Source organism: Fundulus heteroclitus, chromosome 13, assembly GCF_011125445.2.
Source record: "Fundulus heteroclitus isolate FHET01 chromosome 13, MU-UCD_Fhet_4.1, whole genome shotgun sequence".
In the NCBI taxonomy this organism is placed as follows: domain Eukaryota; kingdom Metazoa; phylum Chordata; class Actinopteri; order Cyprinodontiformes; family Fundulidae; genus Fundulus; species Fundulus heteroclitus.
The window spans coordinates 39,502,835-39,555,814 of NC_046373.1; the positions used below are offsets into that span (position 1 = coordinate 39,502,835).

Below are 52,980 nucleotides of genomic sequence, written 5' to 3' on the forward strand. Positions count from 1 at the left end.
GTGTGTGTGTGATAAGTCACGTACCCCAACAGCTGTTACCTTTCATTAAATAATCTTTATCCAACTGTTCTACTGTGAAAAACAGGAAACAGCCAAACATTAATCACAATCATCAGGAGGGTCTCCAGTTTTGAAATACAGGGCCAAGATTGTATCAGCTAAGTTCAACGAAAGTCCAGTTGTCCTTATATGACCTCTGCCGTGGAAAACATTCTGTTAAAACTTCTGGTCCCTTAGAGCAATGGTGGTTACACAGATCAGCTAACGGTGAGCTAACAAAGAGCGACATGGAGCAAGTGCCGGACCGAGCCAAGTCTGCTATTTGGCAACATTTCAGACTTGATGCGCCGACTGCAACACGCAGCAACATGCAGCATCTGCAATGTGTAAGTTGTGAGGAGGGTGATAAGTTTGGTTAATTCAAAACCATAAGCAGCTCCAAAAGCACAATGCTAAAGAACATGCAGAACTTTTTTAACAATGTTTATTTCAAGCCTAATAACTTCACACACTTTATTCATTCAACAGTAGTATTGGATCAGTATCGGGTGATACACTTAGCCCAGATATCGGTATCGGACTGGATCGGAATAAAATGGATCGGTACATCTCTAGAGAAAATATTCCCAACATTTCCACTTTATGTAAAAAGTGAAAAAAAACAATAAAATCTTCAGTGATTCTGAGTAACACGATCTGCTTTTAGCACTCTATTTCCTCTACTTCTGCAGCATCTTAACCCTTTTGCGAATGGAGCGCTGCGCCATGCATTCGTCCTGACCGAGATGCTATGAGGGGCGTGTCCTTTGTGGTTTATCTACAAAGCTTCACGTTGACATCAACCACCAACAAGGCAGCAGCGCAGGGATGACCTGTGACTGGCCTGCAGAGTCCTGACCTCAACCCCGTAGAACACCTCAGGATGGATTAGAGCGGAGACTGAGAGCCAGGCCTTGTTGTCCAACATCAGTGTCTGACCTCACAAATGGTCCATAAACACTCTCCAGAACCTTTTGGACCGCCTTTCCAGAAGAGTTGAAGCTGCAGAGGGTGGACCAACATTATATTGAACCAAGAATCGTCCCTGGGTGCTGCAGTGCTCCCTGAGGGTTGGGTTAACTGCAGAGGACTAATCACTCTGGAATGTATGTTGCAATGAGAAATAAAGATGATTATTATTCAGGACATCCGTGTCGACCCACTGTACTCAATGACCAGCAGGTCCGACACCTGCTGCCTTCATTCACAAAATTAATGACCTCACCACAAAATGCACAATATGAGCCAATCTGAAGGCACCAAAACAGCCAAAAATCAGACTAAAGGTGTTCGAGCGTCTCTGAGGGTTAAAAAGCTCTTCATGGAACTGACTGGTGCTTCTCTCACTAAATAACTTAGTTTGTTATAAAGTTTATCCATCATAGGTGACAATAAAATAGGCTTTTTTTTAATTCATGTTACATACTTAGTTAAAGGTTTAACTAAAGACCTGCTGGTCATTGAGTACAGTGGGTCGACACGGATGTCCTGAATAATAATCATCTTTATTTCTCGCAAAAAAAACCAAAAAAAAAAAACAACCCATACAAATATTTTAGTTAAATCTTTAGTTAAAGATTAAACTAAAATATTTATGTTTGTTCTTTCTTTGTTTTCTTTCTTTGTGTTTCATTTTTTTTGTATTTTTTTTTTTTGTTTTATTTCTTTTTCAGGCGTTGGAGTTTTTTCTCACAGATTCTCTTCTGAGTGGAGGTGCAGTCGTTGTCGTACCAGTTTTTCATCGGTACTCCTCCTCCCTCCATCCCCATCCTCACACAGTCTTCTCCTGCAGGGTTCTCCTCAGTCCAGTTGTCCGGCTCCTTTTGGCTCCAGAACTGCAAACTGCAGGGTGCAGAACCGAACCGGGTCAGTAAAACCTCAAACCCTCATGGTTCTAAAAGTCTTCTCACGAGAGGTCCGACCTTTCGCTGAGATCCGAGCCGTCGACCCAAATCCATCTCCCCTCCTCCAGCGAGTCCGTCAGGCCGATCCAGAACATGTCGTTGAAGGTCTTCATTTTCCTGTTCAGGACGCTCCTCAGGAAATACTGGAGAGAAAATCGTTAAAATCGGTCTTTGTTTCTTCTCCTGGTTGGATTAAATAGGTCAATAGATGCACAATATAAACACTGCTCAAAAGAATTAAAGGAGCGCATTTTCATCAGAGTATAACATGGATTGAGTTTAACTCCTGGACCATTGTTCTGGTCCGGTCGGCTGTTCTGGTGTTGATGAAACAGGTCCACTAAAGGAGCAACAGTGAGACGAGCCCAAAAGCAGGAATGCTTCTGCAGGTAGAGGCCCTGGTCAGTAGTCCAGCATCTGAACAGGGTCCGTGTTCCTGCTGGTACCATGAGGAGATACCTGGACCCTACAGAGACAGTCCAACTCCACCGGGATGGCTCATCAGTACGGGCCAGAAGGTTTGCTGGGTCTGAGTCAAGAACATGGAGAAGACTCCAGGAGAGCTGGACCGGGCCTTCAGAGCGCCCAAACCCATGAGCAGGACCGGTATCTGCAGGACTGTTCTCCCTGCTGCCCTCTGAGAAAAGGCTTCCAGCATCCGCTGCAGGTCCACCAGGTTCTGCAGCTTTTTCCCCGCTGCCATCAGACTGATGAACTCTAAACTGAACTCTGCATCACAGCACAGAACTGAATGTTTACTGCCTTTTTGCACTATTAATATCTTGCACTGCCAACATTGAACTTTTCAAATTGATGCCTTTTTGCACCATTATCTTTGCATTACAAAAAAGGTTGAACATTGTTCTGCACACTTTTGTTAAAAACTGCTTTTCTCCTGCATTGTTACATTCTTTTCACTGCTGCACTTTACATTGTAATGTTATTTTATTTCAATTGCAATCTCATTACATTGTCTTAAGCTGTAGGCAACAAAATCTCATTTTGTATGCACTCTGTGGACACAAAATGACAATAAAGTTTGTCTATGTCTATCTGCTCCTCTGCTAGAATCCTGCAGAGCTCAGTGATGCCCCGGTCAGGATCTGGGAGGAGGAGAAACTCCAGGACACCATTTCTCCTCCCATGAGGAGCCCCGACATTTTCAGCCACGCATGCAAACATGTTGGGGACATAAAAACTGCTGCTGCTGCAAACTGGACCAGCCTGGTACCTCAGTGGTTCAGTTTCACTTCCTCCGATGATATTTGTTTTCCTAAAACGCTGTGGTGTTCCTAACATGTCCCCAATTCTTTATACGTCTGGATATCCAGCAGGATTTTATCTTTTCAATAAGAAATGTTGCTTTAATTTTCCTGAGCAGTGAATATTCTATCAGGAAGGACAAGGTGCTTCAGACCTGCTCCTCTCTGGTGTCGACCGTAACCAGCTCTGCTCCTGCCTCCCTGCAGCTCTTCCTGCTCTCCTCCCAGGAAAGCCGGTTGGTGGAAAAGTAATAACACGTCCCGTCAAAACGGACCCAGCCGTCCTCACAGAATGCCTCGTCTTCAGCCCCTGCAACAGGTTTTAACACGGAGATCCTGAACCCAACCAGACAAAGAGCGACTCTAGGACTTCCGGTTGGAACACCACCATGACGGCCGCACTGTGAGGGAGCTCCCGACAGAACCAAACGATTTAACAACAAACCCCCTCTAAACCAAAGAAATCCACATCCACGCCTCTATATAACAACGAGGGGAAGAGAAATACGCCGAATACCAGGTTTGAAAGTGCGTCGAAATAGCCGTACTAACTTTGGAAAAGTGCTAACGCGAACTAATGCTAACAAGCTAACCAGTGCGGACAGCAGTGCTAACAGGCTAACAACAACAAGCGAGCGCAGAAACGCATGCAATGGCAGATTCAACGGCACTTGACACTCTCTTACAAGAGCTGAGAGCATTCCGACAGGAAACTAATGAGAAACTTGGAAGTCTGAAAGAAGATATTGCTAAAGCTAATAACCGAATGGAGGAAGCTGAGGAGAGAATTGAAAAAGCAGAAGAGAGATTACAGAACGTAGAGGATGCATTGACCGGACTTTTGCAGCTCCACACGGGGTTAGTGGACAAGTTGACAAATCTGGAAAGCAGAACTAGAAGAGAGAATGTCAGAATTTATAACGTGCCAGAGACCACGGAACAAGATTACCCCAGCGTGAGTGCATTCGTCGAGGCAATGTTACGTGAGGGGTTAAAGCTGAGCGCTGATGTGGAGATAAACATCGAGCGTGCCCACCGCTCTCTTGGCCCTGTCCCCCCGAGTGGAGCCCCACCACGCTCCATCATTGTCAAGTTTCTGAGCTTCAAGACTAAAGAGCTCATACTCCTCAAAGCGTGGCAACAGAAAGGCTTTACCTGGAAAGGCAAACAAATAACACTTGACAACGACTATCCACCTCTCATCATCAAAAAAAGAAAAGAATATGCTGAGATACGCAAGATACTGAAAGACAACCAAATCAAGTTCCAAACACTTTTCCCTGCCAGACTGAAAGTTAAATATGCAGAAGGGATCAGAATCTATGACACGGCGAAAGAGGCAAGTGAAGACATGACCAAACGAGGTTTTCAAGTTAAAATAATCAAGTCATCGGAAACCATCCTGGAACAACTGAAGCAGCTGACCTGGAGCAGGGTGACAGGAGGGTCCAGACCCAACCCACATCATCCAGCACCAGACCCCGGATACAGAGAGAAACTGAGAGCCTTCAGGAGGACGGCAGCTACACCCACTGAAGATTGAGGTCTCCTGCACCACTTTTCTTTGAGAAACTGTTATTTTCATCGACAAAATGTAAGTTCAAGTTATAATAATATACTGGTGTGAAATACAAGATGGTGGTTCTTCGGGATCCAACTCCCTTATGGCACAGGCCACAGCCAATGAAGGCCCCTCGAACGGACACATGAGGACACCGCCTTTAGAGGCCCAAAAGGGTCCACCTCAAGGACCCCTACCTTGGAAGTTTACCATGTTTTTTGTTTATTTTCAGTGTGAATGTTCCACTTATGTTCTAAGTTTGATGTTTATGTGGGGAACAAAATGTCACAACCAATGTGAAACTAAGACCAAATGCATAACAAACATATACAGATAACTACACTTAATATTAATGGCTTGCATAATCCAGTTAAAAGATGGAAGATATTGTCAAAACTCAAAAGAGATAAAACAGAAATTGCTTTTTTACAAGAAACGCATCTCCCAGACGATGAACATGTAAAACTGAAAAAAATGGGATATAAACATGTCTTCTATTCATCTCATAGTTCAGGACGGAGGAGAGGAGTGGCGACCCTGATATCTGGAGCACTGAACTACGAACACATCTCTGAATTAAAAGATAAAGAAGGTAGATACGACATGATAACAGGAAAAATCGAAGGTACTCTTACAACCTTATTAAATGTATATATTCCTCCAAACAGTGACTTATCCTTCTATAAACACATATTTGAACTAATTTCAACAAAAAGTCTAGGGATATTGATATGTGCCGGGGACATTAACGTCCCATTAAAAATCTCGCTGGACTCTTCCACTGGTAGGGGCGATTCTAGGAAAATAGGAAAAAAGATCCTACAACTAATGGAAGAGACTGGTTTAGCAGACGTGTGGAGGGAAAATAATCCAACCAAGAGAGAATATACTCATTACTCACACCCTCATAACGTCTACTCAAGGTTAGACTATATATTTATGTTCAAAAATGACTTATTAAATGTGAAGGATTGTGAAATTGGACCATGTACAATCTCAGATCACAATCCAGTCGCCATGAATGTTTATCTGCCAAGGAAGAAATGTACACTTTGGAGATTAAATAATAACATTTTAAATAATCAAAATGCTAAACAAAAGCTTACTGAAGAGATTAAAGACTACCTTAATCATAACGATAAAGGTGAGGTGTCCCCAGGAACCCTTTGGGACACATTAAAAGCAGTAATGAGAGGAAGAATAATAAGCATCTCCTCTTACCTAAAGAAAATCAACCAACTCAAATTAACAAGCTTAGAGGAGAAGATATTAAAACTCCAACAGGAACATTCTAAAAATATGAAAAAAGAGATCAAAATTGAAATTGATGAACTGAAAAAAGAAATAAATGAGATTGAAACCTTAACAATACAAAAGAAATTAATCTTTATGAAACAACAATACTATGAAACGGGTGGAAAATCCTTAAAACTCCTCTCTTACAAACTAAGGAAACAACAAGCAGAGAGAACAATTTACAAAATTAGGAACCCCCAAAATGATAAAATAGAGACCGAACACAAACAAATACAACGTTGCTTCCAAAAATACTATACAAATCTTTACTCACAATCAGTCATAAATAATGAGGGTGACATAGATAACTTCCTGGAAAAGTTAAACTTACCAATAGTGACAGAAGAACAAAATAAGAAGCTTCTTGCTGCAGTTACCACAGAAGAAATTCATTTGGCAATCACAAAACTAAAAAGGGGCAAAATGGCGGGAGCGGATGGATATGGCCCAGAGTGGTACAAAACAATGGAGAGTCATCTCACTCCAGTTTTACTCAAAACCTTCAACTGGGTGCTTGAAAAGAAAACTACTCCAACATCATGGAATGAAGCAATAATTTCTCTCATACCAAAAGAGGGAAAAGATAGATTGGAGTGCGGCAGCTTTCGGCCTATCAGTATTCTAAATATTGATTACAAACTATTCACATCCATAATTTCACGGCGACTGGAAGCGATCTTACCAATAATAATACACAAAGACCAAACAGGGTTCATTAAACAAAGACAAACACAGGACAGTATAAGAAGAGTGTTAAATATAATGCAACAGGTTAATCAACAAAAACAAGAAACCCTAGTAATTAGCTTAGATGCAGAAAAAGCTTTTGACTCCGTGAGGTGGATCTTCTTATACAAAGTACTAAATAAATTTGGCTTTCATCGATCAATAATTGAGACAATTTCAGGACTATATTCTAAACCTACAGCTAGGATAAAAATCAACGGAGACCTCACGGAGTCAATCGCCCTCGAAAGAGGATCAAGACAAGGCTGCAATATGTCTGCTCTCCTTTTTGCCTTGTATATAGAACCGCTCGCTCAATGGATAAGGGAAAACCAGAATATAAAAGGTGTAACAATCCTGGGACAGGAGCAAAAGCTTGCCCTGTTTGCAGACGATCTACTGCTGACCATTACACATCCAACCCAAACATTACCTTTAACTATCAAAATGATTGAAGAATATGGTACATTCTCAGGATACAAAATTAATGTTAGTAAGACTCAAGTTTTAACTTTAAATTACAATCCTCCACAGAATATTAAAAATAGCTACAAATGGAAATGGGAAGCCGAATCAATCAAATATCTGGGTATGGTTTTACACAAAGATTTTAATAAAATGATTGATGTTAATTATGGACCTCTGAATGTTAAATTGCAATCTGACCTACAAAGATGGGGTTCATTACCATTTCTTGATTTGCACTCAAGAATTGACTCAGTTAGAATGACTCTCCTCCCACAAATGCTTTATCTATTCCAATGCCTTCCATTCTATATTCCACAAAAACAATTTGATGAATGGGATAAAATTATATCCAGATATATTTGGAAGGGTAAAAAACCTAGAATCAAGTATAAAACATTACAGTTACCGAAAAATAAGGGGGGTAGGAACTTGCCATGTTTACGGAAGTATTTTTATGCTGCACAGTTAAGACCTCTTGTATGTATGTGCTCTCCAGTTTACACAGCAGGCTGGAAAGATCTAGAGAAAAAAGTAATTAATGGAATACCTTTGAAAGCCTTAATGGTGGATACTAAACTACAGAGTAACATTGATATTCAGGAAAACCACCTATTAAACGTTATGATTAAAATATGGAATGAAACTATAAAACTTTGTCACTTAGAACAGGCCTCCAAAATTTTAAGATGGTGTGCTTATGACACCGACTTTGCCCCTAATAAATCTGACAAAAGATTCAAACTATGGGTTTCCAAAGGAATAACTGACTACAACTCCCTTGTCCACAAGGGGGCATTCCAATCTTTTGATAATTTAAAAAGAAAACATGGATTAGATACTGATGACTTCTTTAGATATCTTCAAGTAAGAAGCTATTTCAATAAAAATATCGACATGCACTCAATTAATCAAGGCTTTTTTCATACTTTCTTATCAATAATAAAATCAATGTCCCCATCAAAAATAGTTTCTAAACTATACAAAAGCATCCTTGGGTGTGAAGTGGAGAGCACATATTATGTGAAAGAAAAGTGGGAAAGGGAAGGTGGTTTCGTAATCACAGAGGAGGGTTGGGAACATATATGTGAAATACAATGGGCTACAACTGGATCAAATGTCTGGCGTGAATTCTGTTGGAAGAATATCATGAGGTTTTTCATTACACCAGCACAGAAAAAATACCAAGGGACGAGTGATGCTTGTTGGAGATGTAACAGTGAAGGTGCCAACCATTTCCATATTTTTTGGGAATGTGCGATCATACAAGAATATTGGTCAGAGATTCACTACCATTTACAGAATGTATTCTCTATTGTTTTTCCCTTGTCATTTGAATGCTTGTACTTAGGTAGAATAGAGGTGGACAACTTCAGTAATTATAGCAGAAAACTTTTGTACATTTTGTTGGCAGCTAGTAAGAAAGCAGTCACAAGGAAATGGCTGAAGCCTGACTGCCCAACGGTCGATGACTGGATCAATATTGTCAAAGAGATCTACACAATGGAAAAAATCTCTTTCCTCATCAAAGTGAAACTGGATGCTTTTTACGCTTTTTGGTCTAAATGGACAGAATATGTGAAGCCTACTCATACAGACTTTATGTAAAAATCCCAGTGAAATGTCATGTGACTGCAATGTTTCTGCTCCCCACAATGTTCACTGATGTTCTTAACTATTTAAAAATGAAAATATGTGAAAGAGCAAGCATACAGTAAATGTATACAATGTAATTTGTAATGTACAATATGCTTTTTCAATAAAAAGTAAATTTGAAAAAAAAAAGAGCGACTCTAATTAAGTATGTTTTTTTTTATGTATTTAGCACATTTACAACAACCACAGCGGACCAAAGGCCATTTACAGGCATATAAAGGATAAAAAACAATCAGTAAAACTAAGTTTCATAACAAAATAATTCAAACTATAGTATTTGCAATTAAATACCAAAAAAATAACACAAATAAAAGCCAAGATGTACTTAATTTCAGTCGCAGCTATTTCCCAATAACTCAAATCGGTTAAGTACTAATTCTCCGTACATGTACTGGTATTGAAAGCCGGTAAAAATGTGCGCTGCAGTCTAAATCTAAGTAGTTCTGGCCCGTCCCTCCAGGTTTGAAAGGAGAAAAACGTGACTAAGACATTGTTGATGGAGAGGAACGATTGTTTCTAGGGAACGTTACTACCATCCTGGGTAAAAAAATTTGAATAATTTAGGTTGATTTTACAGTAAATATCTTACTTATAGCTCCTTTAAACTGAACTACTGACTGGGAGAACTTAAACAGTGCAGTGTAGCACTTCCAGAAATTAAAGCCTAATTTACATAAAATATTGAAACACGATTCATGAGCATTAAGCGTTAGAAGGAGATAAAGAAGAAATCGTTTCATAAAGACGTGACTCTTCAGATGTTGCAGTTGAACATTAAACCTCTTAGAAGTTCTTTGCAGGTTCAAACTCTCGAATTATCAGGGATCTTTTAATGCAACATGCAGCTTCTGCACCATGGGCCATGTTTTTAAAGAAGACACTGCGCTTTTCAGCCTCTAAGTCACTTTAACATGCATATCCTTTGTAAAAAAAATAAAAAAAATACAAACTTTCTGCATGCTAACCTTAGTATAACGAAGAATAATTTCTCTCGTTAATAAATCTGGATTCACGGCTGTGGAGAATAAAATCTTCTCCATTTTACATTGAGTGTAAAATGTTCTACCTGGAAGTTTTCTCCTCAGGGCGTTGTTCTCCTCTGTGAGACTCTGCAGGTTCGCCTTTATTTGCACAATGTGAGTTGCTGATGAAAAATAAAAGAAAACGAGTTCAGCAAAAAAATGTATCTTAATAGAAATGTTTTTATGTGTTAGAAACTGAAATGTTAATTAGATGTTTTAGGATTTCAGCCATGCCGATATCAATATTAATATAAAGAAGCGTGAATTAGTGAAGTGAAATAAAAATGACTTTTTCCAGAATCATGTACAAAATCATTTTAGGTGTTTCTAGAAATGTAAAACATTTCTTCTGATTTGCAGCTTTAAATTAAATGTTAAAATGCTAAATCTAACTAGAAAAAGCTGTTCCTGCGTAACAGCAAGTGAGAATGCTAATCTGCAGAATGATTGAGCAGAAGATGCAGAAAACATTGAAATCAGACTTGAAGAATTTGAAAAAATAAGAAGTTGAAGAAATTTGAATAATTTGAAAAATTTGAAGAATTGGAAGAAATAGAAGAATTTGAATGAATTTGAAAACTTTGAAGAATTTGAAAAATTTTAAGAAATTTGAAGAATTTGAAATATTTGAAGAATTTAAAACATTTTAAGAAATTTGGAGAATTTGAAAAAAATTGAAGAATTTGAAGAAATTTGAAAATTTTCAAAGAATTTGAAGAATTTGAAAAAATTTGAATGAATTTGAAAAAATTTGAATGAATTTGAAAAAATTTGAATGAATTTGAAAAAATTTGAATGAATTTGAAAACATTTGAATGAATTTGAAAAAATTTGAAGAATTTGAAGATTAAGAACAATTAGAAGAATTGGAATTATAGGAAGAATGTGAAGAATTTGAAGGAATGTAAAGGAATTTGAAGCAATTTGCATTGATTTCAATGGGAACAGCAAAAAAAAAAAAAAAAAAAAAAAAAAAAAAACGCACAAAAAGTGAAATATTTTAAAAAGTGTAAAAGTTAGCATAACCATGAGTCATAGCAGGCATGCCGAGAATGAGCTGAACGTTTTGACACCAAAATTGTTGAAATCGGTTAAAGTATGCGGGAGTAGTTAGACGCTGACGGAATCATTCTAAGCAAAGGCAGCCTGTCCTGACCTGCAGTAACCTCTGGCCTGCTGAGTGCTGTTGTCATGGAAACTCACTCACGCCTGCAGGTGTCCGTCTACTGCAGGCAGAGACTTATGGTCAGAAGAGCTCTAATTGGAATAAAATGGCATCACTTTGAAAGTGTGAAAGTCTCATGCCTGTACATAAAACGGTTTAGGAGTAGCGACGATGCAAAAACACGTGTCGCTTGGGAATGTCAGGTGTGATTTTTCATCGCACCTCCATAGAAAATCAATGGAGAGCCTTCCGGCTTTGTGGTGCTCTGGGGTGATTTGCGAAAAATCTATAAATGCTACATCAATGAGGATTACATTTCCAGAATCCAGACAAAAATTCCTACGTTTTGATGTATAATTTATGTGAATAGACTGAAAATTGAGCGAGTGAGAAGAAGTTGTTCAGTGAAGGAAAATCTATAGGAACGGTAGAGTGGCCACTCTAAATGAACTCCCTAGCAACCATAGCAACGCATTCATTTTTTTGAATTTTATGAAAATGCAAAATTATTTTAAGGAGGTACTGTATGAAAATGGTAAAAGATATTAAAAAGCTGAAGTAGCTGAAGATAGCTGAAGGTTATTTGAACATTTTAAAAGTTGAATGGCATTTCTAGCTGAAAGTAGGCTGAAGCAGTAAGCTGTCAAAAAGCTGATAAATTTGAAGAATTTGAAGGATTCTCCATTCAATTTCAATGAGAGCAAAAAAAAAAAAAAAACAAATCACAAAAAGTTAAATATTTTAAATATTATAAAAGTTATTACCAAAAGACATAGCAGTAATGTCGTGAACGAGCTGAACGTTTTGATACGAAAATTGTTTAAAATCGGTTGAAGTATGCAGGAGTAGTTAGATGCTGAAAAACGTACGGAATAATAATCAAGACCTGAAGGAACTTAATAAGTGAGAATGTGGAATAGCATTCTCACTTTATTAATTTAAAGTCCGGCTGATGTGTTGGTGAAGATTCTCAGTCATCCAGGTCATGATCGATCCAAAAAAAAAAAAAAAAAAAAAAGGAAAAAATATAAAACAACTGGTCTCCTACTATGAAGCTTCAGAATAGAAGTCCAGTTGTTTTACTTTTTAACTTTTTATGGAGGTCTGGCTGAGTATAAATAATGCTTTTAGTGATTAACCTTAAAGGCTTAACTTTTCACCGTCACTGTAAGTTGTGACCGTATCTAATCACCCTAACAGTCCCAGTGTTGAATAAGTCAAACTATATTAGATAATTTCATCACAGGATGATAACCAACGTCTGTGTGAAAGTTTTTTTAAAGAATGAATTAACAGGATGAACTCACAGAGTCTGCAGATGACGACCAGAGCAGCAGCCAGCAGAGAGCCCAGAACCAGCAGAACCACTTTCACTGGAGGCACCTTGGAGGTTCTGGATGGGTTCTCATGGTGAGAACCAGCAGCTTCACCTGAGGAGCATTTAGAGGAGAACCAGATCAAAACCTGCAGACAGAATCCCATTCAGAGGAAAACCACTGGGAAAACTTTAATAGTGGTTTAACTATTAAAGTGTTGGGGTGGCACACTGAAACTGAAAGTTATAATTTCAGGATTTTATTCCAATGTTGTAGTAAAGCCGCCTGTCGAAAACGTACTTAAAGACTTTAGTAAATACCTACTAATATCTTTTGGTTTATTGTTTGAGTTTTAATGTTACTAATGATCAGTAATTTCCGTCTGGGATTATTAAAGTATATCTGATCTGATATCTGATCTGATCTAATGTGCATAGACCAATAACAGCACAGTTAACATTTTTAGTTGAACAACAATTCCTTTTTCATTGTGTAATTATATTAGGAATAAGGTGTAAATTTATCCATTTATTGAAAAACAAAACAATTAGTAGGGCAATGTAGATACTGGCAGACAAAAATAAAAGTGCTATAGAAGGTCAGGAAGAGCGGCTGCCTGTGCATGATGGTAGGAAATGCTTAAACTGATGCTAATACAATTTACACTGGCCAGTGTAATGGCGCCGCCAGGGGGCGCCATTGTCCAGATTCATTGGGACAAACTGGATGCATAAAAATTATTCTGGAAAAATAATTAATAAAATAATCTGAGCAGTGCTAAATTCTAAAGGTAGATTTTCCTGCAGATTAGAGATGAAGAGTTTACAGGATTAATCAACCTGAACTCTGGTTTGTAACAAACCTTAAAATCATTGTCTCTTCCTCAATGAACATGTTTAAATCAAAAACTATCTGCTAAATCAATCTTGCACAATATAGATCAATGAAGGCCGAGGGAGGGTTTTTTGATGAATAAAAGAACATTTAATCTAAATTAGACATGTTTTACATGGATAATTAATGAAAATATAAACTGAACAGTCATCTGTGCAGCTTTGACCTTCAAACAGAGATTATCTCCACAGATCTTGTGTGCAGCATTAAGTAGATTCAGCAGTAGGTGGGGGATGTTATGTGTGGACCTCAGGACTCTGTCTGCGCTGTGAAGGTTGGCGGGGAACAGTAAACATGTGATGAACCTTAAACTGGAGTCCAGCACGATGATACCAGGCCTGTCTGGATGCTGGGAATAAAACTATTCAAAATGTATGAAAATGTGGGTTTTGTTCCCTATTAGAACAACAGGGTCTAAAAATCAGCCCCCAGAGCCCTGAGCTGGTGACACAGGATGTTTATCAGACGTCATTGGTCCCAGAAAACCACTAAAACCACTTCCTGACTCGCTTCTACCTTCATGTTTCCCCCATTTTTTAAACGCTCAAATTATTATTTTTTCTTAGTAGCCTTTATCTACGTCGCAAACGATAATTTATCGATCTACAGCTAAAGCTGCTTCCTCCAGTTCAGACGGTAAATGTCTGTAGGAAGCGGTTTGTGTCCAGTCCGCCCGCTCTCTGATGATGACCACTCAGCTCTGCAGCTTCTTCATCACCTCTCTGCTGATTTTCCACCATGTTCATCTTCTTACCTTCTTCACAGCTCGCTGGACGTCTCATGATGGGGACACGGCACACTAGAGACAACTCTATGAAAAACACACACAGATCAGACCTGTGGTGGCAAGAAATAGTTTTATTGGAACTAAATCTTTACCAGGTTCTTGTCTGTACAGGACCGCAACGTCTCAAATGTCTAAAACAGAACAAAACGTCCAACAAATGAGGAACTTTTAGAGGTGATCAATAAAAACTGAAAAGGAAATTTAATTTACAGATTTGCATGTAAAGAAAAACGTATATGCTGACCTAATAATTGAATAAAAAAATATTTTTTTTTATTAACTTGATCCAAAACTGGACATATTTACACGGTTAGACGTCTTTATTCAGAGAAATGAGAATCAGTGCATCAAAACGTCAAACTTACAAATATTAAACCAACAGGCTTTGACACAATTAACTGTTTGTGATGAAAAGCTGGTGTATTTTCATATTTAAAGATTAAATTCCATGTTTTCTGTTTGAATTTGACAGATGTAAAAAAAAAGCAGTAGATACAACTCCTCCTCTTTGAGTATTTGTTGGACTAAACTCATCTAAACTCACCATCAGCGGTTCCTCTCTCCTCTGTGGACCTTTCAGATGGAAGATTCGTCCGTCACCTTCATGTTTCACAGCTTTGTGTCGAAGAAACTTCCTGTTGAGCTTAAAGGACGAAGAGGAGGAGGAGGAGGATGCTTCATCTACTGTCTGCTTCCTCATAATTAAGTTTATTTTGAGAAAAACTGATTAATTATGTGACACTAGTCTTATGAATGCCATCTTGTTCTATTTATATTTGATTCAAAATATTGTTCAGAAAGTCACATTTATTCATTAAAGAAATGGAAAGGGTCTGCCCTCTTGTGGTCGTTTAGTGCTGTTCTCTCTCCATCTCAAGAAGTTTGTGCTTTAATTGTGTCCTGTGATGCTGTAAATAGTAATGTTTTCAGTCCTGATTTAAAGGAGCCAGCAGTTTCTGTCTTTCTCTGGTTTTTAGGCCGCATGTTCCTCAGCTGGGGAGAACAAACATTAACGGCTGCCTCCACTGTTCTAGTTCTCGGCCCAGGAACACAGAGGGAAGAGGTCTCTGATCACCTACAGTGTAGACCCTTCAAAACTAATCTATGAAGACTCTACATAGTTTAAACCTGATAAATATGTCTGAGAGGAATATAGGCTCATGTACTGAACATTTGTCTCATGGATAAACCTCACAGACACAAGATCACTTTCAGGAACACCTACAGGTGCTTACAGACTCACTTCTAGCCATAAACCCCTGTTATTATCTTCAGCTGTCCCTTTCTACATGTCGTATTAATTAATCCTGTAATTGATGGTATCAAGGTGTTGTTTGTTTGTACCTGTAATACTTTATCAGCTGGTTCTGCTGTTCTTTATATCTCTCTCTGCAGGTGTAGAAGCCTTTTCTCCTTTTTTCCCTCTTCTCCCTTCTTGTTTTAGTGTCCATATAACATGAAATATTCCCTGCATAAATTACAATAAGGCTACTTCCATATGTGGCAACCTGAGGGTGGATTTTCTTTTATTTTTTGGTAACACAAATGTTAAAGTTTATAATATGGAAGATCAACAACGCCACCTGGAATAACTCCAGGAAAATAATGCAGACACAGGCAAGTTCTGCTGGAAAGGAGACACGATATAGAAATTTGCACAAAGTTTTATTAAACTTACATGGTTTTAATTTAACAGTAACCTAAACTTGAATGGTTAGGTTGGATGCATTGTAAAAATAAAATATACAAATGTTTAAATTGGGAACCGAGGCTTACCAATGGAAAGGAAGGTGGTGAGAAGAGGGGCAACATCTAGTGAAGAAATGGGACCACCCTGGACACTACAAAACACAGCAAACAAGGAAAGGGAGCTCCAAAACACACATCAGAAACACCGCCACCAGGGGTCACCACCGCCACCACAGAAGCCTCAGTCCCTAAATGAAACAAGATTAAACCACATAAGAAACAGTGATACAATGGCACTACAATATTGCACTGCATCCCATTAATTGTGCCACAGATGCCCCTGACAGCAGGAGAAAGTTCAGATAAATCTTTTTAAAACATTTCTTTCTAGGCAAAACAGCAACGAGTGTCAATCCACGTTGAAAGCTGGTCAGAGGCTCATCAGATGGCTAAAACAAAATAGATTATTAATACATGTTCTGATTAGCACCATAATCTGCAGTAGCTGCGTACCTGTGACTGGTGAATTACCACGCTGCCAGGTAAACAAATCCCCAATTCCACCTTCGCAGTGCAGCTGCAACAAAATGCTAAATGAAGGCTTTGTTCAACTGGTGTGGACAATACTGAGCCACATTAGCCCTTACCTTCCTGCCAGCAAACAACAGGACAGGTCAATCCAGAAGTCGGAGGAGCAACTAAGGAATCCAGCACAATTTGACCCACAATTAGAAGCAGCTGGGTTCAGTGTCACAACGCATGCAGCCTTGTGGTAGGTGGAGACCTGCTTATATGCAGCAGCCAAATTTGGCCTTAAAGTAGCAGCGTACTATTTATGCTGCTACACATATATAAATCTAGCGGAGCACTACGGCGAAAGCAGTAAGGCTTCGCTTGTGAAAGTAAAATCTGTTGGGCTGGTTTTGACATTAGGACAACAATTCTTATCGCTACACGGTCCGACAGGACACTATAGAAAGACAATAGGAATATGGCTCATGTCCATGTCTTATAGACTGCTAACAAGGCTTTAAAATCCCTCAGAAACCTGGGTTTCTAGCATGTTTTATGTTTTTTTTTTTACTGTCATTGTGTCTAGCTGAGCTGTCTTTAGTGTATAACTGTGGAGGGAATTCTGACCCACAACTTTATTAAAGAGGCAGACGAACCAACCCAATGGTTTGTATGGACTGTGGTCATGTGGTGACCCAGAAATATAAAGTATTCATCAGTAAACTGACACACTGTGCAATCTCAGCTGGTGTCGACATTTTTGTTCAACGTGAACAAAAATGTCCCAAGACGAGAGCCCTGAGGAACCCCATCTGTGAACTTTGTCAACTCAGATTTAAACCTTACAATCCCAGATTGAAGTACAGGACTGTAAATATTCAAAATTTGAATATTGTGATATGTTCTTTATTTTCTGTAATGCAATTAAAAAACATGAAATGTCATACATTCTGGATTCATTACAAATCAACTGAAATATCGCAAGCCTTTTATTGTTTTAATATCGCTGATTATGGCGTACAGCTGAAGAAAACTAAAAAATCCTATCTCAAAATATTAGAATATTTCCTCAGACAAAGTAAAAAAAAATTATAACAGCAAAACAAAATCAAACATTTGAAAATGTCCATTAATGCACTCAGTACTTGGTTGCACAGATTACTGCATCAATGCGGCGTGGCATGGAGGCAATCAGCCTGTGGCATTGCTGAGGTGTTATGGATGCCCAGGATGCTTCAATAGCGGCCTTTAGCTCATTTGCATTGTTGGCTCTGGTGTCTTTCAGCTTCTTCTTCACAATAGCCCACAAATTCTCTATGGGGTTCAGGTCAGGGGAATTGGCAGGCCAATCAAGGACAGTAATGCCATGGTCAGTACACCAGTTACTGGGAGAATCTGATGTCGTCTCTTAACCACTACCATACTTGGGATTTAGTTTACTGAACCAAGCTGAGTGTTTTTCAAGGCTCAGGAAACCCTGCAGTGTTTCCAGTTAATTAGACGATTCAAGTGATTAGTTGAATAGCCTACTAGTATACTTTTTCACGACATTCTAATATTTTGAGATAGGATTTTTGGTTTTCTTAAGCTGTAAGCCATAATCAGCGATATTAAAACAATAAAAGGCTTGCGATATTTCAGTTGATTTGTAATGAATCCAGAATGTATGACATTTCATGTTTTTTAATTGCATTACAGAAAATAAAGAACTTTATCACAATATTCTAATTTTCTGAGACAGTCCTGTATATCTCAACCTGAGGTAAAGGTTTAACCCCGCCCCCAGACACCAAAGTGGGCGGTTCCAAGAGACACGTTTCTTTTAAGCGTTGCTCTTTGCTCCGGCGGTCAGTGACCTGTTGCTGACCGGGGCGACGTGTGGTGGTTTGAACTGTCAGAAAAGGATTTCTCACCACCCAAATGCAGGGCTTGGGTGACGAAAGCATGAACCATTTGAACCAGAAGGGGAATTCAACTGCAATAGCCACCATTCAACCCTAAGAGGGCAGCAGTGAGACGGTTTTAAGACACATTGCAGAAGTAGATGCGTTCACACAAAGTAGAGAAAAACTGCACAGCAACAGTAAAGTAACATCCTTATGATCTGCAAAAAAAGTTTATTTTGTGGTGAATTACACTTTAAAGTTAGTTCTGCTTCACAGATGGTCTCACATTTCTCAAACATTGTCTGACACACGATAATAGAACTGATGGCGGTTTAAAGTATGGTGAGCTGGCCAGGTCCAGTTGCAGCAAAGCATCCCCAAACCATGACACTTCCTCTTGCTCAGCAATGCTTCATGATGTTTATCTCAAAGGTCCTCTCTTCTGGAATGTTATATCCAAACTTCAGATTTTTATCTATGTTCGCTCTAACATTTCAGTCTGACCTTCATGTTTTTCTCAGCGATGGAAGGTTTCCTCTGTGCAGATCTCACGTAAAAATGAAACTCATGGAGTCTGGTTCTGATTGGACAGACATGAACTTTCCTGTCAACAGAAGCACGACCCTGCTGAGAACATATTAACCTTTTTTTTTTTACGCTTCTTTTAGTATCGTACAATCAGCTCTCAGGGTTAACTTGGTTTTGAATGTTAGGAGACTATTTTCCCTGCAGAGAAACAGACGATTTTATTTATATTTTGAGCTTTCCTTTAATCCCTTACCTTCTCTCAGAAGAGCTCAGACTGATCTCTGGGTATCATTGTGATCTTTAACATACTTCAGCTCCCATGTACGCCAAACTAAACCGAGGTTTAAACAGGACAAACCTCAGAAATGCTGAGTAAAGATGTTGTAATCACGGTCTCCTGACATTTAGGAGCACCCGTTTGTAATTTTGATCAGGAATAAAGAAGGGGGTGCCCTAACTCATTACTCAAAAGATCTACATTTTTACTATGATTTATAAACAGTTTTCAAAACTTTGTTTCTCTATATTCCTGTTAGTAATGGTATAATTAATATTCAAAAGCCATGAGCCCCCATGCATTAGAAAACACAGCCTGGCTGTCGTGGTGTGTGGCATGACTAAACAACCAACAACCTGAGTTAAGTTCATCTCTGAAAAAACAGAAACTGTTCTCTGGAAATAATGAAGACATTTCCTTTAAAAAAAGGAAGTTCTGTCAGAGTTAACTATCTTGTTTCCATGGCGATATCGCTTCTCTTTTTTACTTCAGCGATATTTTTAAATTTTTAGGAGTTTTGTCTGAAAGAACACGACTAAAGAACCACGTAAAGATAGAAAAATAAAGGTAGAAATCAAAAAAATCAAAAATTAATAAGATTTTCTGACTTTCGTGCTTTCAAAAGATTTACATTGATTTTATATTTAAATAAGATAAAAAAAATAAGGAAATTTAGGCATAACAGTGGTAAAAACATTGAGTTGTACACTTAATCAGTAATGCATGAACAAGCTAATTTAATCTAAAATCTAAAGCAACAGAGAATGACAGAAGTAAACATAAAACCAGAGTAGGTATAGCACAATTATTGATAAGGCATATTCAGGTCAAAATTAAATATTAAAGTCAAACAGAGGAACAACAGCAGCTGATTTACACGGATGATGAGGAGGAGCTTCATCTTTTATCTGCTTCATTCTTTTTTATTTAAATGTTGGTGAAACTGATACTTTCTGTAAGACTGAGATCCAAAAAAATTAACCTTTTCACATTCAGTTCATTTTATCATTCAACACAAAACTGAATTCAAAGTCAGAATAAAAATGTTTTATCCCAGCAGGATTTTGCTTCAATAGTTTTTCACATCAATTATCTGAAATTAAAGTAATGATTAGTTCCAGTTGGATGCAGAAGCGAGAAATTTCAGTGGGGTTTTTTTTTTCATTACATAAAAAAAAGAAGTTGGAGGTTTTTAACATCTAAAGTCCTGATTGTTCCTGTACACAGAACTTATTACTGTCTCTGTGTCTCCACTTCATCTCATCCTGGTCGTCAGCAGTGATTCATATGTGATAAAAGGTCAGAGCTAAATTCAGTCTGTCTTCAGATACGAGAATATCACAGATTATTAATATGCAGTGTTTGTTATCTGGTCCTGAAGCTCCTCTAAACAGGATCTCACTCTGAAAACTGGGAAAATCTAAACCGAGCAACAGCAAACGTGGAGATCATCAGAGACCTTAAAGCAGAAATAGGTCAACATCTCTGTTCCTCACAGCAGCTTCTGTTCCTCCATTTTAAACATCATTACTGTTTTCTGTCCTTCTGTCTTTATAAAACCAGCATCCATCCATCCGTCCATCTGGAGTTGCTCTATTTTGGTCAGATGATTTTTATTTGGTCATTATGAACAATAAACACTGCTTACAGCACACTGATCTACATATTAAAGCAAACAATGCAGAGGTCCATATGTGTCAAGCAGCAGTTACCATGATCCATATGACATCAGTACCTACATAGTTTTATACATGTGAATTTTATTTTAAATTGATGACTGAACAGGAACCACTTAATGTTGGGACTTGATGATGATTATACATGATTATGATGTATAACCAGAACCTGGAGACCCTCAGACATGTTCTGAATAGATCACAGAATGTGTCTGGGTCCACATCCAGGATCCAAACCCGTTAGAACCACAGTTTGTCCTTCGATCTGGAACTAGAGAGAAAGACATGAGCTGTTCTACTGGAAGCCTGAAGCAGAAATAAATCCTCAGAGAAACTGACAGACATGTTCTGCTGCAGGTTCTTCCAGATCAGGTTCCTGTTTATAACTCAGAGCTTCTGAGCTGTTCTCCAGGTTCTCTCCTGATGCTCCAGAGTAGACCTAAATACCAGAAAGTACTAACTTCTGAAAGTGGAGAATTTATCTTTTAACATGTCTGGAAGGGATCTTTCTATGTTTGTAACATTATGTTGATAGAACCAGAATCTCTGCAGCCTCCTGATCCGGTTCTCAGATCGTTTAAAGGACTGAACTGAACTTCATTTACAGACACATGAAGTTTGACCAGATACTGCTGATTTCTCACAGATACTCTTGTGAGGATCATTACAGGATCTATCAAACCAACACTTCAGATCACTGGCTCCTCCTTTCTCTCCCATCCTCACACAGTCTTCTCCAGCTGGATTATGACCTTTCCAGTCATCAGGCTCATTGCCACACCAAAACTTCAAACTAAGAGATGAAGAACAGAGAACAGGAGAAATAAAAACTGTGATTCTGGAACTAAACCAAAAAGTTTTCACTGCAATCAAACCTTTCATTCAGAGGTGATCCGTCCACCCACAACCAGCTGCCTTCTAGCTCTGAGTCCGTCAGTCCGATCCAGAACTTGTCCTCTGGTTCCTCCATCAAGCCTCTCAGTTTCTCCTCCAGGAACATCTGAACAGGAGAAGATGATGAAAATGATTCTGAGAGACGTTTCTGTGCTGACATGAAGAAACATGATGATGTGATGAAATCTGTGAGAACATGAACCTGCAGCAGAGTTTCATACCTGCTCCTCTCTGCTGTCTATCTTCACCAGGTCTCCTCCCAGATCTTTGCAGGAATCTCTGCTCTCATTCCAGGAGGACTTCATGGTGCTGAAATTATAACAGTTTCCTTCATGTAGCTCCCAGCCTGCTCCACACTTCAGACACGTCTTATCTTTAAACAGATCAGAACAAAAACTGAATCAGGTGGAAGAAATCTCTGTAGTCTCTGTCAGTCCATCAACATCATTAGAGGACAGAAATGGGAAAAAATATCTTATCCTGGACTTACTTGGACATAAAGGAGGTTTTGGACATGTTGGAGGTGGTGGACGTGTAGATATTTTAGTCATCGATTCTATTTTTATCAAAAGAGATTTAAAAGTTGTGAATTTTTGCAGAACAGCTGAAAAGAATAAAACTGTAACATTAAGAAACAATAAAAAATATTAGATCTGCATCATGTGCTTGAAATGAATTGAATCAGTCAATTATCAATAATCAATTAATAAACAATCCAGAGGGTTTTCCACAAAGAATCTCAAATGTTTCTAAGCTGAAGCTCCTGAAAGAGACATTCATGCTGTTCCTTTGAACCCTGACTGTCTCACCTGAGATATTTTTCCTCAGAGCTTCATTCTCCTTTTTCAGGGTCTGGACAACTTGGTTGTTTTGAATGTTTTTGAACACTGATGGAAGAAAAAACAGCTGTAAGCCAGTAAAAAAGGCTGATAATGTGAACCTTACAGGTTCCTTTTCCAGAGAGTCCACAGGCCACAGAATTAGTGGCTGAAAGTCATTCACCCACAAGAAGATAACAGAAGGAGAAACAGGACAAACCATCATGGAAAGAGAAACTCCTGAAACATCTACAGATCTGCAGATGGTGGAAGTGACTGTTGCTGAGAAATCCTATCAGTGTTTGGAGAAGGCTGGATGGAAGGACAGTACAGAGGGACAAAGGGAGCTATAACTAAGAAGACACAACAGTAGACTGTCTGTGGAGAGTATGAGCCAGAAGTCCCTCAGTTAGAGGAGAAAACATGTTCAGGGTTGATGGAGATTAACGAGGCTGGGATCCAAATGGAGCCTCAGATCCAGGCTGAATGAAGTCAGACCAATCACACTTCAAGGTTGATGAACTAAGGAAGAAGGTTGTAGAGACAGAAGGAGTGATTCAAAGTAGCAGCATCAAAAGAGAACAACAGGAGCCTGAGAAATACCAAAAGGTCGAGAGAAGTTGGAGAGAATCAGGGCTTCAGTGGTACCAGAGCTAATCGGGTTCAGAAACCCAGTCAGATATTATTTACCAGACAGCTGTGATGAAAAAATTATTATCAAGAAGCAAGATGCTTCTTTAATACAGAGACTGGTGTTTATTGAAGGCAAACAGCATTCAAGGTGCATTCTTCCCCAAATGGACCCCAGGTAAGACAAACCTTGTCTTTATAGGGAACAGATGTAAACAACCAGGAGGAGCCTCATGTCATGTATAACAGCTCCATCTTGGCTCCTGACCTTTAATCCCTACTACAGCCTATGGAGGCTCCAGCTCTCCTCACCCACTCTAAATTACCATCACCCCCCACAATTTGACACACACAGAGAGGTATTGAAGTTCTAAGAATACGTTACACACTGATAAACTGAACTCTGGTTAACCTTACATATCTGCAAACACAGGATGTGGACTACACACGGGCATTCTGGTAAAGGTGACAACATGTTATGTGCAAGGTTTAAATTTAGAAGTAGTCAATAATTTATCTTATTACAAACCCAACAGATAAAACATTTAATGGTTGAAAAGCCAACAGATAAAAAATAATCAAACTTACAGGTGACTCCAAGAGCGGCGAGAGAAGCTACCAACAGTCCAATAAGAACCAGCAGAACCAGTCGCTCTGAGGTGACCTTTGACCTCCCGCTGGACCCATGTTGTTGGATATTTGCTGCACAGTTTGCAGAGACTGGAAAGAAAGACATGTTGGCATTTAATGTTGTAACATCTGGAATTTAACCATGAAAACACTTATTTTATTTATTGCGTTCATTAAATATGAAAGTTTATATTTTTACTGAGGCATATTTCAGACGTTTTTATTGACAGAAAACAGACAGTTTGACCTTATCTTAAAGGTATACTATGCAACCGGGGTTGATTTTCCAGCGAGGCTCCCCCCAGAGGGCGAAAGTAAAAGTGCACTGTCGTAAAGATGCTCAGCTGTTCTGGTTCCTCCGTCAAGCCAGGCGCGGTTGTTTTGAGCTTAGCAGACAGGCGAACGCAACGAAAAGTGGAAAAAACGACAGTACAAACAATGACTAACACAGTGAAAGTATGAACATCAAACTTCCCGCAGCGCTATCTTGGCGAGGCGGCCGCCTCGCCAAACTCTCGCTACCGCCTCGCCATTAAAAAAATAAAAAAAATAAATAAATAATAATAATAATAATAAACTCGATATGCTTGCATGTTTATGTGACGTTAACACGCGGTTCTTTGTTGTTGCTTTTGCGCGTGCATATAGTGAATAGCATGGCAAAAACACATGGAGTTCTCGCCGTAAAGCAAGACCGACTCTCGCGGTCTTGCACGAGACTTCTGAGCCTGTGGGTGTGGGCCGAGGGCTCTTGCAATGCGGTACCGCGCACGTGACGTCACCGTCTCAAGAGCAACGCCCCTTTTGCCGCTTAGGTAGGGCATACAGGAGAGAACGCATACAGGAGAGAACGCACGGATAACAGATATGACCGACTTTACAGCCGTTAAACTTTCCCAAGACGATGTCCCAGGCACACGGATTACTGGTCGCACTGTCGAAGAACACACCAACCTTCAGCTCAAACGATGGCTTGAGGTTCGAGGGCTTAAAAAGACTGGAAAACTGGCCGAGTTGATGAACGGTAAGCTTTGTTTTTTTTTTTCCTGCGCGGCGATCATGGCTGCGTCGGCCGTTTTTTTTTTTTTGTTGTTGTTTGCAATCACCGTCCAGGAATGGGTATATGTTTAATGTTTGTCTCATTTGAAATGTTTTTGAGTAAGCCTGGTAGCAGGCTATCATGTTAGCGCCTGCTACCATGATAGCCTATATGCTGTCATGGTAGCAGGCGCTACTTTATTAACATGTCGGCCACCAAAATACTCTTACCTTGACTTGATGTCGCTGGAATTGGGTCAGGATGTTCTTCGGTTGTGCCCTTTCCTCCGACAAAATGCTTGCTACATATGTACTTGAATTTGGTAACTTTTTCCGGGTTGAACTGTTGTGTAGGCCGACCGCCCCGGTGTTCCAAGCGTACACATTTCTCCTTGGCAGTCTTGAAGAAAACATCCTTCATATACGGCCGATCAGCGTAACTCGAGTCGCTGTTGCACGTTCCATAGCAACAATGTTTAAAAACCATGGTTTTAGATTTGGAAAAAGCAGTCGTTTACCGAGTAAAACCTAGGCTAAAGCATGTCTCTTACAGCGAAACAACGGCAGCTTTCCGGAGTTTGCCCCACTGCGTACCACGTGATGTGACGTCATCGTGACGTTGTGTTTCTAAAAATGCGGTACCGCATTGCAAGTGCGGTATTTCCCCCACAGACCACCAGGGCGGCAGAGAAAACCTTTGTTCGACCTGAAATGACTCATTTAATCATCCAAAACGGTATGGAACACATTAATTAACTGAAAAATGTTGCATAGTATGCCTTTAAAGAATCTGAGGATTCCTGGTTGTTGTTCTGGTGGCCAACCTCTGAGCATTAGTTAGTAGGTATTGGTCTGGTTAACCCAGCCTTCAATAACCTGCTGTCACAGTAGTGAGCGGCAGCACTAGGCCTGTTAACATTATCCAAGCTGCAGGTTTTAGATAAACTTTGATCACTTAGAAACAACGCAACCCCAGAAGAAAAACCAAAACCAAAGCTGCGAATCAAAGGACAGAAGCTCTGTTGTGGTTTCATGATTATGAAACCCATCCTGAACCCGGATGGCTGCGTATAGCTATGGGGATGTATGATGGTCAGAGTTTATGGGTAGATACATTTATTGTGTATAACTCCTTATCCTTGTAGGGGTGTGTGGTCCCCATCTTCATCATCACTGGGATGTCTCAGCAGTTCATAACAGGACCACACAGAGTCACACACACTCATACCTAAGAGTAATTTAGGCTAATTAACCTAGCAGGCATGTTTTTGGAATGTGGAAGGAGTACCTGGTTAGAACCAACGTAATCAGGGGGATGGATGTTATGCCATTGCGCCATGTGAAAATTCAGATTGAATTTTGAACAACATGTACCATGGGGGGAGAAGTCGGGATGGGTTGTAAGCAAAAGGAATTTTACACATCCAGGCAGAGACAGTCCCTCACAGCAGGGAAGCCTGCCATGAGAGCAGACTACACCTCTTTCTTTCTTCCACTTCTTGCCTGGAGACGCTGGAGGAAAGGTTGGCTGGGGAGACCAGCCGCCCCTGCGTGCCTCATGGGGCTCAAAGACACACAAAGGGGGAAATTCTCGTCCTTTGTGGAGCGGAGGACCTGACTGGCATCGGAGAAACTACCCGGCCAAATCACAGTTAAGTCTTAACTTCTGCGTCATTACTACTCCGGAGCAAAGAATCCCTATGCCAAAACCAGCTTTGTTTATTCTTCTTAGCTGTTGCAGGAAAATGATTCCAGAAAACGTGGAGCAGCCAAAAGCCGACACAGGACTCAGTATCGCAATCTGAGCGCAAAAGCCGATCTCTGGAGTCGACGGTGCAGGGCCTACCCCGACCACGTTTCGGCTGGCCTCATGCCTGCTGGTGCCAAGCAGCTATCCCCTGCTTTCCACTGGATGGCCAAAGTGAACTGAACTCACAAGAGGCACCAACAGGTTTGGCAGAGAAACAAACAGGGAAAGTTAAATCGTTGTTTGGAAGGTTTGTGTGATGCGGTTACGTTGTGTTTTTAAACACAAGGAGCTAACCGACGTAGCTCCCGCTAGCATTTTTCGAGTCATGTCATTTCTGATGTAATTCAAGTGTGTTTTTATGGTTATAACAAACGTTATCTCCATAAGGGTTTAACACACTGATGGAATATTGATGTTTGCGTTATCCGGTGTACTCATTACGACGAAAATAAAGCCGGAGTTATTTTAAATTAGTGCCGAAAGTCTGCTAGCCTAAATGCTAGTTGCTCCCGGTAACTTCCAGGTATTTAACTAGGCTCGTTTCAAGCATAAGGTTTGTTTAGTTTCGCTCCACCATCGTTCGACAGTGCTATGAACATTATTAAAGCATTAATATGGAATATTAATGCTGATTTAAAGGCGTTTTGTATAACTTTAGAAGTAACAGATTTTAGCGACCGATCGCTACAGTGATGTTTCCCGGATGTTCATTTTATTTCTGTTAATAGATTCTTGAACTTGAAGGGAAGTTGTCACTCATTAATTCTACATGTGTGCATGTGTGAGTTTGCTGTTGAAAGATCACTAGTGCTTGAATCATCCCTTTCAACCAACGCCCTGATATCAGCTCTTGGGCTGATATTCACCAGACAATACCTAACAGACAGAGAGTTATTTATTAAACATGAAATAACTTTAAACAGTGTATAATTGCATAACAGGGAGAACATGAAAACTCCAGGTATAAAGACCCCAGGTGAGGATTTGAATGCAGGACCTTCTTGCTGTAAGGCAACAGTGCAAACAAATGCTCCAAGGTGCTGCCTTGATGGAAAGATGGATGGAGTTAAATCCAGGACAATCCTGGAGGAGAACCTGTTAGAGGCTGCAGAAGACCAGAGACTGAGGTGGAGGTTCAGCTTCCAGCAGGAGAACCAGCCTGAACATGCAGCCAGACATACTATGAGAGTTTAGATCAAAGCAGATTCATAGGTTAGAATGGCCTAGTCAAAGTCCAGACACAAATCTGAGACGATCTGCTGCTGGACCTGCAGCAAAAGGTGGTTCTACAAATTTTCAGAACCATGTATCCCTGTTCTTCCCCTTTGCAATTATGTGTTACTTTTTATAAGGCTGTCACATAGAACCCGGTCAAATGCTGTCAAGTTTGTGGTCGTAACTTCCAGACGTGTAAAGACATTTGCCAGTGTGGGCCTGCCTGCAGAGATCCGTCTTTCTTCAGGACAGTGAGGTCGGTTGGTGACAAACAGACTCACAGCAGAGCTCAGTAAGAAAAGCAGGAGTAACCCCCTCAGGAACCATCACACAGTAATAAACGTTAGACATGAAATTTCCTGCATCCGTTGCTGCAAATTGTGAAAACATCATTAAAAATAGTTCTATTGAGAAACTTCCTCATTCCAGCAAGCACTAACAGCTATTCGGAGAAACGTAGATTGGATCTTTATTCTGTATGACACCGTCTGGGGTTTATGAGTTAATCACACATAGAAATATTAAACAGGAAGTTAAATTATGATTAAACTCTTGATCATAGAGATCAAGAGAAGTGATGAAAACGCCTTATATTGAAAAATGTAAATTAAAAAACTCTTACTGCAGTTACAGTGACTTCAGGCTTTTATTTCCTCTGTCTGTTGATTTATTGGAGTATTTTTTACCAACCTGGTGGATGTTTGTTTGAGATCTTGACCTCAGAGTAAGTGCTTTCTTCAGATGCAACATTTTCTGCACAGAAACATCAAGATCTGATCGAGTTTTGTTCAAATTATGGATAAAACGTATCTTTAAACGTGACATAATAGATAGATGGGTAGTTAAGACGGAGCGATGCTCACCTCTGGCTCTTGATTTGTTGAACTTCACATCAGCGTACGTTACATCAGCTTCAGTCATGGTCCTGCTGCCCGTCTGAAGGACAACTACAGTTCAGAACTTCCTGTCAGCTCTTATAAGCTTTCTGAAGTCAGAAAAGACACATAGTGGAGGAAGGACTTCCCAGAATACACTAAAAGGAGAAATTACAATGCTGAAGGAAGTTGTAGAGTCTTACTATTACAGTGCAGTGAAACGCTGTTCATTAATTAATTAGATTTTCAGATTTTGTTTTTAGTCGCGTTTAAAGTTTCAGATCATCAAACCAATTTTAAGACTGGATAAAGACAACTGGAGTAAATATTAACAAGTTTTCAAATGATGATTTCACCACTTAAAGGGAAAAAGCTCCAAACTCGTCACTCATGAACATAATTTGACTCGGGGCCCCTCCTCCGGTCAAATCCCCTCCTCTAACCGCATTTCACTACGGATTTAGTTCAATTTGGAAGAGGAGCTGAGCTAAACCGGCTGAGATAAAAGCAATCAATCCTTTAAATGGTAAATTCAAATCTTCTAATTTTCCCAGTGCTGAATACGTTAGATCAAATTTATAGTATTCCCATTCTCAATTGACAATATAAAAATTTACAAAATGTTTTAAAAATGTACAACACGCAAAACAAAACAAAACAAGGAAAAAAGCTTTATAGATAAATGTGGATCAATGTGAGCTTCTGTGCTTTCTGTGTCTCTGCTCTGTCTTCTCTAAGCCCCAGTGGGTGGAGGCAGATGAGCGTTCACACTGAGCCTGGTTCTGGTTCTGCTGGAGGTTCTCCTCCCTGTTAAAGGGGAGTTTTCCTCTCCACTGTCGCTTCATGCATGCTCAGTATGAGGGATTGCTGCAAAGCCATCAACAATGCAGGCGACTGTCCACTGTGGCTCTACGTTTCTTCAGGCGTGAATGCTGCTTGGAGAGACTTTGATGCAATCAACTGGTTCCCTTATATAGGAAATTTTTGACCAATCTGTATAATCTGATTGAATTTGTAAAGTACCTTGAGATGACATGTTTCATGAATTGGCGCTATATAAATAAAATTTAACTGAATTTAATTGAATACACAAGGGGACCATGCTAGACTGGCAATCATTGTAGTATGCAAATATTGCACAAGTTGTTATAAAGTAGAATTAAACAATCTAACAGCAGTAGAGATGAAGGATCAATGGTAGCACTCCTTGCACCGAGGGTGCCTCAGTCGGCCACTAAAGGAGCTGTTAAGATCCTCCACAGTCCAGTGCAGTGGGTGAGAGATGTTGTCCATGATGGATGTGAACTTGGCTAACATCCTCCCCTCTTCCTCCATCTCCACAGAGTCCAGTGGGCATCCCAGGATAGAGCTGGCCCTCCTGATCAGCTGGTTCAGTCTCTTCCTCTCTCTCTCTGTGCTGCCTGAGGCCCAACAGGCAACAGCATAAAAGATAGCCGAGGATAGCACTGAATCATAAAAAGTTCTTAGCAAAGGCCTGCTCACCTCACAGGACCCCAGTCTCTTCAGAAGGTGGAGGCGACTCTGGCCTTCATCAGTATTATGGGACATCCAGCTTATTATTGAGGTGCACTCCCAGGTACCTAAAGGAGCAATAAATTATGTTTAACCACTAGGTGGTCTGTAGACCAAAACAACATGGTGCTTTCACACCGAACGCGGTGACGATTGAATTTCCATGGTGTTGACTGCTCTGCATTTCACATCACCACAAGTCCCTGCATCATCAAATAGGAGAAGCTCCTATCCGCTTGTCTGCTCAACTCAACACGGCAGATTGTGATTCTACCGAGCGAGTCACAGTGCTACATTTAATGGGGAGAGCAGAATAACAACGCCAGCGTCCCTGCTACGGACCTTAGGGCACCCAACTCGGCTGAAGAAGCGCAGACGCTTGCTGTGGCCGCCATGGAGCTCAGACAGAAGCACCGGAAGAGCAGCAGGACAGAGTAGAGCAAGAGGCTGACAAGCAAAGCAGCGCAATGCTCTAACCGCGCGGATTTCACCATGGACCACTTCACAGTTACTGACCGGAGAGCATATTCGTAAAGGACAAAAACACGGCAAAACAGCCTCACCTTTGGGAGGAACTTTTCTAGGTAATAAGTAAGTGCTGTTAGCAAGAAAACATTTTGATCTGCTGGGGTGCCCTACGCCATGTCGCTCCAACGCTGCGCACCATAGCACGCATCTAACCCCGCATGAAATGTTTAACGGGCAGACCAACACCAGTGTCTGAATGGAGGCTGCCATCCAAAGGCCCGGCACTTGAACAGCTGCAAACAGAGTTAAAAACATGTATGGATCAACTAACTGCTATACATAGAGCTCTCTATCTGCAGGAAAAAGCCAGAGGTTCCAGTCCAGAGTCGTTGGTGAAGAGACCAGTGGAACCAGGAGACTTGGTGTATGTGAAGGTATTCAGACAAAAATGGAACAAGTGAAGATGGGATGGACCCTTTGAGGTCAAACGAGTGACTGTGACAGCTGTTCAATTAGAGAGGAGTGATACGTGGTATCATTTGAGTTATTGCACTAAAGTTCACACCAGAGACACGGTGAAACCAGACATTGGAAAAGACTGTGAACAGACAGGTAGCAGCAATGAGACTGGTATTAATGACTTTTCAACTGTGCAAGTTGGCAGAAGTGGTGGACCCAACAACGGTGAAGGTAGAGATGAATTTTCACAACCCGCAGCTGGCACCACAGAACCAGCCAACTTCAGTTCAACCAGGAGTGGCGACAACCGCGAGTAATGTGGGTCAGGACAATAGACGTCAGTCAGGTTCAAACACCTAAAACATTCATTAAACAACACAAGGAAGAGAGAGACAACAGAGAAGTTAGTTTTAAATCTTGCAAGGAGAACGCCAGAAGATGTGTTCAGTTACGTTTCCGACCTGTTCTGAAACACATCCCTGTCGCCTCTTACTTTTATTATCTTAAAGAGGGAGGGCCCTAGTTACATTTGCAGAGCTTAAGGAAGGGGGAAACATACTTTAGTGTGACCTTTGACATCATAAACTATCAGTTTCAGGTATACAGAACAACCTTGGCAATTGACCATTTAGTGACCAGGAAAGGGAGGATACACAGACGGCTGGGTGCAATTAATCACAGATAAAATAGAGCTTCACAAAAACAATCAACATTTATGGTGAGGCTTCAACTACGAAACGTCTTCAACTACGGAAAACAAGTCCAGTTGCTTTGTTTTTTACTTTTTTTTGGAATGACCATGACCTGGATGACTAAGAATCTTCACCAGCTTATGGTGAGGCTGTTTCTTGCACCAGGCCTTACTCTGTAACATAGAGAGAAATATCAGTTAAATGAAAAAACACGTTGGTGTCTGAATAAACTCAAACCTTAAAACCTTTTCAAAAGTAATGAGTAAATACATGATAAATGCAATAAGCATAGTAAATAAAAATAAAATCTAGAATAGTAAAAATAATTCCATCAACTTCCAGCAGTGAACTTTGGGACTAGTGTCCATAAATGGAAACCCACTTCCACAGAAAAAGACAAAGTACAACACAACAATAATTGGTTCGAACTAGTACACAACAAGGTTTTTGCCAGTTGTACTAAAGTTAATGACCCATTCAGGTTTCAAACAACAACATTAAAGTCTAAAAGGTTGCGGAATAAAAGAGAAGTCCATGCTCAATTTAAATGGAATGCTGGAATAACCGACACCGAATTATAGACAAAACTAGATACAGAGTTTGAGGTAAATATTTATTACAATACTAGAAAGTTGTTTGGAAAAAGTGTCAAGAAGGAAAATACAGCATATGGGACAGACCAGTGCTCTGTTGTTATACACATAAGGGATGATGGTTTTGATATAGAAACAGAAATAGAATCCCATTGGGATCCTGAGGACAATTATAAGTATGACTTAACAATGGGGAACCCAGAGAAGTAGCATCAGGAAAGGGTGTGAATAAATGTGAAATTATGTTTAGTAACTCTGTATATCCACATCTTGCTCTGAGGTTGTTTTATAGACTAGACTGAACAAAATGTCTGTCCAGTTTCTGAAACTTTACAGAGATGCTTTTTTGAAAACAAAAATAGAAAGCATCCTCCCAACAGCTGAGATCTTCAGATCCTCCTTTTGTCCCCGTCATGGCGCAGTCTTCTCCCTCTGGACATCCTTGGTCAAACCCTTTCAAGTCATCAGGTGCTTTTTACTCCAAAACCTTAAACTAAAAGATGAACAGAAACAGGTGTGACAATAAACACTGTTTCATCATCACACAAACCTTGTGTCTAATGGTGATTCGTCCACCCAGAGCGATCTGCTTTCTTCCTCTGAGTCCGTCAGTCCATTCCCAAACATCTTCCAGTGATGTATCTCACTCTTTTCATCAGAAACACCTAATCAGGAGAAGACGATAAAAATGACTCTGTGGGATGTTTCTGTGCTGAGATGAAGAAACCTGATGTGATAAAATCAGTGGCTGTCATAGTCTGGGTTTTGTTTTGTTTTATGATTAGTCAGTATACCTTTCTCTCTTGGGTTCTGTCTTGTTTGATTTGTGTTACAGCTTGTGTATTTTAGTTTACCCTGGCATATTATTTAGTCTTAGTAGTAGTTCTGGTTCTCTATTTACCTTATTTAGATTCTGTTCCCTTCTACTAGTCCTGTCAGCTCCCTCAGTCACTCCCCCGTCCTTGATTACTTCCACCTGTTCTGATTAATTAGTGATTTACTCAGCTCACCTGTTTGTTAGCTTATTTATACCTGGTTCTGCCAAGCCATCTTTGCCAGAAGCTCATCGCTCTTCCCCTGCCTGTGTGTCCCTGGACTCTGCTTTCTGCGATACCTGCCTGCCTTGTACCAGATACTGCAGTAAGACTTTTCTGTTTGCCTGCTCGTTGGTTCTACTATTCACCCTTGCAATAAATCCTTGGAACGTTAAACATTTTGTGTCTGGTTGAATACCGGGTTCACCTCAGAAATCATTACAGTGGCAAGACAATTCAAAGTGCTGTACATGAACAAAAAAAGAAGACAACATACAAAGGAAAGCACATTGCAGCGGAAAGGTAGCAGCAGACCAAGGTATAAGACAAGTTGGACTACAAACGTTAACATTAACATTTAAAGGCAACTCTGAAGAAATAGTTATGGTAACTGATGTTTTTTATGATCTGAGCTAGAGGGGGAATTAAGATATTGAATAGGAGCGGAACCAGGATGGACCCTTGTGGAACCCCAGATGTGATTTTTGTTGTCTTTGATGTAAAGTTACTTACTGACACAAAAAAAGTCTCTGTCCTTTAATTAAGATTTAAACCAGTTGAGTGCTGTACCATAAAACCTGAAAAGCTGTGGGTAGAACATCAATGGCTTTTTTTTTTTTTTGTGGCCACTGGGAGGTTCCTGAATGTGAAGCACAAAATTCTGAGGGTGATAGAATTTAAAATAGTTTGGCAGATTGCATAAACTGTGCTTTGAGTATGTATTCATGGCCTCCACATCAGGAAGAAACAATGGCAATGAATTAGGGTGGATGGTATCAAGATAATCTAGAATAAAAAGAGCCTGTAGGAAAAGGCAAGAGAGAGACAGGAGTTGGTCAGATCAAAGCAAGATAAAAAGTGAAACAAGCAAAAAGACGACACAAATAAAAGTCAGAGGAGTCAAAAATCAAACAGAGCAAAGTTGAGTGGAAAATGTTTGAGTTTCAAAGAGAAGGGGGATGTTTTCATCTGTTTAAATTAACCAAAGAACTCGAGAAGGGAATTGGCAGTATCAAGCTGGCACGACTAATGAACAATAGGGAACTGATCATTCATGCAGTTAGCAAAACACAGCAAAGACATCATCAAAATGATATTAGCTGGGGAAAAGATAAAAGCATATATTCCAGGTTTATTGGCAAGATTAAGAGAAGTCATTTCTGGAGTGGTTGGTATAACAATGGAAGATGTCAAACAGGAAATAAAAGTTTTAGAGGTAAAAAGATTAAAGAGCAAAAGAGAAGGAATTGTTGAAGATTTGATGTATGAATGAATGTAACGGTACAAATGAAAAAGAAAAGTGATAAAATCAAGGCAGAAGTTACAGTAGCAGGAAAGTTTCTAAATATGAAAGAAACACAAGCAGACCAGAGACATACTATCCTAAGTTCTACTGAAGCAATAGAAAATGAACAAGAGAAGGATTAAAGAATGGTTATTATATATGCCAATGGTATGCTAGGAGCTTAATAGCAAATGGAAAAGAACTCAGAAGATATATATATGAAATAGAAAATACCAAATGTAATATGTGTTCAGGAGGCTTGACTAAAACTGCATTTATAGTTAATGGTTACACTTCAATTAGACAAGATAATAGTAGTGGTAATAGTGGAGGAGGATTTGCAACTTTCATTAAACATGGAATAGTTTATAGGAAAATTCCAACCCCTAAAGAGTATGAATGTATTAGTGTTGAAATATTTAATCTTAAAAAGATAGGAAATATTAAGATAGTGAACTTTTACAATCCATGTAAAAACCAAAATAGTAATACATTCAATAAAATCTCAGAAACAACATTCAGGAGAGAAATAGGATACATAATGTACGGTCAATGTTCAAGAAAATCAGTGGGAAAAGAAAGTTAAAATCCCAGTTTTAGTAAGAAACCAAGAAATAATAGTGTCAGATCAAAGTAAAGCTGGTGTTTTGGGTGAGGCGTTTGCAGTTCATAGCAGAAGAACATCTTAAAAATATACATAATATTCTGAAGGAACAAAAGATCCAAATATTCTGTGGTATAGTTGAGAAAAGAAGCAGCTTTAGTTCAGTAATAGATGAAGATATACCAATGGAAGAACTAAAGCAATTAAAGGGACAGGGTATTAAGCTCCAGGGGAGGATAATTTGTGTTACGCATTGTTCAGACAACTACCAGATGAATCGTTAAATTTAGTGTTAAAATTATTCAATAAAATTTGGACAGAAGGACTTATTCCTAGAACCTGGAAAAATCAATCATTTTACCTTTTAATAAGCCAGGAAAAGATGCTACAGACCCAAATAGTTACATTGGCTGTGACATCATCAGGCAGATCATCCACTATTACCATCTAACATAGAAAGTACTCCTGGGTCAATGTGAGCTTCTGTGCTTTCTGTGTCTCTGCTCTGTCTTCTCTAACATAGAAAGTACTCCTGGGTCAATGTGAGCTTCTGAGCTTTCTGTGTCTCTGCTCTGTCTTCTCTAACATAGAAAGTACTCCTGGGTCAATGTGAGCTTCTGAGCTTTCTGTGTCTCTGCTCTGTCTTCTCTAAGCCCCAGTGGGTGGAGGCAGATGAGCGTTCACACTGAGCCTGGTTCTGGTTCTGCTGGAGGTTCTCCTCCCTGTTAAAGGGGAGTTTTCCTCTCCACTGTCGCTTCATGCATGCTCAGTATGAGGGATTGCTGCAAAGCCATCAACAATGCAGACAACTGTCCACTGTGGCTCTACGCTCTTTCAGGAGGAGTGAATGCTGCTTGGAGAGACTTGATGCAACCTGCTGGGTTTCCTTAGATAGGAAACTTTCTCACCAACCTGGAGGATCTGATGGAAGCTGACTTTGGAAAGGGCCTTGAGATGACGTGGTGTTAATTGGAGCTATATAAATAAAATTGAATTTAATTGAGGAAATTAAAAGGGGGACAGACTGTAATGCTGTAACAGAAGTTTGTTACAGCGTTATCTGATACTTTAATGAAACATTTTTAGGGGTGAAGAACCCAGATATATTGAACTCAGTCATTCAAAAATATCCATCCATCCATCCATCCATCCATCCATCCATCCATCCATCCATCCATCCATCCATCCATCCAGGGTATCTAGAGTCATTCTTTTTTGATTGGATGATTTTTATTTTGTCATTATGAACATTAAACACAAACAGCTTGAAGTCATTCCACCTTCCATCCCATGGATCTACATATTAAATCAGTCAAAAACATGTTTATTTTTTTCTCAATGTTTTACAGTTTCAGAATTTCATAAAGTTAATAAAACTATATTCATAATCCTGACGGTTTCACCAACAGCTGCTGTGCTTTAAGCTGAGAAGATGAAAGCTTGAGCTTCCATCTTACTTTTTCTACATGGAAATGAAAACAGGAGCTTTTAAAGGCCGTGTTGCAAAAACTGCAGACATACCATGATCCATATGACATAATTTCCTATATAGTTTTATACATGTGACTTTTTCTTAGACATAAATTGATGACTGAACAGGAACCACTTGATGTTGGGACTTAGACTTTAGTTCAAAATGTTCAGCAGGTGAACTGTGAACATGAACTGATTCACTTTAAACTGCTGTTAAGGAGGATCTCACACCTGGGAAGCTAAACCAGTGGAGAAGGTGATGTATATGATGTATAACCAGAACCTGGAGACCCTCAGACATGTTCTGAATAGATCCCAGAATGTGGCTGGGTCCACATCCAGGATCAAAACCCGTTAGAACCACAGTTTGTCCTTCGATCTGGAACTAGAGAGAAAGACATGAGCTGTTCTACTGGAAGCCTGAATCAGAAATAAATCCTCAGAGAAACTGACAGACATGTTCTGCTGCAGGTTCTTCCAGATCAGGTTCCTGTTTATAACTCAGAGCTTCTGAGCTGTTCTCTGGAAGGGATCTTTCTATGTTTGTAACATTATGTTGATAGAACCAGAATCTCTGCAGCTTCCTGATCCGGTTCTCAGATCGTTTAAAGGACTGAACTGAACTTCATACACAGACACATGAAGTTTGACCAGATACTGCTGATTTCTCACAGATACTCTTGTGAGGAACATCACAGGATTTATCAAACCAACACTTCAGATCACTGGCTCCTCCTTTCTCTCCCATCCTCCCACAGTCTTCTCCAGCTGGATTCTGACCTTTCCAGTCATCAGGCTCCTTGTTGGACCAAAACTTCAAACTAAGAGATGAAGAACAGAAAACAGGAGAAATAAAAACTGTGATTCTGGAACTAAACCAAAAAGTTTTCACTGCAATCAAACCTTTCATTCAGAGGTGATCCATCCACCCACAACCATCTGCCTTCTTCCTTTGAGTCCGTCAGTCCGATCCAGAACCTGTCCTCTGGTTCCTCCATCAAGCCTCTCAGTTTGATCTCCAGGAGCATCTAAACAGGAGAAGATGATGAGAATAACTCAGAGATATTTCTGTGCTGAGATGAAGAAACATGATGATGTGATGAAATCTGCTGAGAACATGAACCTGCAGCAGAGTTTCATACCTGCTCCTCTCTGCTGTCTATCTTCACCAGGTCTCCTCCCAGATCTTTGCAGGAATCTCTGCTCTCATTCCAGGAGGACTTCGTGGTGCTGAAATTATAACAGGTTCCTCCATGTAGCTCCCAGCCTGCTTCACACTTCAGAAACATCTCATCTTTAAACAGATCAGAACAAAAACTGAATCAGGTGGAAGAAATCTATGTAGTCTCTGTCAGTCCATTAATGTCTCTTTAACGTCATTAGAGGACAGAAATGGGACAAAGATCTTATCCTGGACTTACATTTAATTTCCAAAGGTGGTGGACATAAAGGAGTTTTTGGACATGTTGGAGGTGGTGAACATGCAGATATTTTAGACATCAGTTCTATTTTTATCAAAAGAGATATAAAAGTTGTGAATTCTGTATGTTTTTGCAGAACAGCTGAAAAGAATAAAACTGAAATATTAAGAAACAAAAAAAATTATTAGCTCAACATCATATGCTGGAAATTCATTGAATCAGTCAATTATTAATAATCTTTTCACAAGGAGTCTCAAATGTTTCTAATCTGAAGCTCCTGAAAGAGACATTCATACTGATCCTTCAAACCCTGAAAGTCTCACCTGAGATATTTCTCCTTAGCGCTTCTTTCTCCTCTTTCAGGGTCTGGACAGCTTGATTTGTTTGTATCTTATCAAAAGCTGATTGGAGGAAAAACAAATAAAAAAATACAGCTGTTAGTAAACGTAAAAAAATCTGATCATGTTCATATAAAACTTGACCCTCTTTTATTTGTCTTGTCTGATAAAACCAGTAAAAGTAAAACATCAGCAGTAACTCACAGAGTCTGTAGATGATGATGAGAGCAGCAGCCAGCAGAGATCCCAGAACCAGCAGGACCACTTTCTCTGATGGCAGCTTGGAGGTTCTGGTTGGGTTCTCATATTCAGAGGCTGCAGCTTCACCTGGGGAGCATTTAGAGGAGAACCAGATCAGAACCTGGAGACAGAATCACGCCACAACACAACATTTAAGCAGGTGGAGGCAGGCCTGGGGTCTTTTCACACCCTTGTTCTTATATTGCCGTCTGATCGGTTTACGACTATAACAAACTTTCCTTTTCAAAATTAGCGCTGAATGTCCGCCAGAATAATGCTATTAGCTTCCTAACGTTTCTGTTTCACTTCACCTTTGTTCAATAGTGCTATGAGCATTATTATCCATTAAAATTCAACATTAATGTCTAATTAAATGTGTTTTGTATAACTTTAGGATTAACCCATTTAGCGACCGATCACTACAGCGCCCCTGACTTCCCAGAAGAATAATCGCATTAATAAAATCAGGCGTCCTAACGTTATGGATTTAACTGAGCAAATCATTCTTTAAAATTTTATTTTATCAAATAATGTTTTGTTTAACTCAGGATTTGCATTGTGAATGTGTTGAAACGTACCAAATGTTATTCTGAATTAGTTAAGCCAATTTAACCTCATTCCACATTATTTAAAATGAACTTTGGTTCTTTAACTTAGATTCAGTGAACCAGGATTCACTGAATCATTCTGATGATGGTGATCAACCATTTTATTTTTATCTTTAGTTTCTTTGTGCGTACATAGTTCCTTAGCTTCCTTTTATCTTAATTTTGCTTAGTAGGTTAGTTAAGTTTCACTAGCCTCGTAGAGAGGATTTGTTGATGGAAATATAGTGTTAATTCAGATAAACCGCATTATATAGAGATTTTCTCTGGATGTTCATTTTATTTCTGTTAATAAATTCTTGAACTTAATGAGAAGTTGTCAGTCATTTATTCCATATGTGTGCAGAGTTTGCTGTTAAAAGACCAACAGTTATCTAATAAACATTAAATAAATTAAAACATGAATAATGGCACAACAAATCTAATAAAAAGAAAGCAGTTTGTTGTCAGTTTGGTTGCCATTTTGTCTTCTTTGTCTTCCTGCTGATTGACCACATTGTTTACCTTCTTCACCGCCCTGTGGACGTCTCATTGTGAGGACACTTCACTCTGAGGACAGAAACACACATCAGCTCTTTGGAGCTCAGAAAGTCATTTAATCTCTCTGTCTTAGAAATCCCAAAAATTAAAAAACACAAGACATTACTTACTTCTATAAACTTTATTTTTTGAAGGGTCAAAAACAAAGTAGTAATAATGACATTAACATATAACAAATTGGTAGAAATTGTAATATATTATTATTCAACCATGATTTAAAAGCTGAACCACACAGCATCATCATTACATCATCGTTCCTTTGAAGGGATGAAATCATGCAAAAAACAAACTTTTTGCCCTTTAAATAAAATTTGTTGTGTATTTAAAGTCTCTAGGAGGGCAGAAAATGTGAATATAGTCTGTGTAGATGCTGTGTAGAAGTCTTTATATTCTTTTTTTCTGTTCTCTACCACATATTTGAACAATTTATTTAACAGTATTTGCTGCGGAGCTGCTAAACAAGGTCACAAACTTCTGGCTTACCAATTTCTCAAATCCCCAATTTAAATGTTTTTCCACAATTTTGTAGTCCAAGTTGAAGGATAGTGAAGCAACAAGTGGATCAGTGAAAATGTCCGATTGTTGCATTAAACCACACAATTCATTACACCATCCTCTAGTGTACTATTAAAATGGCCGAACGGGGTGAAACACTCTGTGCACTGTGTCCTTTGCATGTAAAGAGAAGGTCCCAAAATGAGTTGCTCTCAGACGCGTATCAGAACCGGGGCAAAAGAGGAGCTGTGAGGCAACACTAATGAGCAATTCAGACCAAACCACTGCAGTTCCACTTTAGACTACAACTGAATTATTTCAATGTGAAGAGGAAGGCATTTAGAAGCATGATATGTATCCTTTAATCACTCTAACCTTAGGTCTCTTTTGACCAAAGTGTCATGATTTGAGGCAGTTTCCTGACCCACATGCAGAATCACTCAGAACACAGAATAGTGAAAAAAGGTTTATTTACAACAAAATTAGTTCAAAAGTCCACTGAGGTCAGCTTGGCAGCTGAGTCCACTGTGAGGTGCTCTACAGGGAAGAGAGATGAGTTACTTGTCGGTCAGAAAGGCAGGAGTCTAAATCACAGGAGGAGTGACTTACTCTTCAGAGGCAGGTGAGGGCAGGGAAGGGTGTTAGGGTTCAGAGTCCAGAGGGAGTTCCTGTTAGGTTGTTTTCCTGAGGTGAGAGCAACACACTGGAGAGCGGGCAGGCAAGTTAGTTGACTGAGGATCTTCAGACAGCACACAAGTCTTCAAACCAAATTGCCAATGGTGAAGGATCATCCAAAGGTCTGGAAACACAGGGACAAAAATAGCCTTGAGAGCTAGCGCAGAAAAACCAAAGCACAATACTGTCATCTATATTAACTTCACTAGAGCTGGCTGGAAATACCATCATCTGTAATCATCCGGCGAGGAGTGAAGATCCTGCTGCCTCTTTTAAACCCCAGTCAGCCTGATCAGGGGATTTGCTCCAGGTGTGCCGAACCCAGAGCTGGCAGGAGCTCACCAGCAGAGATCTTCTCTAAAAACAGGAACTCTCACTCACACAAAGAACCATGCACAGAATCCTAACACAAAGTCCACCAATATGTGAACTTTCCTCCAACTTAGAAATACAGATTAGGCATACTTTATTGTAACACTTCACATTCATAGGAGACTGTCTATTCACTGCTCTCTGGCCCTAAACCAATCAGCTGCAGGCAAAAGGCAAACCCTACAACAGTAAATATCTGGAATGAGAAAGTCAACACAGACCTGGAAGGACACGCATCTGCTGTTCTCTCATATCAAGTTTAGTGCAGACAGCGAGCAAAACTAAAACTTTCCAAACCAAGAACCACATTTCACCAGCAAACTTAAAACAGTGCTCAGAACAGGACAAGCTATTTCTACCTCTAGAAAGAATAAAAAAAAAATCTGGGGTCCTTAAGGCTTATTAGGACCAAACCCATGAGCAGCTCATCGAACACTTGTCCACAAACAACACAAACGCATGTGGCAGAGGATTAAATATTTTGATACAAGGACAGTTTAAGTGACACCAGCACCACAGACAGAACCCTCCAGGAATCTCTGAACCGCTGCTCTCTGTTTGACCGAGGAGACACAATCAAATCCATTAAAGCATTTCCATTTCCACTCAACCAGTGGAGACAGAGGAGGAGCCGTTACAGCTGACTCAACGTGAACCCATACTTTACACTTGTTCACTTTATAGCTTTGTCTTGGTAATCCTGATCTGTTACTGATTAAAATCATCTTAAATTTACTCTTGTTCCCCTTTTTCTTCACTGCCTATTGAGGCAAGGCACATTTATTTGTTTCAGTAACTAGACAGTTCAAAGTGATTTACATTACAAAAACATAAGAAAGGTAAACACGTTTAAAAAGTATGACGCAGAGGCTTAATAAAAGAGAGTAAAAACGTTTGATTTAAAACAGAAATTAATGTTTTTGTTGACAGCTAAAACAGTTCAGTCAAAGGAAACAATGGAAATGCTTTGATGGATTTCATAATCCTCTGATGACATTGTAATGTAGAGCTGTGAGTCATCTGCATAGTTCCGGTAACTTATCTTGTTTTTTGTTACAATCCAAGCTAGTGGGAGCATTGAAATGTCAGATCATAGGGGTACAAAGATTGAATTTTGGGAAACCTCACATTACTTTGTATGGTTAACCCCAAGTAGTTTTAAACTCATACAACTTCTCATGTCCACCCAGAAATTCTGCCTTGTTTTTACTGTCTTTAACTGTGCTTCTGGCCAAAGTATATCTCATGTTTCTATTTCACCTGCCTCCTGCTTTCACTGTAGACCATAATATCATCTGCAAACATTAAAGTCCAAGGACCTTTTGACTGAACTCATAATGCTTTGACCACATGTTTCATGATTTGGCGCTATATAAATAAAATTGAATTGAATTGAATTAAGTCCATATGTTCACATTTTAGTGAAACAGAATTAAAAAATAAAATATATTTTCATGTTTAAAGTCACAATGTGATGTTTTCTGATTAAAAAAATAAAAACAGATTTCCTTTGAGTATTTGTAGGTCAGAAAATCATTTAAACTCACCTTCAGTGTGTCCTCTTCCTCGTTGGGTATTTCAGTAATAAGATCTATCGGTCACCTTCCTGTTTCACAGCTATGTCGAAAAACCTTCCTTTTGAGCTTAACATACAAGGAGGAGCCTTATGTATTACCAGCTTCCTTATTTTTATTTAAATGTTAGTAAAACTGATACTGTCTGTAAGACTGCGACACAAACACTGAACCTTTTTACATTCAGTTTGTTACGTTTCTGATTTCTTGAACACAATAATCATTCTACATCAAACTGAACTCAAAGTCAGAATAAAGATGTTTTGTCCCTGCAGAATTTTGCTTCAATAGTTTCTCATGTCGATTCTCTGAAACTAAACTGACGATTAGTTCCATTTGGATGCAGATGTGTGAGTTTGAAGGTTTTTAACATCTAAAGTCCTGATTGTTCCTTTGCACAGAACTCATCACTGTCTCTGTGTCTCCACTTCATCTCATCCTGGTCATCAGCAGTAATCCACATGTGATAAAAGGTCAGAGCTAGGTTCAGCCTGTCTGCAGATACAGGAAGGTCACAGTTTATTAATGTGCAGCGTTTGTTATGTGGTCCATCAGCTGCTCTAAACAGGATCTCCTTCTGCAAACTGTGAAAATCTAAACTGAGCAAAAGGAAACATTGAGATCATCCAAGACCTTAAAGCAGAAATTTATTAATATCTCCGTTCTTCACAGAAGCTTCTGTTTCTCCTTCATGTTTTTTGTCTTTTAAGATCATTACTGTTTTATATCCAGTATTCTGTTAAAAACACCATCCATCCATCCGGTATGCAAACAAACAGTTGACTAACGATTAATTGTGGATTAAAGGTTAATTAGATAAATTTTTTCCCCATCTGGTAACTGATAACGTTTTTAGACCTACTTTCAGTGTTGTAGTATGACTGCCATCCAGCAGACAATGCTGCTGGTCACTCTAAAGCGGAGCCAGACCATCATGGCAGATGCACAATGAAGCGGCCCGAACAGAATCCGGTGTGGGGTTATTTTTCAACTGTTTAATGACAACAGGGATGCAAAAATGCTATTTATGTACTTCTGTTTTTAAATATAAAAACTCAATAAGCTCCTTTAGATGTGGAGAGGTGTCAGAAACATCACGGACTACAAACGCAGCAACCAGTGGCTGAGCAATAACCCGGCTCTCCGTGACACCTTAAACAGCTTCTTTGACTCTCCAAGCAGCAGGGAGCCTGAACATCTTCCCCAGCCAGAGGAGCACCATCGTCCTGCAGCTGCACCAAGTGACCTCCTCCCTGAAGGTCAACACCAACAAGGCCACAGGTCCAGACGTGAGGTCTGTTCTTCGTACGTGGCTTAAAACATCCGAGATCAAATGAGGCATTCAAGAGGATTTCATCCGGCTAACCATGATCCGGCTAACTGGGTTCTTCGAACACACCTGTTATTTATGATTAGTATGGATGGATTGAGTTATCTGAGACAACTGCGCGTTCATGCGTTTGTTTAAAAAAGGAAATGTATCGATAGTAGAAACAATGATCAGCAACGCTGCTATTGGCTGTTCAGCATGGCCAAAGAACGCCCACAGTTTTTCTCCCAAGCAGAACACGAACTTTAATGGAAGGTTATGCTGAATTTGAGTCAATAATTAAAACGACAGGGGATTTACACAGTAGTCACAAAGACGTTACTGGAATATTACAAGCAATAGTGAATTAAAGAGTTTTAAACAACTTCAAGATAACTATAAACTGGAAAAATTTGATTTCTTTAGATACCTTCAGCTAAGATACCATTACAATAAAAATATACATTTTTTTGGAGCAGGATGAGACAGGTAGTTAAAATCTTATTAGATTCCAGCAACGGAAGACCTCCCAAAAAAAAAAACAACAATATCCAAACTGTACTCATGTCTACAAACAGAGAGAAAATGTAATACAACATATCTTAAGTCTAAATGGGAAAAAGAAGCTAAAATAATAACTGATGATGTTTGGTTGAATATTTGTAATTCTGTGATCCACACGTCAAGTTCTGACCTATGGAGGGAATTTTCCTGGACATGCATGGTGCGTTTTTTTGTTACACCTAACATTAAAAGTAAACATAGTAATGACACTAAGAAGGCAAAATGTTGGAGGAACTGTGGGAATGTGTCTGCAGGACATTTTCATGTCTTCTGGGAATGTACTATGATCGCCCCCTACTGGTCAGGAGTGATAAAAGATTCATCGGAACTTGAAACAAACTGTATAAGTAATGTAATTCCTTTTTTCCTTTCTTTTGGATTATTATTCAACTGTTCCTGTCAAACTAGTTGCTCTGTAAATTTTGTTTGAGGGGGTCCAATTGTTCAATGTATGTATGTGTATTTCTAAAACTACTAAAATGACAAAATTAAAAAGATGAAACAAAGTCTGGTAAAGCCAGGAGAGAGGGCTGGTAAAAAGTAGCAGACAAATTAATGCACAAATACTGTCCATGGTAGATGTTTTTATCACTTTCTACAGTATGTATTTTTGCATTTTAATAATTTCATATTTACTTTGTTCTTTTATGTCAGAGCCTCCACGGGAGCCACTAGAACATGGGGAAAAAAGTGAAGTACAAGAATATTCTACAAAATGGTAGCCTTTCATTATTATACTGTATTTTAAAAAGCCACTTTTTCCTCTTTTTAAAAACCACTGTTTGTCTGAATAAACAGCCACCAAGAAAAATCTCTCTACAATTACACTGTTGCGCTGAGCTAAAGGATCCTGTCTGTCTCGCAATACGCGATTAATTTGAAAAGCTCTGAAATTATTCTTACACCTTCCGCAACAGGTTGCTGTCGTAAAAATGGACATGGCTACGACAGACTTCCCGATCTTCTCCGCTTATAAAGCTGCAATCTAATCCTGTTTACATGAAATAAGCCCTCAAGCAGGCTTAAGTTTGCGCACATGTTGCTATGACAAGTGCAGGATGACTTTCGAAGAACCAAACGATCCAAGATCATGCCAAATCCTCAACAATCAAATCCAGCTAACTGAGTTAGCGACGTACGAAGAACGGGCCCACGGTGTCAACCTGGACTCTTAAATCATGTGTCGACTAGCTTGCAGGCGTCTTTCTGGACATTTTCAACCTCTCCATGCAGCTCTCCACGGTTCCTGCCTGTCTGAAATCCTCCATTATCCTGTCCCCAAAAAGCAATCATCACCTGCCTCAGTGATTATCGTCCCATCACTCTGACCCCCATCATCATGAAGGCCTTCCAGAGGATCCTCCTAAAGTCCACCAAGGACGCCGTCCCTGCTGGCCTGAACAGCCTGTGGTTTGCCTACAGGGCGAATCTCTCCACGGAGGATGCTGCCTCGTTAGCACTGCACTCAGCTCTGACTCATCTGCAGCAGAACAACATCTGTCAGGATGCTCTTCATGGACTTCAGCCTTCAGCAAAGTGCTCCCAGACATGCTGGCTCTGAAGCTCCACAACATAGATTATCCACACCTCTCTGCTCCTGGATCAGTGACTTCCTCACCAACAGACCCAGGTGGTGAGGATAGAGAACATCTGCTCCGCTGATCCTCAGGGACATCACAGGGCTGTGTCCTCAGCCCAGCTCTCCTCACCCTCTGCACCCAGGACTGTTCTGCTGTCCACAACACAAACCCAGTGGTGAAGTTTGTGGACGACACCACTGTAGTGGGTCTCATCTCCACCAATGATGAGTCCCACTACAGGTCAGCAATCTGACACAGTGGAGCTCCAGAACAACCTGATCCTGAACACCAGTCAGACCAAGGAGGTAATAACAGACTACAGGAGGTCCAGGAGGACTGAACACCTCCTCTCTACTAACAGGGGGAGAGGTGGAGCGAGTGAACAGCATCAGGTTCCTGGACTGTGAACACCTCCCACCTGGTGAAGAAGGCCCAACAACAGCTCAGGAACCTGAAAAAGTCTGGACTTTTCACTAAGCTGCTAAAGAACTTCTACAGAGCTGCCATAGAAAGTGTTTTATATGTCTCAGCATAACTGTGTGGTATGGGAGCTGCAAAGTTCAGGAGAGGAAGGACCTACCGTGGGTGGTGATTGTGGGATGACGCGGGGGATTGTGGGATGCCGTCTGCAGGATCTAGACTCAGAATGAGTCCAAAGAAATGCCAGACTCATCTCCACTGATCCCATCCATCCAGGCAATGCGCTGTTTGCCCCTCCTCCATCAGGTAAACGATCCAGAAGCCTCAAAGCCAGAACTATAAACTTCAAAACAGCTTCTTGCCAAGAGCTGTGAGGGCAATCGCCCATGATGGAGACTACAGTCTAACACTTTAAAATCACCTCACTGTTACTAACGTCTTGATATGTTACAATCACCATAATGTTATTGCCTACTTGCACACTTTCAAAAAAAGAAAAAAAACCTGTAACCATTGTTCATTGCCTGTTTGTTTGTCAGTTTGCGTTCATTATATGTAATGTGAACCGGAAAGCCCAAAGAGAAATTTTACCACAGTAACACGCGAAGACATTAAAAAGACCCATGACTCTTAAAATGGCTGCTAAATAGCTGCCATTCAGCCGGCTGCATGGCAGAGCAGTGTCAACTTCTCAACCAAAACACACTGATCTGCTCAGAAGGCGACGATGTGATGACAGAAAAGCGGAGGGCATTATGTAAAATACGGTAACATGGTGGAAAGCGACATGATGCCAAAAGCCCAGTTGATGTTGAAGGCTTTCGTGAGGATAATTTATTTCATATATTTTCTGCTTTTCGATTTATTGGTTTCTATTCAATAACCTAATAGGTTCCTTTTTTAATATATTTTATAAACATGTCCAAGTTAAATATTATGTGAGAAGACCACAATTTTTGTTTATTCAGTCAGTATTTAATACAAGTGGCACAATAAACTGTCAAAATATCATGATGTGCCTTATTTAAAACTAAGCATATTAAAAAATTAGCCCTTGATGATATGGAAAGATCCTCTTGATACAAGAGAAAACTCTGTGTTTTAAGAAAATCACAGCATATCAATTAATCCTTAGTTGAACGATAAGATCGATCAACTTTAGATTAACTCATTAACTGATAACTTGCATCCATCCATCTGGAGTCGTTCTTTTTTGATCAGATGATTTTTATTTTGTCATTATGAACATTAAAACACAAACAGCTTGAAGTCATTCCACCTTCCATCCCATGGATCTACATATTAAATCAGACAAAAACATATTACATTTTTTCAATGTTTTATAGTTTCAGAATTTCATAAAGTTAATAAAACTATATTCATAATCCTGACAGTTTCACCAACAGCTGCTGTGCTTCAAGCTGAGAAGATGAAAGCTTGAGCTTCCATCATTCTTTTTCTACATGGAAATGAAAACAGGAGCTTTTAAAGGCTGTGTTGCAAAAACTGCAGAGGTCCATATGTGTCGAGCAGCAGTTACCATGATCCATATGACTTCAGTACCTACATAGTTTTATACATGTGACTTTTTCTTAGACATAAATTAATGACTGAACAGGAACCACTTGATGTTGGGAATTAGACTTTAGTTCAAAATGTTCAGCAGGTGAACTGTGAACATGAACTGATTCAGTTTAAACTGCTGTTAAGGAGGATCTCACACCTGGGAAGCTAAACCAGTGGAGAAGGTGATGTATATAATGTATAACCAGAACCTGGAGACCCTCAGACATGTTCTGAATAGATCCCAGAATGTGTCTGGGTCCACATCCAGGATCCAAACCCGTTAGAACCGCAGTTTGTCCTTCGATCTGGAACTAGAGAGAAAGACATGAGCTGTTCTACTGGAAGCCTGAAGCAGAAATAAAATCTCTCCTGATGCTCCAGAGTAAACCTAAAATCAGGAAGTACTAACTTTAGAAATTAAACTGAAAGTGGAGTTTTTATCTTTTAACATGTCTGGAAGGGAGCTTTCTATGTTTGTAACATTATGTTGATAGAACCAGAATCTCTGCAGCTTCCTGATCCGGTTCTCAGATCGTTTAAAGAACTGAACTGAACTTCATACACAGACACATGAAGTTTGACCAGATACTGCTGTTTTCTCACAGATACTCTTGTGAGGATCATTACAGGATCTATCAAACCAACACTTCAGATCACTGGCTCCTCCTTTCTCTCCCATCCTCCCACAGTCTTCTCCAGCTGGATTCTGACCTTTCCAGTCATCAGGCTCCTTGTTCCACCAAAACTTCAAACTAAGAGATGAAGAACAGAAAACAGGAGAAATAAAAACTGAGATTCTGGAACTTAACCAAAAAGTTTTCACTGCAATCAAACCTTTCATCCAGAGGTGATCCGTCCACCCACAACCATCTGCCTTCTAGCTCTGAGTCCGTCAGTCCGATCCAGAACTTGTCCTCTGCTTCCTCCATCAAGCCTCTCAGTTTCTCCTCCAGGAACATCTAAACAGGAGAAGATGATGAGAATAACTCAGAGATATTTCTGTGCTGAGATGAAGAAACATGATGATGATATTAAATCTGTGAGAACATGAACCTGCAGCAGAGTTTCATACCTGCTCCTCTCTGCCGTCTATCTTCACCAGGTCTCCTCCCAGATCTTGGCAGGAATCTCTGCTCTCAGTCCAGGAGGACTTATTGGTGTTGAACTTATAACAGGTTCCTCCATGTAGCTCCCAGCCTGCTCCACACTTCAGACACGTCTCATCTTTAAACAGATCAGAACAAAAACTGAATCAGGTGGAAGAAATCTCTGTAGATGTTTGTGGAATTTGGAGGCAGAAGGAGGCATCTTCTGTCCTGCAGTTACGATCTGACTTCCTTTTTTAATCAGTCCGTCAACGTCATTAGAGGACAGAAATGGGACAAAGATCTTACCCTCGACTTACTTTTAATTTCAGAAGGTGGTGCACATGAAGGAGGTTTTTGACATGTTGAAGGTTTCGGACATGTTGAAGGTTTCGGACATGTTGGAGGTGGTGGACATGTAATTGTAGCTATTTTAGTCATCAGTTCTATTTTTATCAAAATAGAGATATAAAAAGGATATAAAAGTTGTGAATTCTGTATGTTTTTGCAGAACAGCTGAAAAGAATGAAACTGAAATATTAAGGAACAATAAAAAATTATTAGCTCAACATCATTTGCTAGAAATTCATTGAATCAGTCAATTATTAATAATCTTTCCATAAGGAATCTCAAATGTTTCTAATCTGAAGCTCCTGAAAGAGACATTCATACTGTTCCTTTGAACCCTGACTGTCTCACCTGAGATATTTTTCCTCAGAGCTTCTTTCCCCTCTTTCAGGGTCTGGACAGCTTGATTACTCTGAATGTTTTTGAACACTGATGGAAGAAAAAACAGCTGTAAGCCAGTAAAAAAGGCTGATAATGTGAACCTTACAGGTTCCTTTTCCAGAGAGTCCACCGGCCACAGAATTAGAAAGTCATTCACCCACAAAGAGATAACAGAAGGAGAAACAGGACAAACCATCATGGAAAGAGAAGCTCCTGAAACATCTACAGATCTGCAGATGGTGGAAGTGACTGTTTGGAAATTCTGTCAGTGTTTGGAGAAGGCTGGATGGAAGGACAGTACAGAGGGACAAAGGGAGCTATAACTAAGAAGACACAACAGTAGACTGTGGAGAGTATGAGCCAGAAGTCCCTCAGTTAGAGGAGATAACATTTCCAGGTTGATGGAGATTACCAGGCTGGAATCCAAATGGAGCCTCAGATCAAGGCTGAATGAAGTCAGACCAATCACACTTCAAGGTTGACAAACTAAGAAAGAAGGTTGTAGAGACAGAAGGAGTGATTCAAAGTAGCAGCATCAAAAGGGAACAACAGGAGCCAGAGAAATACCAAAAGGTCGAGAGAAGTTGGAGAGAATCAGGACTTCAGTGGTACCAGAGCTAATCGGGTTCAGAAACCCAGTCAGATATTATTTACCAGAAATCAAACAGATAAAACATTCAATGGTTGAAAAGCCAACAGATGAAAAATAATCAAACTTACAGGTGACTCCAAGAGCGGCGAGAGAAGCTACCAACAGTCCAATAAGAACCAGCAGAACCAGTCGCTCTGAGGTGACCTTTGACCTCTTGCTGGACCCAGGTGGTTGGATATTTTCTGCACAGTTTGCAGAGACTGGAAAGACATGTTGGCATTTAATGTTGTAACATCTGGAATTAACCATGAAAACACTTTTTATTATTTATTACGTTCATTAAATATGAATTTCTATATTTTTATTGAAGGACGCTTCAGATGTTTTTATTGACAGAAAACAGACATGTTGATGTCATCTTAAAGAATCTGAGGATTCCTGGTTGTTTTCCTGGTAGCCGTCATTACTGCTGATAGCTTAGGGAATGGATGGATCATAACTGTGGGCCCAGGGCGGCCAAACTCTCTGCCCCCCCACCGGCTCTGTTACAGGCTGCCACCTTATCGTAGTCAGGGGTTTGAGTGTTCCAATGACCCCAGGAGCTATGCTGTCAGGGGCTTCATGCCCCTAATAGGGTCACCCAAGGCAGACAGGTCCCTTGGTGAGGGACCAGACTAAGTGCAGCCCTCAGACCCCTTATGAAGAACAACATATTTGGAAAACAATGTTCCCTCGCCGGACTCGGGTCACCGGGGCTCCACTCTGGAACCAGGCCTGGAGGTGGAGCACGCTGGTGAGCACCTTGTGGCTGGGCTTTCACCGGTGGAGCCTCCCTCTACATACGTGTAGGGGGATGGGTTCTGACTGTTTGTTGTGCTTATGCGCCGAACGGCAGTTCAGATTACCCACCAGTCCAGTACCCCCCTCCACTCCTTGGAGGGGGTACTGGAAAAAGAGGCTCCTGGGAACGTCTGGTAGAGTCTCCTGTGAGATGAGCTTTAACTTCCACCTCTGGGAATACCCCTCTTTCGAACATGCTCAGAGGAAGGTGGGGACATTGAGTCCAAGTGGGCCATGTTCCAGTGCCTCCATCATCAGGGCGGCTGGTTGGAGCTCCCAGAGCAGCTGATGTGTTCCGGCAGTCCAAGAGACATGCGGCTTGGATGGTGACCGGGGCAAAAACTCAGGCGTTGGAGGAGTTCATAAAGGTCATGGAGAAAGACTTCAGTATGCCTTTGAGGCATTCTGATCCACCATCCAGCATCTTAGGAGGGGGGAACAGTCCAGCATCAACACTGTTTGTAGTGGGGAGGTTGTGCACCTGACCTCGACTCAGGATGTTGTGGGTCGGTGGGCAGAATACCCACCGATGAAGACCTCCTCAATACCACCAGCATGTCTTTCATTGAAGAAGCAGAGCATGGGGACTTTGGGTCGGGTTCTCCTATCACTGGGATAGGATACAACCTCAACCAGGGAGTTGGATAACTTAAAAAGCTCCTTGGTGGCAAGGCCATATGGGGGCAGTTTCCCTCAGATGGAAGACTTTGGTGGTGGTCCCCCTATCCAAAAGGGGGGACCGGAGGGTGTGTTCCACTACAGAGGGATCACACTCTTAAGTTTCCCGGGTAAGGTCTATTCAGGGATGTGGAGAGGAAAGTCCGTTGGATTCAGGAAGAGCAGTGTGATTTTTGTCCAGGTCATGGAACACTGGCCCAGCTTTACACCCTCAGCAGGGTCCTGGAGGGTACATGGGAGTTTGACCAACCAGTCTACATGTGCTTTGTGGACTTGGAGAAGGCATTCAACCATGTCCTGCGTGGGAATCCTGTAGGGGGTGATCCAGGAGTATTGAGTACCGGACCCTTTAACACGTTTAGGTCCCTGTATGACCAGGTCAGATCTTGGTTATTGGCAGTAAGTCTGACTCATTTGCGGTGAGAGTTGGACTCCGCCAAGGTTGCGCTTTTTCTGTTCATAGCATTTATGGACAGAATTTCTAGGCAAACCTAAGGTGTTGAGGGGATCCGTTTTGGTGCCTCAGGATCGCGTCTCTGCTCTTTGCCAATGACATGGTCCATTTGGCTTCACCAGGCCGGGATGTGGATCAGTGCCTCCAAATCTGAGACCATGGTCTTGAGCCGAAAAGGGTAGAGTGCCTCCTCTGGGTTGGGGAGGAATGTCCCTGCCCCAATGGGAGAATTTAAATATCTCTGGGTCTT

General features: G+C 40.2%; 4 protein-coding genes and 1 long non-coding RNA gene across 13 annotated transcripts in view; all 5 read right to left on the reverse strand.

Moving 5' to 3' along the window:
* Nucleotides 1-508: 508 nt before the first annotated feature.
* LOC105923523 (hepatic lectin) lies at nt 509-16,684 on the reverse strand. Of its 9 annotated transcripts, XM_036145749.1 has the most exons (12): nt 16,430-16,684; nt 16,296-16,359; nt 15,870-16,231; nt 14,638-14,736; nt 14,186-14,224; nt 14,061-14,117; nt 12,404-12,526; nt 9,976-10,053; nt 3,361-3,515; nt 1,962-2,086; nt 1,771-1,881; nt 509-1,041 (listed from the first exon to the last, which is right to left on the reverse strand). In XM_036145749.1, exons 6-12 carry the CDS (start codon nt 14,086-14,088, stop codon nt 918-920), a joined length of 744 nt encoding a protein of 247 aa, XP_036001642.1. In that variant the 5' UTR covers nt 14,089-14,117; nt 14,186-14,224; nt 14,638-14,736; nt 15,870-16,231; nt 16,296-16,359; nt 16,430-16,684; the 3' UTR covers nt 509-917. The 9 variants fall into 9 exon arrangements, with proteins under 9 accessions (XP_036001642.1, XP_036001647.1, XP_036001645.1 ...); XM_036145754.1 differs by lacking the exon at nt 15,870-16,231; XM_036145752.1 differs by lacking the exon at nt 14,186-14,224 and having other exon boundaries at nt 15,870-15,934.
* A 4,174-nt stretch (nt 16,685-20,858) lies between these two features.
* Nucleotides 20,859-28,775, reverse strand: LOC105923666 (CD209 antigen-like protein E). Its single transcript, XM_036145761.1, has 8 exons — nt 28,501-28,775; nt 28,328-28,390; nt 23,593-23,724; nt 22,366-22,443; nt 22,047-22,112; nt 21,778-21,929; nt 21,538-21,662; nt 20,859-21,455 (listed from the first exon to the last, which is right to left on the reverse strand). The coding sequence occupies exons 1-8, from the start codon at nt 28,556-28,558 to the stop codon at nt 21,260-21,262; spliced, it is 870 nt and encodes a 289-aa protein (XP_036001654.1). The 5' UTR covers nt 28,559-28,775; the 3' UTR covers nt 20,859-21,259.
* Nucleotides 28,776-36,760: 7,985 nt separating this feature from the next.
* LOC118565384 (CD209 antigen-like protein E) lies at nt 36,761-38,107 on the reverse strand. Its single transcript, XM_036145763.1, has 4 exons — nt 38,075-38,107; nt 37,796-37,947; nt 37,557-37,681; nt 36,761-37,474 (listed from the first exon to the last, which is right to left on the reverse strand). Exons 2-4 carry the CDS (start codon nt 37,940-37,942, stop codon nt 37,279-37,281), a joined length of 468 nt encoding a protein of 155 aa, XP_036001656.1. The 5' UTR covers nt 37,943-37,947; nt 38,075-38,107; the 3' UTR covers nt 36,761-37,278.
* LOC118565386 lies at nt 38,105-39,806 on the reverse strand. Its single transcript, XR_004932372.1, has 4 exons — nt 39,762-39,806; nt 38,617-38,739; nt 38,398-38,475; nt 38,105-38,158 (listed from the first exon to the last, which is right to left on the reverse strand). It is a non-coding gene; the product is annotated as an uncharacterized LOC118565386 (long non-coding RNA).
* Nucleotides 39,807-48,794: 8,988 nt separating this feature from the next.
* The window catches only part of LOC110367419 (CD209 antigen-like protein E), a 6,438-nt gene continuing 2,252 nt past the window's right edge, over nt 48,795-52,980 (reverse strand). Inside the window, exons 3-6 of the mRNA XM_036145760.1 lie at nt 50,887-51,018; nt 49,425-49,576; nt 49,187-49,311; nt 48,795-49,104 (exon numbers count right to left, since the gene is read on the reverse strand). Of these exons, the coding sequence (XP_036001653.1) occupies nt 48,909-49,104; nt 49,187-49,311; nt 49,425-49,576; nt 50,887-51,018 (605 nt within the window). The 3' untranslated portion in view covers nt 48,795-48,908. The remainder of the gene's footprint in view (nt 49,105-49,186; nt 49,312-49,424; nt 49,577-50,886; nt 51,019-52,980) is intronic.

Coding starts and splice junctions, on each gene's coding strand:
- LOC105923523 (XM_021314953.2), bottom strand. CDS start 12,578: ATGGGATTCTGTCTGCAGGTTTTGATCTGGTTCTCCTCTAAATGCTCC. Junction 10,054..12,403: donor GGTCGTCATCTGCAGACTCT/GTGAGTTCATCC, acceptor ATTTTTCATCAG/CAACTCACATTGTGCAAATA. Junction 1,882..1,961: donor GGCTCGGATCTCAGCGAAAG/GTCGGACCTCTC, acceptor TGCACCCTGCAG/TTTGCAGTTCTGGAGCCAAA.
- LOC105923666 (XM_036145761.1), bottom strand. CDS start 28,558: ATGACTGAAGCTGATGTAACGTACGCTGATGTGAAGTTCAACAAATCA. Junction 22,113..22,365: donor TCTGAGGAAAAATATCTCAG/GTGAGACAGTCA, acceptor TGATAAAAATAG/AATCGATGACTAAAATATCT. Junction 21,930..22,046: donor AAAACCTCCTTTATGTCCAA/GTAAGTCCAGGA, acceptor ATCTGTTTAAAG/ATAAGACGTGTCTGAAGTGT.
- LOC118565384 (XM_036145763.1), bottom strand. CDS start 37,942: ATGTTTCTGAAGTGTGAAGCAGGCTGGGAGCTACATGGAGGAACCTGT. Junction 37,682..37,795: donor TAGACAGCAGAGAGGAGCAG/GTATGAAACTCT, acceptor TCTCCTGTTTAG/ATGCTCCTGGAGATCAAACT. Junction 37,475..37,556: donor GGATCACCTCTGAATGAAAG/GTTTGATTGCAG, acceptor TTCATCTCTTAG/TTTGAAGTTTTGGTCCAACA.